Source organism: Ceratotherium simum, chromosome 24 (genome assembly GCF_057802395.1).
Source record: "Ceratotherium simum simum isolate JZ-2026a chromosome 24, ASM5780239v1, whole genome shotgun sequence".
Lineage (NCBI taxonomy): Eukaryota > Metazoa > Chordata > Mammalia > Perissodactyla > Rhinocerotidae > Ceratotherium > Ceratotherium simum.
In genome coordinates this window covers 20,981,659-21,053,747 of record NC_141923.1, presented here as the reverse complement: position 1 = coordinate 21,053,747, position 72,089 = coordinate 20,981,659, and the positions used below count along the sequence as shown (strand labels likewise).

Sequence of the window (72,089 nt, the reverse complement as noted above, 5' to 3'; positions counted from 1 at the left end):
CGGTTCAGGAGCAAGCTGTGGGCTGGAGATATAGGATTAGAAATTTTGATGGAATTTAAAGTCATGATACTAGATGAGATTATTTGGATATAAATATAGATAAAATAGGGAAAGGAATAGCATGCAAAGGAAGGTGAGGGGAGAGGAGAGAGAGAGAGAGGAAGGGAGGGGAAGTTAGAGGAGGGGAGGGGGACGTAAAGGAAGGGAGAGGAGGAAGGAGAGAATTAAGAATTGAGTCCTCATGCGGTCAATATTAAGTGGTCAAGGAGAAGATTAGAAAATTGCAAAAGAGATTAAGACTGTCCAAGGGGACAAGAAAAAAACCCAAGATATCCTGGGAACTGAGTGAAGAGACTGATAAAAAATTGTCAAATGCAAAGACAGTTCAAACAAGGTATTGACTAATAATTGATAATTGGATTTGGTTACATGGAGTTTATTGGTGATTCCACAGGAGCAGTTGCAGTGGTGTGATAGTGGCAAAAGTTTGGGGTGGGTGTAAGTAGGAGTTGCTAGATGCTTCTTATCTGTACCCACACTTAGCAAAGCAGAAGAATGTGAAAACTCCACAATATAGGAGAAAGAGGAAGAAAGTGTTAGGAAAAATGTCCTTGAGTAGATAAGAGGAGATGGGATCTCTACTCTACAGACAAAGGTATTGGCTTTCATTAGAATCACACATAGTTGATTGATGGCCACAAGTCATATTGTAAAGGTAAAGAGGCTGTTATGTAGGAAAGTATGATGTTTGTAAGTGAGCATAAGTGAGGCAATCTTGTTACACTAAATGGCCCCAGCCCCACCTCTGTGTGACTACTGCTGCTCTGCACGTACTCTAAGAAAATTCACGTGCTCTCCTGATTTATGGTCTTCGCTTACGTATGTACTTCCCAATAGCTTGATAAATTAAAACTTTTTTCCATGAGTTTCTCTCCAGGAATAGGCTGACCACAGGCGGGAAGTACACCTACATGGTATCCATCACAGCTGACAGAAGAATGGAACAATGAAAGCTCTGGGAGTCCATCATGCCTGAAGGAAACCCCTTCCTTACCACTTATTTTCCCTATATAACTACCTCAAGATTCTGTAATTTTTGAAGATGTTTTTTTAAGACATTAGCCTGCCATCTTCCTGATTATGCTAGCTAATCGAATTAAAAATTCCTTTCTCCCTCCCTAACTTGTTGTGATTGATTGGCTCAGATCGTGGCAAGCAGAGCAAGCCCATTGCTTTGTAACATGTTGAGACTATCTGCTTTCTCTTTTGACTGCTTTGGTGAAGTCAGAAACAGGATCATTAACTGAAAACAAGAATGGGAAGGAAATATGGGATTTAGGAGAGAGAAGAACATAGGAAATAGGGGTTTGTTAGAAATGCAGAATTTTAGGTCCCTCCTCAAGCTTGATGAATCAAAATCTGGACTTTACTAAGATCCCCAGGTGATTTGTATGCATGTTAAAGTTTGAGATAAGACTTTTCTACAAAAGTTAGGAGAGCAAAATGCCTATGGGAATATATCATGAGAGACTGGTAGCGTTAAGTAAACACTGGAGGTTGAAGTCTGTGGTCATGAATATAGAGACCAGTAATTGTGCTTGTGTGTTTTTCTCAAAGCAGTTACATGGATGGATACAAGGATTGTGTGAAGAGTTAGATTTAACTAACTATGAAAACTGTAAAATGGAAAACATGACAAAATGGAAACAGAAATGGAATGGAAAATGAAAAAGGACAAAACAGAAGGGAAGAAAGGAGACAAGATACTGAGCAAGGAAGAGATTTTAATGACTGGCCATGACATTTAGTTAGGTAGGAGTGCAAAAGAGGACCTTAAGAAGGTAGGGTACAGTGAAGAGAAGATTAGATCAATGGATTATAGATCATGGTGAGTTATAGGGCTTTTGGAGACAGGACATCAGAGGGCTTGAAATGGAAAAATAAGAAGTAGTTTGTTAGAGAGTGGTTTGCAGGAAACTGAGATTACAGCATCAAGGGGGTAGGTAGCTTAATGAGTATAAAACGGGACTGTTGGACAAGATCAACAATATTTGTATAATGTACATGTGTATGTATGTGTGTATATATGCATGTATGGTATCAGTTAACTTTTATTGTGTAACTAAGTACCTCAAAACTTAGTAGATTAAAAAAACAAAAATTTGCTTAGCCTATGATTCTGTGGGTCAGCTAGAAGATTCTTCTGGTGTAGGCTTTACTTGGCTGAACACTGTTGGGCTTTCTCATGTGTCTGTGGTCAGCTGAAGGATCAGTTGGTAAATGGATGATCTAGAATGGCCTCACTTAACAGTTCTGGGAATTAGCAGGCTGTCAGCCAGTGCATTAGGAGTGACTCAGCCACATGTCTCTCATCCTTTAGCTAACTAACCTAGACTTTTTCATAAGTCAATGTTAGGGTTTCAAAAACAGGAGTGCACAATGCACAAATATTTTACAAGTCTCTACTTGTGTTATGTCTGCTAATGATCCATTGACCAAAACAAGTCACACAGCCAACCCATATTCAAAGGATGTCAAACTAGACTCTACCTTTAGATGAGAAGGGACAAACTTGTGACCATTTTTTAAATCAACCACATATATTTATTTTATGTCTTATCCACTAGATTCCACTTCCATGAGGGCACAAACTGAGTCTAATATGTTCATTTACTAAACCTCTATTTACTAAATCTCTACAGGATTTTAAACACAGTGGGCATTGATAATATTCTCTTAATAAATGCGTATCTATTAATACGTCAACATATCCAAAACAAAGACAACTGCTTTCCCAATAAACTCTCAAAATTTCCAAACTTCCCTACTTGTAGTGAAATAAATGTCAATTTCACAGTTCTTTAGCTCAAAACTGTGACGTCACTGCTAGGCGTCCCTACTATCTCTCTTCTCTTGCCTTGTCAGATTCAATTCCTTATTCATTCGTTTATTCAATTATTCTGAACTGTAGCTCTCTCAACTTCCATTACTTTTTATTTCCTCATCATCATAACATTCAAGGTAGCCTGATCTCTTGACTAGATAAGCTCTAGCTTGACTTCCTGGTAGATCTCACTTCATTGTTCAACTGTCTTCTCACCAAAGTCCTAGAGTAATCTTCCAAAAGTATACTGCTGATTATGCCACTTCTCTGCTCAAGGATTTTCAATACTTTCCTATTTTTTAGCAGCTTGTCAGCTGAGCATTTAAAAACCAAGTTTCCATGGACTCAACCAGCTCTTATAGCCTTTTCTCTCAAACTTTCTTTTCATACATCTCATATTCCTACTACCTGGACCACAATCCTTTCCCTTAAGAACACTCATATTTTTTTTACTTTGCTTTTGCTTTTTATCCACCAGCAATTAAAACTTTTAACAAAATTTTCCCACGCCCTCAGCTTCTTTACTGGTCAAAATCCAACTCACCGAACGCTGCTCTATTCAACGACACTTCCTTCAAAAAACTGTTATCTAAAATGCCCCAACCCACAAGAAAGAAAATTCTCCTTTTGCTATTGAAATTTCATAACACTTTTAATCTCTTTTATATCTTGTTTTAAAATTGCCTGTTCACTCTTCCGTCTGTCCCTGGAGGGTCTAACCTATTTCATTGTTGAAACTATATCTTATTAGTTACTATATCCACAACACACAAAACATAATGTCTTATGCATAACCTATACACCATAAATACTTGATAAACTAATGTCAAAAGAACTAAAAATTTCATATTGTCTTCACTTTACAAAGCATTAGGAGGCAATGCAAATTAATGAAATGAACTGAAATTACCATCTCATAACACTTGGATTTGCTTTCTGACTTCCTCCCATTGTTCATGTATTTCCAGAGGCTAAGTAATAAATCACACATCCAACAAATGCAAATTAAATCAGTCTTAAGGAAAATGTTGTTAATTCAAAGGAATACAGTATAACTACATTTCACTGTTAGAATTTATATATTTTATGGCCAGGATGATGATAAGGGACTCTTAATGACCCTTATTCATATATCACTGAGGACTCAGAACTATGGAAGTGCTGTTAAAAGATATGTTCAGCATCAATTAAATAGCATAACAGTTGCTCTTGCATAGTTATGTAAAAAAAAAAAAAAACTTTCAAAACAATACTAAATTAAATAGCATAATTATTTTTGTTTATAAGCCATATTTTCAGTGAAACTATTCCATCCCTCCGTGACACAGCATGTGCTCACGTCAACTAAAATATCTTGAAGTGAATATTTTACTTTAAACACACAATATAAATTTTCAGAGTTTTCTTGTACTATGAGTAGGCTGATGTTTTATCATCCAGTGGCACTCAGGAAAGTCACTCAGAAGAATTCTTTCCCGAAGCATGTACTGCCTTGGGTGTTTCATTGGAATTAAGAATGAAATCTAGAAACAAAAGTTTCCTTACTCAAATAGGTTAGAAAAAAACTGCATTCTGGTTACTTTAATGCAAAATTTCACAATGCTTTAGTCTGCTGATTTATTTGATAAATCTCAAAGAAAAGGATATACTTATAATAATTTTCAAAATTATATGACAATGAAACAGTTACATTTTTCTTCTTTATATGCAGTCGTATCAATCTACTAACATACTGAGGAACACACCTTGGAAAATAAATATCGATATTATTGACTACATTATATGTTTCCACATGCTGTGTTTGCCAATTTGTTTACTTTTTTGTGTGTGTGTGAGAGAAAGATTAGCCCTAAGCTAACATCTAATGTTAATCCTCTTCTTTTTTTTGCTGAGGAAGATTGGCCCTGGCCTAACATCCGTGCCCATCTTCTTCTACTTTATATGGGACGCTGCCACAGCATGGCTTGACAAGCGGTGCATCGGTGCGCACCTGGGATCCGAACCTGTGAACTCTGAGCCACTGAAGCCGAGCGTGTGAACTTAACCGCTGTGCCACCTGGTTGGCCCCATTGTTTACTTTTACCAATTATGTTGGGCCTTTGTTATTCATGGCTTCTTGCAGTCATTCCTCTTGCTCCTGTGACATCAGAACTTCAATTTACTTTCAAGGAATTCTCTCATTTAGCACAGAATTAATGGGAATGATAATTCCATCCCCTATTCAAATAGTGGATATAATGACACAACCTGAGCTATTTGTACTTTCTTTTCTGGAATTTTGAATCTTGGGTGGAAAGACAGAAAAATGAAGAGCTACTTCATGCCAGTGGCAGTACCTTGACAAGACTGTTGACAAGCATGGCAGGTAAAATAAACACGCCTCGTCTCCAACAAAACAAAAGATGTCCACGTGCTAATCCCCAGAATCCGTGAATAGGTTATCCAGGTGGGCCCAATGTAATCAAGGGTCTTTAAAAGTGGAAGAGGGAGGGTGAAGAGGGAAAACCAGAGGAGTGAGAGTGTAAGGACTCTGATGTTGCTGGCTTTGAAGATGGAAGAAGGTGCCCAAGCTAAGGAACCTGTGCATCCTCTTGAATATGGAAGAGGTAAGTGAATGAATTTTCCCTCAGAGCCTCCCGAAAGGAACATAGCCCTGCTGACACCTTGATTTTAGCTCAGTAGGACCCATTTCAGACCTCTAAAACTACAGAACTGGAAGACAATACATTGTGTTGTTTTAAGCTACTGTGTCTCAGTAATTTGTTACAGCAGTCAGTCAGAGAAAACCAATACATCAAGCCTATGTCTTGATCTCTGAAATCAACATGGGTCTTATCCATTCCTAAAGGGTTCTTCAACTTTCTCTTACATTGCATAATTCCTCCTAACACATTTTAATAAATTCTATATTTGCTAAATTTGTGCAGAGTCCATTTCTGAGGCTTTGTAAACAAAACATACACTTTAAGATGTTTATCCATGTATTTTGGTCATCTTCTGCCCTTATTAGATTATAGATACCTCATAGAAGACATCTTGATTTATTCCATATTTAAATGGAATCTAAAACAATCTTATGAATCCTTTGTTATCTAATAACAAAATTCTTTGTTATGCTGATTATGATTAACCGGATTCATTGAAAAAATTTATAAAAAATGTAATTCACAGAGGAATATATACTATGGATATTTTATTAGAAATAAAAATGGAATAATGTAAAATTAGTTGCAAAGCATTTCAGTTTCCTCTGAGACTTTGTTTAGATGTGTGCCAACTATTAAATAAGTCTAATGTAGCAGTTACACAATTTTTATTTCTATCTTTTACTTAAGCATTTTGTATGTGAGCATATTATCTTCATTGCTTTTATTTTAGTGGCAGTAATGTCCCATTAAGCTATCCTACAATTTATGTTTTGTTAGGGTTTACACTATCTTAATTTTTTAGAAAATAATAAATATCCTTTCTTCCCTTAGAATAAATTCCCATGAATTGTAGTCTTTTGTCCAAAATAATTAATCTGATTGTATTTATTTTTACAATGGTGTTCCCAAAGTTTGTAGTAATAAACACTGGCATCAACTGTATATGAATGTAAAAACATTATGTCATAATCTTGCAGAATTTTATATCATCACCTTTTGTCTCTGTTTTTGTTCTTTACATAAGCAAATTCATTGGAGTAACTAGACAATTCATTCCTCTCTACTGACTTTTAACAGGATTGTTGCTATTAAGAAGTCAACTGTAGGTCAAATTTGTATACCTCTGTGTGTGCGTGTGTGTGTGTGTGTTTTCCAGATGCTTCACAGATAATTTCTTTGCCATTAGTATTCTGTGGTTTAATTATGATGTGCCTAGGTGTGGGTTTATTTTATTTATCCTTCCTGGGATTATAATAAGGAACATCATTTTTATTGATTTGTTTAGTTGGTTAGGTCTGAGAATTAGTGTTTCTCAACAATTCTGGAAATTTCTTGGCTAATAGTTCTTTAAATATTGTTTCTTCGTTGTTATTATTTTTTGGAACTCTGATTTAATGTACACTTATCCTACTCTCTTGAACTTCTGTGACTTTCCAGCTTCTATCATATTTTCCATGTTATTTATTTTCTCTCCTGAAATCTGTTACATTTTTAAAATCTAAACCCCATTTCATAATCCTTTTAAGGTAATTAATGCTTTTTCTGTTTCTAATCTGCTGTTTATTTATCTTTTGATAATCTCAATGATTATATATACATGTATACGTGTGTGCACATGTGTGTGCATATATTTATATTTCTATGTTATTTTTATAATCAAACTTATTTTCTATTTTAAAATCTACATACTTTTATTTCTTATTTATATATTCACATCTTATTTCTATTTCTGTGAACATATTCATACTATTACTTTATATCTGCTTCTGATAATTAAAATATAAGTATTTTAAAATCAAATTCTATCAACTTCATTTTATTAATTTTAAATCATGGTGCCTTATTTCCTTAACTGATTTGTGATTTTTGACTATCCAGTCATATTTTTTAGAGAAGCTTTGGAAATATGGTGAGCATATGTCAAAGTTGAGTTATTCTGGACAGGGTTTGTGGCTATCAATTGACCGTCTGGAGGCACTATAAATCTGGGATCATTTTAAGTTAAATTATTGGGTTAAGATTTTTCAAATGATACAAGTTGTTCTAATTTAAGTTACAAACCTACATCAGAGCCAGATTGTTAAAAAAGGGAAAAGGGACTTTAAAAGACTATACTTTACCCTTAGGCAAATTCACATACACTGTTAAATATATACGTTTTCACATTCCCTAAAAATATTTGAGAGGGAGAATGCGGTATATTGAGAAATTTGATTTTTTTCTAGAAGAGTGAGTTCATTATAGTATAATGGGATACTAGTGGGATACATAATGTATCCCACTAACAATTTACCATAGATGGTTGTTCAAATCCTACAGGGGCCACCTGAATAACAAAAGGGGGGCTGGAGAGATATGGTCAACCAAGAATAGATGTGATAAAATAGAGGAAGGCACATCTCAGTTATTGCCATGTTTTCCTTGACTTTTTGACATTATAGGCACATTATTGTTAGGTTTCCAAATTTTGTGGAGAAGCTAGAATTCTAGATTTTGAAATTTTGGGAGCGAGGCTCTCATCTCTTACTTCCAGCTGATCTTGAAACTCTGCACAGTCAAGAATTAAAGGCTACAGCAGACTGGTAATTAGCATGACAGTGTTGAAAGCATGTCATGGTAGGCACACAGACATCTCAAGCAAGATGGAGAGATTTATTGATTTCAGGAATTTAAGGAAATCTCTCTTTAATCATTAGCTGATCACTAACCAAGCAGAAACTTCAGTAGCCACACATGACAAGGAATTCATACTTTACAGAATTAGTCTTGAAAAGTTACTAAAAAATAACAACTACAATAAGCAGTGATAAAAACAAATCCTGGGGATAGGGAAAAATTAATGGAAACTCTCCCTGAGAAAGCCATGTCGAAATTGTTAGACAAAGACTTTAATCAGCTATTTAAAGTATGTTCAAAGAGCTAAAGAGAATTATGTTTGAAGAAGTAAGGAAAGTATAAAAAAACAACCAAAATGAAAAATTCACTACAGTGATCAACAGTAGATTTGAGTGGGCAGAAGAAAGAAATGGTAAACTAGACAAAAGGTCAATAGACAGTAGAGAATATCAATAAAGTCAAAAGTTGGTTCTTTGTAAAGATCAATAAAATTGATCAACTTTATCTACACTGACCAAGAAAAAATATAGAAGATTCAAATAACTAAAATTGGAAATGCAAGAGGGGGCATCACTAATAATCATATAAAAATTTAAAAAAAAAAAGAACTTAGGGAGTACCAGCAACAATTATATGTCAAAAAATTGGATAATCTCATGAAAATGGACAAATTTCTAAAAAGACAAAAACTACCAAAACTGATTCAAGAAGAAATAGAAAATGTGGGTTGGTTCATAACCAATAAAGAGATTGCATTAGTGATTTACAAAAAGCAAAAAATTTCCCATAAAAAAGCTCTAATAAAATCTATTTAATTTTTCATAAAAAAGGTCTATTTCCCATAAAAAAAAACTCTATTAAAAAATTCTATTAAACATTTAAAGAATAATTTGCACCAGTTGTGCACAAACTCTTTCAAAAAAATAGAAAAGAAGAAAACAATTCTTAACTTACCCTATGAGGCCAATATTACCATGATACCAAAACCCAACAAAGACATTACAAGAAAAGAAGCTACAGAACGATATCATTTATGACTATAGATGCAGAACTTTTGACAAAATACTAGTAAATTGAATCCAGCTGCATATTAAAAGGATTATTTAACATGCCCAAATGGGATTCATTCCTGAATGTAAGGTTGGTACAATGTACAAAAATTAATCAATGTAATAAACTGTATTAATAAAATAAAAAACAAAAACAACAACTAAAGACACTTGATGATCATAGTAGATGCACAAAATTCATTTGGCAGAACTGACATCCTTTCATAATAAAAACACTCAGCAAACTAGGAATAGAGGTTAAATTCTGCTCCATGATAAAGGGCACAAATGATAAACCCATAGCTAACAGCATACTTAATGATGAAATACTGAAAACTTTCTTCCTAAGATCAGGAACAACGTAAGGTTGCCTACTCTTGTCATTTCCATTCAACATTATACTGGGGTTCTAGCCAAGCCGAGTAGGGAAGAAAATGAAATAAAAGGCATCCAGATGGGAAAGGAAGAAGTAAGTTATCTCTATTCACAGGTGACATAACCTACAGAGAAAGTCTTAAGAAAGACACACACATATACGCACATACAATTAAAGCTGATAAATGAGTTCAGCTAGATTCCAGGCTACAAGATCAGTATTGAAAAATCTATGGTATTTCTATACACTCATAATGAACAAATGGGAATGGAATTAAGAAAACAACTTCATTTAAAATATTATGAAAGAAGGATTGGCATTGGGGAGGAAGTCAAGATGGCAGCGGAAGCAGAATTGGAACTCATCTCCTCCCGCGGACACAGCCAATTTACAACTACTCGTGGAAAAATTACCGCTGAGACAGAACTGAAAACTGGATAAGAGGAACTCCTGCAACAACGGACAATCCTAACTGAGGTGGAAGAGGCAGAGACTCCCTTCCGGAGAGAAAAACGCCACCTTCACAAGCTGCCAGCGTCACGGCCGCCGGGAGCAGCTCACAGGTACGCAGCCTCCCTGGAGGCGCAGGGCCCTGAGCCGGGGAGCGCCCCCGCTGTGGGCATTTTGTGGACCCAGCACAATTGAGACCAGCGGCATAATATCTGACTTTGCCTGCTACTAAAATGTTGGGGAGCACCCCCAGAAAACCCGGTTCACAAAGAAACTAAAACTGGCTCTTAAAGGGCACACACGCAAACTCACCCGCTTCAGAAAGCAACCTAAAATCACCAGAAAGAAAGGTGCACTGTGCTGGGGTGAAAAGAGACTCACCTAATAGGCCCTGAGTGCATCTCGGTGAGAGGTGGGACCTCTCCAGGGACTGGGACATTGGCGGCCGCCATTGTTGTGGCCTGGTGTGGGCGTGCTGACACAGTCGCCATTGGAGTTCTCCCTGAGGCCTGCTAGCCCAGGTCTGCCCCACCCGCTAGAGCACTGATTTAATCCAGCTCAGCCAGGGCAGGCAGCCCACCCTAGAGACTGGCCCCACCCAACAACAAGCCCTCAGGCAACTTGTGGGACTGCATAGATTGGCGACTGGATTCTCTGCAGCCTGGCAACTGAGCCGACTTTAGTGGGGCAGGGTGTGCACAAGGAGTGGGTGGAGAGTGTGGGGCGGTGGTGGAGTGTGGCGGGCTCCCACCTTGGAGAGACTGAGTCCCCATCTGGAGGTCGGGGCGTGCACACGGGTCAGGACTATGTTGACTATGTGTGTGGACCTGTGGGTGGCAGGGCTTGTCAGCTGCAGAAGACTTGTGCTTCTCAAAGAACCACATAGGGGGTTTGCCCCACCTTCCAAAGCCTGAAACAATTGGGTGCTCCTGTGCCTGAGGCCAGCCCCACCCAGCTGCAATCCTCAGAGAGCTGACAAGAGACCTAATAGGCTGGAAGCTTACAGCAATTGTAAGCCCCTGAGCCTAACAACCTGCCATGCTGGGGGCCTACTCACTTAAAAGAAAGACTGCAACACAAATGTGGTATTAGAACTTGCAGCCAAGTGTGCTGGGGCTCCCCACACCTGATAAAGAGACTGAAAGGCCCACAACAACTACAAGCAGCTGAGCATTACAACAGCTGGCCAGGAGCATAACTCGGCCTCCCTGGGCACCTTCAGGGAGAGCAAACAGGCCACAAGAGAAGGACACACGTAGCCCACATAGGGGTCACCCCTGGAACATTGACAACTGAAGGAAGCACACTGCAGGCCTCCTAAGCCATCACTTACATAGGGTCACCTATCCAAGAGCAGGAGACGTAGCTGACCTACCTAATACGTAGACACAAGCACAGGGAAAGAGGCAAAATGAGGAGGCAAAGGAACACATTCCAAGTAAGGGAACAGGACAAAACCCCAGAAAAGGAACTAAGTGAAACAGAAATGAGCAACCTACCTGACAGAGAGTTCAAACTAAGAGTGTTAAGGATGCTCACTGATCTGGGGAGAAGAATAGATGAACTCAGTGAGAATGTCAACAAAGAAATGGAAGATATAAAAAAGAACCAATCAGAAATGAAGAATACAATACTGGAAATGAAAAATTCACTAGAGGGACTCAAAAGCAGAGTAGAGGATACAGAAGAATGGATCTGTGAGCTGAACGAAAGACTAGAAGAAATTACCCAAGCTGAACAGGTAAAAGAGAAAATAATTAAAAAGAGTGAGGACAGTCTAAGGGACCTCTGGGACAACATCAAGAGCACTAATATCCGTGTTATAGGTGTCCTGGAAGGAGAAGAGCAAGACAAAGGGGCAGAGAATCTATTTCAAGAAATAATAGATGAAAACTTCCCTAACCTAAGGAAGGAAACAGACATTCAGGTACAGGAAGCACAGAGAGCCCCAAACAAGATAAACCCAAAGAGGCCCAAAACAAGACACATCATAATCAAAATGTCCAGAATTAAAGATAAAGAGAGAATCCTAAAAGCCACAAGAGAATGTCAAGTTACGTACAAAGGAAACCCCATAAGGCTATCAGCTGACTTCTCAGCAGAAACCTGACAGGCTAGAAGAGAGTGGCATGATATATTTAAAGTGCTAAAAGGAAAAATCTTACAGACAAGAATACTCTACCCAGCAAGGTTATCACTCAAAATGGAAGGGGAGATCAAAAATTTCCCAGACAAGCAAAAATTAAAGGAGTTTGTCACCAAGAAACCAGTGCTACAAGAAATGTTAAAGGGACTGATTTAAGGGGAAAAGAGAAGACCACAAATAGGAAAAATTATCTATTTCCATGATAAGTACGTAATGGATACAAATGCACAAAAAAGAGGTTAGATATGATATCAAAAACATAAAAGGAGGGAGGAGGGGAGTTAAAGAGTAGAGCTTTCAGATAGAGGTCAAACTAAAGAGACCATCAATTCTGTATAGAAGAAGAAAGGAACAGAGAAGGACTACTAAAACATTGAGAGAAAAAAAAAAAGTTAAAAAATGGCAATAAGTACACACTTATCAATAGCTACTTTAAATGTCAATGGACTAAATACTCCAATTAAAAGGCATAAGGTGGCTGATTGGATAAAAAAACAAGACCCATATATATGCTGCATACAAGAGACACACTTCAGACCTAAAGACGCTCACAAACTGAAAGTGAAGGGATGGAAAAAGATACTCCACGCAAATGGCAATGAAAAGAAAGCTGGGGTAGCAGTACTCATATCAGACAAAATAGACTTTAATACAAAAACTGTAAAAAGAGACAAAGAAGGGCATTACATAATGATCAAGGGAACAATCCAACAAGAGGATATAACACTTGTAAATATCTACATACGTAATGTAGGGGCACCTAAATATATAAAGCAATTATTAACAGACGTAAGAAGAGAAATAGACACTAACACAATAATAGTAGGGGACTTTAACACTCCACTTACACCAATGGATAGATCATCCAAACAGAAGATCAATAAGGAAACATTGGCCTTAAACGACACACTAGAACAGATGGACCTAGTAGATGTATACAGAGCATTCCATCCAAAAACTGAAGAATACACGTTCTTTTCAAATGCACATGGAACATTCTCCAGGATTGATCACATATTAGGCCACAAAACAAGTCTCCATAAATTTAAGAAGATTGAAATAATACCAGGCATCTTTTCTGACCACAACGCTATGAAACTAGAAATCAACTATAGGAAGAAAATCAGAAAAGCCACAAATAGGTGGAGATTAAACAAAATGCTACTGAGCAACGACTGGGTCAACAAAGAAATCAAAAAATACCTGGAGACAAATGAAAATGAAAATACAACATGCCAGAATTTATGGGATATGGCAAAAGCGGTTCTAAGAGGGAAGTTTATAGCAATACAGGCCTATCTCAACAAACAAGAAAAATCTCAAATAAACAATGTAACAATGCACCGAAAGGAAGTGGAAAAAGAAGAACAAACAAAGCCCAAAATCAGTAGAAGAAGGGAAATCATAAAAATCAGAGCAGAAATAAATGAAATAGAGGCCAAAAAAAATAGAAAAAATTAATAAAACCAAGAGTTGGTTCTTTGAAAAGATCAACAAAATTGACGAACCTTTAGATAGACTCACCAAGAAAAAAAGAGAGAAGGCACAAATAAGTAAAATCAGAAATGAAAGAGGAGAAATTACAACAGACTCCTCAGAAATACAAAAGATTGTAAGAGAATACTATGAAAAGCTATATGCCAACCAATTCGACAATCTGGAAGAAGTGGATAAATTCTTAGAATCATACAACCTTCCAAAACTGCATCAAGAAGAAGTAGAGAATTTGAATAGACCAATCACCAGTAAGGAGATCGAAACAGTAATCACAAACTTCCCCAAAAATAAAAGTCCAGGACCAGATGGCTTCCCTGGTGAATTCTACCAATCATTCAAAGAGGACTTAATACCTATCCTTCTCAAACTCTTCCAAAAAATTGAGGAGTGGGGGAAGCTCCCTAACTCATTCTACAAAGCCAGCATTACCCTGATACCAAAACCAGACAAGGACAACACAAAAAAAGAAAATTACAAGCCAATATCACTGATGAACATCGATGCAAAAATCCTCAACAAAATACTAGCAAATTGCATACAACAATACGTTAAAAAGATTATACACCATGATCAAGTGGGATTTATTCCAGGTATGCAGGGATGGTTTAACATTCGCAAATCAATCAACGTAATACACCACATTAATAAAATGAAGAATAAAAATCACATGATCATCTCAATAGATGCAGAGAAAGCATTTGACAAGATACAACATCCATTTATGATAAAAACTCTTAATAAAATGGGTATAGAAGGAAAGTACCTCAACATAATAAAGACCATATATGAGAAACCCACAGCTAATATCATCCTCAATGGTGAAAAACTGAAAGCTATCCCTCTAAGAACAGGAACCAGACAAGGATGCCCACTGTCACCACTCCTATTTAACATAGTATTGGAAGTCCTAGCCAGAGCAATCAGGCAAGAGAAAGAAATAAAAGGGATCCAAATTGGAAAGGAAGAAGTGAAACTGTCACTATTTGCAGATGACATGATTTTATATATAGAAAACCGTAAAGAATCCACCAGAAAACTTTTAGAAGTAATAAACGAATATGGTAAAGTTGCAGGATGCAAAATCAACATACAAATTCAGTTGCATTTCTATACACTAGCAACGAAGTAGCAGAAAGAGAAATTAAGAATACCATCCCATTTACAATTGCAAAAAAAAGAATAAAATACCTAGGAATAAACTTAACCAAAGAGGTGAAAGATCTGTACACCGAAAACTATAAAACATTTCTGAAAGAAATTGAAGACACAAAGAAATGGAAAGATAATCTGTGCTCTTGCATTGGAAGAATTAACATAGTTAAGATGTCCATACTTCCTAAAGCCATCTATAGATTCAATGCAATCCCTATCAAAGTTCCAACAACACTTTTCACAGAAATAGAACAAAGAATCCTAAAATTTATATGGAACAACAAAAGACCCCGAATAGCTAAAGGAATCCTGAGAAAAAAGAACAAAGCTGGAGGGATCACACTCCCTGATTTCAAAATATACTACAAAGCTATAGTAACCAAAACAGCATGGTACTGGCACAAAAACAGACACACAGATCAATGGAATAGAATCGAAAGCCCAGAAATAAACCCACACATCTATGGACAGCTAATTTTCGACAAAGCAGCCAAGAACATACAATGGGGAAAAGAAAGTCTCTTCAACAAATGCTGTTGGGAAAACTGGACAGCCACATGCAAAAGAATGAAATAGACCCTTCCCTTACACCATACACAAAAATTAACTCCAAATGGATTAAAGACTTGAATCTAAGACATGAAACTTCTAGAAGAAAAGATAGGCAGTACGCTCTTCGACATCAGTCTTAGCAACATATTTTCAAGCACCATGTTTGACCGGGCAAGAGAAACAACAGAAAAAATAAACAAATGGGATTATATCAAACTAAAAATCTTCTGCACAGCAAAGGAAACCATCAACAAAACGAAAAGACAACCTAACAATTGGGAGAAGATATTTGCAAACCATACATCTGATAAGGGCTTAATCTCCAAAATATATAAAGAACTCATGCATCTCAACAACAAAAAAACTAACAACCCAATTAAAAAATGGGCAAATGACCTGAACAGACATTTCTCCAAAGATATACAGATGGCCAACAGACACATCAAAATATGTTCAAAATCATTAACTATCAGGGAAATGCAAATCAAAACTACAATGAGATATCACCTTATGCCTGTCAGAATGGCTATAATTAACAAGACAGGGAACAGCATGTCTTGGAGAGGATGTGGAGAGAAGGGAACCCTCATATACTGCTGGTGGGAGTGCAAACTGGTGTAGCCACTATGGAAAACAGTATGGAGATTCCTCAAAAAATCAAGGATAGAACTACCATATGATCCAGCTATTCCACTGTTGGGTATTTATCCAAAGACCTTGAAAATTTAAATGCCTAAAGATACATGCACCCCTGTGTTCACTGCAGTGTTATTCACAATAGCCAAGACTTGGAAGCAACCTAAGTGCCCATCAAGGGATGAATGGATAAAGAAGATGTGGTATATATACACGATGTAATACTACTCAGCCATAAGAAACGATGAAATCCAGCCATTTGTGACAACATGGATGGACATTGAGGGTATAATGCAAAGTGAAATAAGTCCAATGACTTTTTGTAAGAAATAGCCGAGCTGATCCTAAAAATCACAGAGGTTAGTAAGTTCCCCAGAATATCCAAAACAATATTGGAAAAGAAGAACAAATATAGAGGTCACAAAATATTCTGTTTCAAAATTTACCACAATGCCAGGGTAATTAAGACATGGTATTGGCATAAGTATGGATATAGAGAACAATAGAATTGAACTGGGCATTGAGAAATAAACACATATATCTCCAGACATTTGATTTTAGAAAAGAGTGCCAAGAACGTTCAATGGGAAAAGGATAGTCTTCAACAAATGGTACTGGGATCAATAGATATCCACATGCAAAAAAAATGAATTTGGACCCCTATTTCACACAATATGTACTAATTAACTCAAAATGGATAAAGGCTAAATGAAATAGTTAAAACTATAATACTCATAGAAGAAAATATAGGTGTAAATTTTCATGACTTTGAAATAGGCAATGGTTTCTTAGATATGACACCAAAAGCAAAAATAGAAAAAATAAATTGAACTACATCAAAATCCAAAACTTATGTATCAAAGGAGACTATCAGGAAAGTGAAAGGGAAACTACAGAATAGGAAAAAATCTAAAAATCATACATCTGAGAAGCAACTGGTATTTAGGATATGTAAAAAATTCTTAGAATTCTATCATCAAAATACACAATAACCCAATTTAAAAATAGGCAAAGTGGGGCCGGGCCCGTGGCTTAGCAGTTAAGTGCACACACTCTGCTACTGGTGGCCTGGGTTCGGATCCTGGGCACGCACCGACGCACCACATCTCCGGCCATGTCCCACATACAGCAACTAGAAAGATGTGCAACTATGACATACAACTATCTGCTGGGGCTTTGGGGAAACAAAAACAAAAACAAACAAAAAAAAAGGAGGAGGATTGGCAATAGATGTTAGCTCAGAGCCGGTCTTCCTCAGCAAAAAGAGGAGGATTAGCATGTATGTTAGCTCAGGGCTGATCTTCCTCAAAAAAAAAAATGCTCATTCATGAAAATGAGGCAAATATTTAAACGTTAAAAAAATAATAATAAAAATAGGCAAAGTATTTGAATAGATGTTTCTCCAAAGAAATATATGGCTGATCAATCAGCACATGAAAAGATATTTAAAATCATTAACCATTAGGGAAATGCAGACCAAAAGCACAAGATACCACTTCACATCCACTAAGATAATATAATAAATAAAACTGAAGAAACAAGTGTTGGTGAGGATGTGGAGAAATTGGAACCCTTATATGTTGCTGGTAGGAATGTCAAATGGCGCAGCCTCTGTTGAAAACAGTTTGGTAGTTCTTCACATAGTTAAACATAGAGTTACCATATGACCCAGAAATTCCACTCCTGATTATATACTCAAGATAATTGAAAACATATGTTGATACAAAAACTTGTGCAGGAATTTTCATAGCAGCATTACTCAGAATAGCCACAGAGTGAAAACAACCCAATATCCACCAACCAATGAATGGATAAATGAATGTTGTGTATCTATACAATGGAATATTATTTAGCCATGAAAAGGAATGAAGTACTAAAAGGTGCTCAAGTTTTATATAGAAGCGTACACTGGATATAGAAAGAACTTCTTCAGTGTTCATTATTTAAATTATTCTTGAACAAACCTGGGATGTTGGTATTATTCTTACCTTAATTTCACAAGTAAGGAATCAGCCTCTTTTTCCGACATCCTCCATCTTGTTTCCTGCACTCCTGTCATATATATGTGATGATATTTAACAAATATTTACATATTTTTCTTACTCCTTAATTGCTGTTTCCTCTTTTCTTTGTCAGGAGAATTACTACTTATTTATTTAAAATGAGCTAGTATGTTATTCTTCTCTAGTATTGGTTTACTTCCATAGACCAATTTGATCTTTCACCTGGCTTTCCCAGCACTGTGTTCAGAGTTTTGTAATAATACTTAATATATTATATTGTTATTACAAAAGTACACAACTTTTTTATCCAGTGATTTTCTTAAGTGCAGGGGAAGTTCTTCTTTCTATCCTTTCTTCCTCTTTCCTCATTTTCTTCATTTTTTAACATTTTTGGTAAATTTATTATATCTCATCAATATATGATAACAGTGCTTGGGTCAAGGTAGATGTCTCTAAAAATATACTTAATAAATTTTTAAAATGGGTATTTGATGAGAGTTTATTTCTTGCTCCAAATCACAAGGCTAGTACGTGTAATTGAGATTGATTCAAATCTTCTATATTTGAGTACTATATTAAAATATAGTGCTTGTTACATTTCAGTGATTTTTCTAACATTTATATAGATATATGTTAAGATTAAACACTACTCAAAATGATAGTAGATGGCTGTTTCAATAAAATTGCAGAATATGTATATGTATGCCTATAAATATATATACTCACACAGATACACACCCACATCTATATATAGACTTGGACTGTGTCTTATATGTCTATATATTTACCTATAGGTTCTTTGTTTTATGTGATTCAAGTAAGATTACATAATTTACAGTTAGAACTAGGAGAAAATAGTGAATTTTCTTTTCTACCTCATCCAATTAATAAGCAATGCAGTCCTGAGAGGCAAGAACAGGATCTTTTGCTATCTTTTGCTTCTTCTGATAGTTCATCTCTTGATTCCAGGGTACAGTATCCATGGAGAGCAGTAAGTGTTGATAGATTTATAGGCCTCCCCTTTATCAGACTTCATCAGAATAACTGATGATATTATTTATTGATGCTTCTAAGAACATTCAGGTTTTTTTTTTTCTGAGAAAGATTTTTCCTTGAGCTAACATCTGTTGCCAATCCTCCTCTATTTTGTATATGGGTCACCGCCACAGCATGGCCACCGATGAGTGGTGTATGTCTGCTCCTGGGAACTGAACCGGGGCCGCCAAAGCAAAGCACGCTGAACTAACCACTAGGCCATGGGGCTGGCCCCAATATTCAGTTTTTTAAGCTATATTTTTACAATGCCTACTATTAATTTCCACAAATATTTACTTAATATCTACTGTTTGATTGAAGTGACAGAACTACTTTCTTGAAAAGAAACTTTTTGCTGTCCCACATAACTACATTTCAGGAGAGGAAGAGAACTTTCTGGAGGTTTTAAAGGACAATCCCTTCCTTGTGTTTTACAGTTTGTATAAGCCATCTGCATTCCTTGGTGGAGGGCCCCTTCCTCCATCTTCAAAGCCAACCAGGTACCATATTTAAGTCTCTTTCTCTCTGACTCTGACTCTCCTGCCTCTTTCTTATAGGGATGTCTGTGATTGGATCTATGCGACAATCCAGGATCATCTCACCATATCAAGATACTTTAATCATATTTGCAATGACTCCTTTGCTATATAAGGTAATATATTCACAGGTTTAGGAGATTACAATGTCAACATTTTGGGGAGCTATAATTGCCTTCTGTATGTACCCATTTACATCCTGGGCCGTTTTCTTCAAGATGCTGAACCAGTGCTCACCAAGAGTACTGTATTCACTTCCTTTTTTTGACACGGTAGAGAAAAGATGCTCTTTCTTTAGACCCATCTAAAGGAAGGACTCAGTTTATTATAACTTGAGCCACTTCCTCCTCAAATAAGATGATGATATTTTCAAATTAAGGAAGACATGCTGGCTAAACCACACAAACATATGTCATTCTCTAAATCATCACAAGTAGAACATCAAGCTGGATCTTACTGGGAATAAATCAATCAAAAAACATGAATATTTTCCTCCAGCCAAGTGCAATACAATTTGTAAAGGAAATCTTCTAGGTATAAAACTGATAAAAATCTGGCTTTAATATCCTATAATCCAAGCACAACATTGCAGAAGTACATCTTTTCATATTACAGTGGATTACAATTAATAGGAGGTCATTTACTAATTCACTCGAATTAAAATGGTTTTTTTAGCAACTATTGTTTTTTTCAAATTGGAGCAACCATATGAATTACATTAATATAGTTTATCTCATTAAATACATCAACATTGTGTTATAGATGTTCTATTATTCATTTGGCAGAAGAGGCATTCAAGACACAGACATGTCAAATAATTCCAATTTGCCAGATATAATAAATTGTGAAATCATGATTTTAACTCAGTTGTGTAGGATTCCAAAATGTCTAGTAATACTACTGTGCCACATGTCCTAACATAGTACTGAGAGATGATTCTTGATCCGTTGAGTGCTTACCATTGTAATTTGCATTTTCTCTACAAAAAAGTTGTGACTGGCAGGAGTCATAGAACTCGAGTTATATTCTCAAATTATGGGTGCCTCTAATTTTGTTTTTGAAACAAAAAGTAAATAAATGCCTTTCTATTTTCTAGACTTATTTTGCATATCTAAAATAAGTCACCTTTTTGTGAAACATAAGAAACATTAATCTAATTTTTTTCTCTTTACCATCAAAAATACCACTGAAACCACAGACTGAAGTCCTCAGACTGAAGACCAACCAGTAAATTTTAGGCCCTGAATATCCTATAAAATAAAATGTATCTCTGTATGAATCATTATCAAGTGGTCTTTATCATACACTTGAAGTAGTATCACATTGTTAAAAATGTTATGCCAACTTCTGATTGTGCATATGAGTACACAAAGACCGCTTATTCACTGGATATTTTTGGTCTGTAAAATGACCTTTCCAATCTTTAGAGCAGAACTTTTGCCTGGAGCTGTCTTTAATAATGTATTAAGCGTTAAATGTATGAGCATAGCAACAAGCACATTAGTATTTTTTAGCTGCTCTGAATTCCATATTCTTATGTACCTGCACTAATTTCCTTGTCAAAGAAATATAATTTATTTAAATGCAGAATGTCTTATTATTCTCTTCGTTGTGTGTGTACTTCCACATAGAATATATTTTGAATTTTAGTTGGTAGTATCTCAATAGCTAATACTTTCAAACTCTCTTAATCCTAGACTTGTAAGAGTTTCTTAAACTTATGAATAGAAAAAAATATATATCTGAAAGTTAAATCTGAAGCAATCATAGCCTTGTGGATAGCGGCATAGTTAAAAGTAGATGACATGAAAAATAATTTAAGTAGCATTATGAACTGGCTCCAATTCAATAGGGGACAATTTCAAGAAGAATCCTTTTCTTTTCTTCAAGTCACGCTCAATACGCTAGGTGTTCACTAAAATCTCAATTAGATGCATAGGGTCAGTACTGTGGGACTGCCCAGGTCAACTGTGTGTAGGTCGATCCGGGGCAACCATCAATAAGGTAATCAAAGTTGAAATATATTCTACTTACAGCTTCTTGTTTCCAACACTCTAAGAAGTACCTGTAATTGTTATTCCCTTCAGTTCTGCCACTTGGAAGACTGATAGAGGAACCGAGCTTCAGGAGGAAACGTCGTCGTCATTGGATGAATTGGTGGGTGGATGCTTGAGACTTAGGGGAGCAAGATTGAGGAAATCTAATCCGTCCTGTACCAATAACATACACTAAAATTCAAAAGTTATAATATTGGCCTCTCTGAAGAATGTCAAAAAGTTTACAGCTAGTGACTCAGATTCGGAAGGTATCACGGAAGGGAGTTACTTATCCCCAAAATTCTTCATCTTAATTCAAACCAAAGTATAGAATTATTTGGTATTAGTATTTAAAATTACTGTAATGATTGTGATAAACATACCCTAGAGGACTCCCACTATGATTTCCCACTCTCAGATATCCAGGAATTTGTGTAGTTTCCTCTTCTTGATTGGGAAGTGGGTCCAGTAATTGCTTCTCACCAAGAGAATATGGCGAAGGTGATGGGCTGTCACACTTTCTCTTAGGTCATGTTATTTGGCAAAGGTGGAGAGATGTCAGCCCTGTGATTATTTTATATTCTGTATGACTCTGTCTTAGTGTACTCTCTCTTGCTGGTCTTGAAGAAGCAAGCATGCGTGTTGTGAACTGCCTACGGAGAGGGCCACATGGCAAGGAACAGAGGGCAGCAGAGAGGGGCCGGCAGCTAGCAAAAATATGGAGACCTCAGTCCTATAATTGCAAGAGGATGAATTTTGCCAACAATCTGAGGGAATTTGGAAGCAGTTCTTTTCAATTTTGGCATCCAGATGAGTATGTAGCCCAGCTAACACCCTGCCTACAGCTTTGTGTGACCCTGAGCAGAGGGTTCAGATAAACTGTGCCTGCCTCCTGACCCCTGGAAAATGTGTAAAATAAATACATGTTGTTTTAAACCTCTAAGCTTGTGGTAATGTTCTTTAATAGGACATTGAACATGCATACAATAACAAAGAAATGATTTCCACATGTGTAGTTGATGGCAAAGATTTCTGATAAAATAATGCTGCAACATTGTGAGCAAGTGTTCATGAATGGTAAATTTGTTTTTTGAAAGTTCTCCTTAAAACTAGTTATTTATTTAACTGAGAGAACATGCACTGCACAGTGCTTAAGAACATGAACTCTGTATTTCTGGGTTCAAATCCCAGCTCTTCTACTTTCTAGCTGTGTGATCTGAGCAACCCAATGCAATCTCTCTAAGCCTTAGTTTTCTCATCAAAAAAATGGATATTAATTGTATAAACCTCACAGGCTTGCTATGAAGATAGCTTGAGAAAAATATCATGTCATTTGAATTTGATAAATTACTGAAATAAAGATTTTGGTTTTTCCAGTGTAACTGTATGGTGAATTGTGTTATTCCTGCCAAAATGGGTAATCTTCAAAAGTGAAATAAATAGCTCCACCCATTGTACCTAGAATTAATGTCAGAGATAGCATAGGCTGTGAAAATTTGCAGATACCCACAATTAAAAGGAAGTGAATTTAATAAAAGAGCAAAATAATATGGAAAAATAGTCACGGATTCATAGCAGATATTTGCAGTAGATTACAGATGTCAGAGAGAGATCACATAGAACTTGGCTTTCAGAGAAAATTTGTTACCTATAGGTAAAACAAAGTTCCAATGGTAGAAGTTTTGGTTTAAAAAAAGCTGTAAAAGAATGGAAACTTTACTTTACCAAGATGTGTAAACAGGATAGAGAAGGATGAGTAAAAGAATCATGAGGCCAATAGTAAACTTTAAGGGAATTCTTCAAGACTCAAGTCATAAAAAACATTAAGGAAAGAAGACAAAGAGTAGTTCATCCAGGCACCTATTTCACAAAAGTAGGACAGAGTCCATGCTCACCTGTTCCTGGCTGGAGAATTACTATCAACTTCATTATGATGTCATATCTGTGGTACAAACTAAGTTTACCAGTATTTTGTATTTCTAGTTTTTACATACACTTGAAATAAATAGGGAATCTGTATATAAGTCCATCCAGTATATAAGCTGATCCCAGCAAATGTATTTTATTGGCTTCTCAGTTAACTAATGTAATTTATCCTTGAAAGCATGTTGTTCAATGGATTAGCCTGTGGTTAATTTTCCTTAGATTTCTCTCTCAGGCATAAATGTTTTACTTAAGGTCCTTGCACCCGAAGTGAAACTATGTATTTGAAACAGGCAAAGTGTCCTTAATTTAAACGGACATTGAGTTTAGTCACGTTTTCAATGATTATATTCAATAGGAAAAATGACTGAAAAATCAAGATCTTTTGAATCAAACTCTCTTTCTTTTTCTTTTGAGTGTAGAGATATCCTTAGTTTTCTACTATAAAGATTAAACAGTTATAAAATAATCAACTTCAGGAGAACACCTTCCAGTGAAAAATGAAAGCCACCTAATTCATTTGACATTATCTAGGGGCAAAGTCAGATGATGAGCAGGAAAGGGGATATTTATGCTTATCATGGTTTTAAAGTAGCTTTAGATTTTGAAATTTTTAAAGCCTACTTTATATTGTTGTAATAAATCATAAAAATATAACTAACAAATCTCAGTAAACATGACCTTTTTTTAAGGATTTGTAAATATCACTCTATTTTTCTCTGTCACTCTTCTCTAATTTAGAAAGATAAATACAATATAAATATTGTTTGGGTGTTGAATCAACTAATCATTAGTATTTAGAGTCCCAGTGGTTTTTCCCCTGGATAGTTAATATTTTCCAGTAATTTTAGACGTATAACAATTAAATTCTTCCAAATGTAGTAACATTATATTTATTTTTTTAATTCACATAATGAGATTTTTATTTTGTATGTTAAATGTGCATACATATAAAATATAGTATATGTAGTTGGCTTAATTATCTATGTAAGACCTCAGAAGCAATTTTCTGAAATATAGAATGATGGACAAATTGTATATATATTTATTAATATATATATGTATGTCTACATATTTTTTTAATGTTCCTGTTCATATTTCTCTTTTCTATATTTATATTTACCCTGCCCTAGAATTTTATCTCAACTGATGCTATTATTCCAATGTAAAATTTGGGTAATTCTACTTCTCAAACTATGTAGATATTAGAATTAAATCTAATATTTTACATGTTTATAAATATTTTTAAAATTTTTATGGCGAAATGAAATGGATTATGCCAAATCTGGTCTACTCAACTTAATGATTTTGCCAGATTGCAATATATGTATTTAAGACCCAATAAATGAAGTATACTTCCAGATAAGCATTTCTCATAACATTATATATTAGATAGATAGACAGATGATAGAAAGATGACAGATAGATAGATAGATAGATAGATAGATAGATAGATAGATAGATAGATAGATAGATAGATAGATAGATAGATAGATAGATAGATGATAGATAGATAGATAGTAAATTATTCTTGTGTTCTGGAAATAGCCACATAATAAAAGAAATCAAATCTGGGAAATGATATAGCTCTAAAAATAATTCCAAAGATAAGTGACAAAATATTTTGAAAAAAAATGGCATTATCAATGGGAAAAATGTATAATTTGTGAAGGGAATGGTGAGATTAAACAAACATTTATTGAGCATTCATTATGTGTCAGTGTTTCTTTTAGGGAATTGTGCTAGTTATTGGGGATTTTGCTACTTGTATATTTAGGTGCATAACCTCTTATTTTTAAAAATTAGTTTCACTAATTTACAGACATATTCAATAGTAGGCAGATTAAAAATGCTATAATTAATTAATTAATCTCAAAATTCTATCAAGTGCTGACATTATGTTATTCGCTGAGCGAAGAAGAGAAATACGTTCTTGCCCCATGGAGCTTAAAATCTGATAGGAAATGTTCTTGTGAATTTCTAAACATGCATTCATTTATTTATTCATTTAACAAATACATGTAAATAGTTGAAGGAAAGAAACTTTTAATGCCGATACATCTTAAAACAGTATGAAAATATTTTCCATAGACCCTCATGACCTAGCCTCACATTGGAAATACAAACTGTGGACAATTATAGTTATATATAATATAAACATAGTTATATATGTTATTAAAATATTTTTTATTATCTCGAAGATATTTATTTTCTGGCATAATTTATTTTCTGGCATAAATGGTCATTTGATAGCAGGAATAGGGATATTAATTGGGGGGGATATCATATCAGGTTGTGGCTCACCTGTGTATATGAATAGAAGGTATTGTGCAGTCTATAAGTTTTGCTGTATTAATCATGACAAATTGATTATCACTTCACTGGGAAAAAATGATACAGATAATACATATTAAATAGTGCATATTAAATTTGAGAGGATGAAAGTGATTGATTCAAGGTGTGCCTTTAACATATAAATCCCAAGCCAAGGACTGATAGTCCCTGTACCACATCAAGAATAATCACAAATCAATCAGCTTTGTGTAAATGTTAGTAGATAATGCTGGAAATATATGTTATTAAAAATAGTATCAATATATTTAGCTTCCTGAACTTTTAAATGAAGTTAATTTTGCTCTAAGAAGTATGCCATCTGTATGGAAGGTAGTTCTTTTGTCTATTAATCTGTTCATTCGGTCAACAAATGTTGTTATGTAAGGAGAATTTTCTAAGTGTATTATATTTCAATATGGCCAGACAATTATTTAATTTTTCAGACCAATAGACAAACTTTTAACATCTAAATGAATGATTCTTAGAAAACTGATGGAATGCATGACTAACCATATAATAACGTCATTGAAAATGCATTATATATTGGGTTGCCACTATTGATTGATAAATTATTATTGATAGTAATAGCATTATCATTATATACAACTGTAGTTGTCACTTTTTTTTCTGCCTTCTCATCTGCTTGGCTTAAAATGTTTAATAACATTTTATTCTTGTATATAAGTGTTTATGTAGTCAGTTATTTTATAAGTACACACATAAATGTAAATATGGAAGTTAACACATGTATACATATATAATTGTTTATTCATATTCTTACATAGATACAAATATATTTGTGTATGTGCATTGTAGAAATGACACAAAATAGCAATTATAAAACCAAAGTTTTATTTGAAATTGTGATAATTTTATTTGCATTGATTACAAAGCGTCTGCAACAATTGCTAACAAGAGCAAATCCGTAGATGTGGGAATATCAATATGCTTCTTAGTCACAAAAAATGAAGATGTATGTCCAAGGTATATTGAGTTTCTGAAAATTATTTCTTAGTTCTCATAGCAAATAAAACTACAGTAAAATCAGTTTTGGTTGATTAGATAGAAGTGACAATATCAAACGAGAGGAGAAGATAGTAAATTTTAAGATTCATTTCAATATACACCGCATTCTGCAATAATACAAGTACACTTTATTTTGTGATTTTATATATAAATATATAATCTAGAAATCATGGTAACTTTTTCTGAATTGTTTTTCATCTCCTAAATTGCCATGTAGTTGAGTTGCAATATGATATTCTCAGAGTAAGTAAAATGGAACCTTAAGAAAATGCCTAAATAACTCAAGTAACAGCAACATGAAAAGTTCTTAGCTAATTAAAGAAGAAAGAGAGGTAGGAAGATTTATGTGTTCAGATTACTGATTCTCTAATTTGATTTCTTTATTTCGTGACTCGATAATTAGCAACCACAGGTAATGAATTGTATGTACAGGAATAGACTGAGAGAACTGAAATTATTTTATTCCTCCAATTATAGTGGTATCTCTGATTTTAAAATATCTTGTTAAAAGGTATATAACAGTAACAATTTTAGTTATTAATCCTCTGTTATTTCTTACCTTTGATTTTATTGTAATGAATAATTTTAAATTTGATATTTATACAGTTTTAAGAGTTAACACGTTTAAGAAGATTAGTTTTTTTTTATTATTTTTTTATTTTTTATTTTTCTTTATTTTTTTTGTTTGTTTATTGTGGTAACATTGGTTTATAACACTGTATAAATTTCAGGTGTGCAACGTTATACTTCTATTTCTGCATGGATTACATCATGTTCTCATGTTCACCACCCAAATATACAATCCATCACCACAAACATGTGCCTAACTATCCCTTTTGCCCTCCTCCCCTCCCCCTTTTCCTCTGGTAACCACCAATCCAACCTCTGTCTCTATGTGTTTGTTGTTGTTCTTATCTACTACTTAATGAGTGAGATCATATGGTATTTGACCTTCTCCCTCTGACTTATTTCACTTTGCATAATACCCTCAATGTCTATCCATGTTGTCACACGAACTCTTCTGAGACATTCTCTTAATCTGAGAATATGTTAAAATATAATATTCAGGCATATAAACCATACATTTGCATTTCCACCCACTTTTACAAAACTGACATTTACAATTCAGGACTTTGTCAAGAAGTAATTAGGTTAAGTCATTTGAGAATTTTACCAGAACTTGCATTCAACTTCCAGGAACATAATTTTGAAATGTCTTGTTTGTAGAAATTCATATTAAATTGCCATCAGGAAATCACTTTGGACTGTTTAGAAACTCTCTTCTCATCTAAATTACCCCTGCCTCTCTTATTTTTCTGTTGAAATATCCCATTAGTATAAAGTCCCTTTATAGGAAACTAGACATGAATAAAGAACTGTTTTCTTTCTTCTGTATTTGCTCCCTGTTACAGGTGATATAATTTCCTACAAACTGAGTTTTAAATCAGATCACCTTAAGGCAAAGTGCTGAATGTACATAGGATGCTGTCTCTGTCCAGTCATTTACTGAATCCATTACTTAAGGGGATGCAGGAAATGGGCAGTAAAAAATAGGTCTCATTTAACAGGATAGATTTAGAATAGGTCTATTTGAATCTCTACATATAGAGAAATTTTATATTTGCAATATTTGGGGAAAAAATAATCTATGCCTCATCTTTCTGTGATGAAATGAAAGTAATGGAGGAAGAGAAGGAGCTAACATATATTGGATCCTACCATGACCCGAAAATGGAAAAAAAAGAGGGTGCAATATATATGTTCTATTGTATTCCTCTGTATTTGGTGGGCTTTCATTCTCATTTTGTCTTTTTTCTTTCAAATATTGATTTATTTAAAATTCCTTAGCCATATGTACATTACTAAAGGATTGTACGGGACATTTTCTCCATAGAAGTATTGTTACAGTAGTAGCTAAAAGTTTTGCTTGAATTAGCCCAATTATCTTTGCTTGTTCTACTGGTGATTATTGTTTCTGAAATTTAGAGAGCATTTAGTATATTTTATTCGTAATAGTCTTTGCCATGTAAGTTGTCAGATTTTGAAGACCCAAAAACACTTCCTGTGTTCCCAATTTTTATGTACATATGTACACATATACTAGCTATGATCAGGAGTAATCTTAAGATATAGATGAATCCTCAAGATCAGCAGTTCATGAAATTACGCACCTAGAAAACTCCCTCTTGAAGAAGTATTATTCAGTACATTAACATTCCCAAATGCCCCCTCCCAAAGTCAAGACATTCAGCTGTTTCAGGAACGATTATGTTGAGCTAAAACTTCCCAGGAGGTCCATCAAGATGCTCTTAGACCAAAAAGAAAGGGACCTGCATTGAGATTTTTAACGTAATGAGAATTTCAGTTTCTTATAAATTTTATGAATATATTCAAGTTAAGTTTCTTCTTTCATAGTGAATATCAAAGAATCGAGGGCTTGTTCATGTGATGGATAAGATTTTAACATATTTTATAAGAAAACTATTCTGGTGCAGCCACTATGGAAAAAGGTATGGAGATTCCTCAAAAAATTAAGGCCAGAACTACCATACAATCCAGCTATTCCACTGCTGGGTATTTATCCAAAGAACATGAAAATAACAATGCGTAAAGATACGTGCACCCCTGTGTTCATGGCAGCATTATTCACAATAGCCAAGACTTGGAAGCAACATAAGTGCCCATCAAGGGACGAATGGATAAAGAAGATGTGGTATATATACACAATAAAATACTACTCAGCCATAGGAAATGATGAAATCCAGACATTTGTGACAACACGGATGGACATTGAGGGTATTATGCAAAGTGAAATAAGTCAGAGGGAGAAGGTCAAATACCATATGATTTCACTCATTAAGTAGTAGAAAATAACAACAAACAAACACATAGAGACAGAGATTGGATTGGTGGTTACCAGAGGGGAAATGGGGAGGGAGGAGGGCGAAAGGGATAATTAAGCACATGCGTGTGGTGATGGATTGTGATTAGTATTCGGGTGGTGAACATGACAACATGATGTAATCTAGCCAGAAACAGAAGTATAATGATGTACACCTGAAATTTATACAATGTTATAAACCAATGTTACTGCAATTAAAAAAAAATAAAAAACATGAGAAAAAAAAAGGAAAACTATTAACTCTTTGTATAAACCTCTTTGTTGCCCACACATGAGACAATTCCCTTTAGGGCAAAAGTCAAGGCTGACTGAAAGTCATCGGTAACTGAGTAGGAACATCCTTCTCCTTATGTCTGGGATCTCAAGCATGAAACTGACACTTTATTCAACAATAGCAAATATCTGCACAGCAATCACGTGAACAACGCGCTTTGTAGATAAATGAATAGACAAAGTTTTCTTGTTTTTGTTTTCTAGTTGTGTTATCCTGTGTTTCCCAAGCTTGCTTTAATTTCCAGGTGACACTTATTAGCAAATTAAGAGCCAGACTGCTGATAACACTTATTCCTTATGTATTTTTTTGATTATTTCAGTTCTGTTTTTATCTTTAAATATTCTGTTTCATATTACATTTATTTGTCTAGGCTCAATCAAATCATTTTGGCTGTATACCTTTTAAAGTAAATTATTAATATATTCTCTCTGAAACACTCAAGGTAATAATACCCTCAATGTTGAAAGAAAATAAGCCTACTGAAAAGAGGCTTTTCTCCATATCTTTAAGAATGGACATATTAGTCACTTTAATAATGAAAGTTGTAAGAGAGGAAAGAGTGGTTTAGAAACTGAGATGGGAGATGACAGGAAATCATTAGAAAAATCAATACGTTTAAGTGATGAAAGATCAAAGCATTACACTTCTAAGAAATGTACAAATATCAAATAGAATAGTTTCGTTTTCAAAAAGAAGTATTGGGCCGGCCCCGTGGCTTAGCGGTTGGGTGCGCGCGCTCCGCTGCTGGCGGCCCGGGTTCGGATCCCGGGCGAGCACCGACACACCGCTTCTCCGGCCATGCTGAGGCCGCGTCCCACATACAGCAACTAGAATGGATGTACAACTACGACATACAACTATCTACTGGGGCCTTGGGGGAAAAATAAATAAATAAAATCTTTAAAAAAAAAGAAGTATTATTCTACTCTGGGGGAAAACATGAGATCAGGGTGTAAAACATGATAATAGAGGACCTGAAATAAAATTTAGTGTTTTTCAGAGAGTGGAAATGATGCTGAGTTCCAGGAAAGAAGGAAAATTATGACGGATTACAGAATTCCATTTGAGAGTCTTGCTGATAGCTGTGCATTATTAAATCTGTATCTGCATGTGTTTGTACATATGTGGTGTGTGTTTACACAGGTGCTCATGCAGGAAAAAGAGAGAGATGGAAAGATATAATTAAGTGAGTCTACACAACCCTGCTGTTTTTTAAAAATAAAGTTTAACATTCGTATATTCTAAACCAGCAATTCCAATTCCAGGAATCAATAGAGTTGTCCACAAAGAGATTTGTACAGTAATCTTTATAATGGATTACTTGTAAAACCTTAAACTAGAAACAACCCAACTATCCACCAAAACAAAAATGGATAAGCAAATTGTGGTATTTATTGGCATTAAAACATAATTAATTTGGTACACTTTAAATTTGTGCATTTTATATGTGTAAAATTTACCTGAAAAAAGGAACTATAAACAAATAGTAAACTCTAGTTAATATGAACGCTGAGGCATTTCAGAAGCTTAATAAGATATATGGACAGGTGGCTAGAGAGAAGACTATGTAGGCAATAAGACAAATATGACAAAATATTAATAATGACAGAATTTAAGTTATGGGATTATGTCTATTCGCTGTACAATTATTTCAAATTTTTTATATGTTTAAAATATTAATGATAAATGTTGGGGATAAATTAAAAGAAAATAACACCACAATGGAAATAAAATCTTTTACTCTTATGTTTTCTTCTATGTTCATTTATGTATCCATATGTATCCAATATATAAAACAATAAGAAGGAATCTTAAAAACATTAAGTGAAAGACATTGGACCAAAAAAGTATATACTGCGTGAAACCCTTATTAAGATAAGAATGGGCAGATCTAATACATGGTAATATAAATCAGAAAATTGTTGCCTGTGGATGTCGTGATGGCCTGAAAGAGGAGAATAGGGGTTTTCTGGGGTCCTGGAAATACTCTACATCTAGATTGGGGTGGTGGTTACATGAGTGTACACGTGACCAAAACCCATCACTGGCAAAACTGATTTTACCCCAAAGAAAATAAAAAGTGAAATAAAAACATTTAAAGATTTTTAAAAATACTGAGATGACTACTCTGTAACATCATTTTAATGAAAGAAATACTAAAGGATGTTCTTCATCAGAAAAATAATTCCAGATAGAAGCATAGAGAAGCAGGAAGGAATGAGGAACAAGAGAAAGGGTAAGTATGTGGGTGAATCTAGCTATACAACCATTATAATGATGTTTTATTGGGTTTAAAATGTGCAGCAAATAAAGTTAAATGATTAAGATAGCATACAGGGAAGGGCTGGTAATCTGAGTTAACGTTCTCTAAGGTCACTGAATTGTGGGAAAGTTGCAAAAGTACTAACTTACATAAGTTGGATATATCAAAAACTTATTTTGTAATCTCTACAAGGACCGTGGAAATAATAATAAAAGATATATTACTAGCAAGCTATTAGAGAAAAAAATTTCTTTTCAAATAGACAAGAAAGGCAATGTAAAGGTAAGAAAACATATTAAACTTTAGAAAATGGTAATATAGGCGCTTAAGTATTTAGGGTTGAAATGCACCATTATATGCAACTTTCTTTGAAATGTCTAAAATCTAAATGAATTTGATGGTTAGACAGACAGATCAAAAGACGTACAAATATGTGATAATCTAAATATAGCAACATGAGAGAAAGTTAGATGCTACACTTAAGCCCAAACATGTAAATGATTACATATTATCATTTAAACTAATTAATTAAAAAGCAAATATTGTCAGACTGGGTTTGAAAGGAAAAAGAAAAGCCTATTCTGCTTACAGACAACCCACTTTATATATGAAGATAAAGAAGAGAAGGAAAGAAAGCAAGGAAAAACATTAACTCAGAGAAAACTTGTGTAGTTATACTATTATCTGACAAATAGAATTTAAGGTAACACCATTAAGATGAAGAAACATATCTCAAAATGATATAAGGGTAATTGAAATATTAAATGTGTATTACCTAATAACATAACCTCATAATATATAAAACAAAATAGGCAGAAACTAAAAGAGGAAATAATCAATTGACAATGATATTGGAAGATTTTAACCTATTTCTCTGTCACTAGTAGAATAAGAAAACAAAAAAATCTTTAAGGATAAAGAAAGGTTGTTTATGAATGACAATTATGATCAACTTTTCATACCTAAAACATAGCACCAACAACTGAAGCATACTAATTCTTTCTAAGGGCCCATGGAATATTTACCAAAATACAAATATGCTGGAAAATGAAGCAAGAGTATATTATTTTACCAATGTGAAGTTAAGATAAACAACGATAAAATAAAAGATAATTAGATATTTGGAAATCAAGTAGAATGTTTCTACTATGTAGTCAACGGCCTAAACATATACAAAATGAAAATTATAGAATGTTTTTAACTCAATGATACTTAAAATATGGTATTTATAAAATTTCGTTACGCAAGCAATGCTGTATTTAGAGAAAAATTTTATAGTCATAAATATATATGGATATATATTAAAAATAAAGTATAATTATCATTTATATCACTATTTATATTGTATTTATCCTTGTTAAAGAGCAATGATTTAAATTAAAAATAATGGAATCAAGGAAATAGACAAGATCTATTTATCAGGAGCAGTCATATGAATGGCATGATGGGGTCCAAGTGATGTTCGTTTCTTGAACTTACTTGTCCTTAAATGTATGTTCATTTTGTTTTTAATAATTTACTTAGCTATGTTCTTTTGATTTATGTACTTTTCTGAGAGTACACTGCATTGTATGAAAATAATAATCTAAACTTCATCATATTAATGTTTCCCTCAATAACTTTTTATCTCCCTCCCCACATTGATCCGATCTAAAGAAAAAGCAGATCTCAACTGTAGTGTCACAGGATTTGGAGTGGGTCAGGAGTAGCATTCTACAAGATTGTCTCTTTTCTTTTTTGTGGGGAAGATTAGCTCTGAGCTAATATCTGATGCCAATCCTCCTCTTTGTTTGCAGAGGAAGACTGGCCCTGGGTTAACATCCATGCCCATCTTCCTCTACTTTATATGGGACGCCACCACAGCATGGTTTGACAAGTGGTGTGTTGGTGTGTGCCCGAGATCCGAACCTGTGAACTCTGGGCCGACAAAGCGGAGTGTGTGCACTTAACTGCTACACCACCGGGCCGACCCCAAGAGTGCCTCTTATTCACAGTCACAAAGTGTGGCAAAGAGGGGCAAACATGAGAAACAGTTTTTACGAGCTGCCAGTTACCAAGTTGACAGAAAGGAAGACATAAAATAAAATATGGAGCAGTTCAGCTAGGGAAACAATGGGATCCAAATTAGAGTGGGGATTGAGGTGGAAGTAAAGCAGGCCTAAAGGATTTTTTGATCTTGATAACAAGAGTATGAGAAAATGTATTATTCTACGGCAGGCTCTCAAGCTTGAAGGTGCTGGGAGAAAATTGACCCCTTATGAAGAAAAAATATTTGTAATCAATTTAGAGAAAGTCAGCACTACTTTCAGTTGTGGTGGCTTTAATTCTATTCTTCTGCTCCTGATTTGTTGTATTGCCCAATATTTTCTCAAGACATGATTCATCTGGAAATCTGATTGTCTATTTTATCACCTTTCTCTCTCATGTGACGCTCTCCTCTAGGAAGTACCTTTCCCTACGGTTAGAACAATGTGTAACACATCATTTCACGGCTAATAATCCTGGGTATGGTCTTATAGAAACTCATTGTATCCATTTCCCTTTAGTGAAAGTTGGAACAATATTGGCTAAAATATACACACAAGAAGCTAGATGATCCAAAATACGTAGGTGAACTCCATCATCATCATCATCATCATCATCATCATCATCACCACCTCCATCATCATCATCATCTTATCATCATCATCATCATCACCACCATCACCATCACCATCATCATCATCATCATCATCTTATCATCATCATCACCATCATCATCATTTTATCATCATCACCATCATCATCATCTTATCATCATCATCATCATCATCATCATCATCATCTTCATCATCACAAACACATTCATAGCCCTGTCTGTAAACCAGGCTGTATTCCAAATGCTCAATTAATCCTTAAAACAGGTCTATTAGGTGTGTACTATTATAAACCCCACTTATACATGAGGACCCTTAGACAGGAAATGTTAAGTAACTTTCCAGGTAACAGAGCTAATAAATCCTGACTTAATTTGAAACATGATGGCCTGGGTCAGAAGTATGCTCTTAGCTACTGTGCTATTCTGCTTCTTATAAATGCAGAACACACAAATATGCCCAAATATATACATAATGTTTTTTCATCCATGCCACCTAACTTATTTTTTGCAGTTAGGACCTCTGGGTTAGTTTCTAATGGAACCTAATTTTAGAGTTTACTAATCTGAAAAAATAAAAATCTTTGACTTTATTGCACTATTTTTTAAATTAGAGAAACATAACCTACAAATTGATTAAATCTTTATCAACTAAGTATTCTCCTTTTATCCTTTAATCACATGTCAGTATGCCTCCTGACATCAGGAGGCACTATTTCAGAAGGCTGTTTCACCAGAGCATGGCTTTTCAAGGTAAACACCTGCATTCAAACACCAGTTCAGTGACTTCCTAGTCGTACAAAATCAGGCAATTTATACAACTTCCATAACCCCCATTTCCCCATTCATAGAGTTAAGATGATAATCCCTGTTCCATAGGAAAGTACTAAATAAAATAATTCAGGTAAAAACAAAAGTCTTCATACAGTGGTTGAAAGAGAGAGAGAAACAGACAGAGACAGAGAAATACAGAGAGAAAGAGAGCTGTTAAAAGATAAACTGAGGCATCTTAAAAATTTGAAGAGTTTATTTGAGCAAAAATTGATTCTAATAGGGCGGCATCCAACCTAGCAGACAGAAAGGAGCTCTGAGGAGCTGTACAAAATGAAATAATTTTATGTTTTTTTCTCTTTCTCATTCTGGAACAATCAATCATTTTACCTTTTCTTACCTACTTTTCATACACAGTTGTTTACCCTCACCTTTATTATTTCTAAGTAGTTTTAATTATATATATCGGTTAAAATTCTTAACCGCTAACGAAAACTAAGAAGTGAGAAATTATGGACTGTCTGTTACACTAACATTCTGTGGATTGGCAAATTTATATATACTTTTCATAATTTCTAGAAGTATATTCTTTCTCATAGTAAATTTTCCAATGTGGCACAAACATGTTTACTAATAGACCCAAATATCTTTATTTCCTCTGTAAAAGAAAGCCAAACATGGATCAACCTGTGTTCAGTAGTTAATGTTTCAGTATTTTATCTTATTTAGAAATGATCTAGATATTCAATGAATATCCATCATTTAATTTATCCCAGTACAACTTTCAAGTTTCAAGTTACCAAAAAGATTTTGGAAACTATTTATAAGTAGACATACCATAAAGCATAATTATTGTTGAAAAGTTTACTTATAAACTTTTATCTTACTTAAATCTATTTAATTTACTTGTTCTTAAGTTATGTTTAGACTAGTCATGAAAATTTCACAAGACATTAACAGCTAACCATCATCTTAAGTTATCTTTCTTGCTGACAAACACTGTAACAGAGATAACATTAGTTTATTTGACTTTTAGTAAATCTAGACAGATTAAAATATTTAATGCTGATGACTCTAAAGAGATGCCTATTTTAATTAAACTGACAAACTTAAACTAGCTTTTATTTACCCAAGATTATCCTAGATGATGTGCACTTGAAAAACATTTGGGTTAGTTTCTATACTTCTGAAAGTAGACTTGATTTGTGTAATGCTTGTTTGCCTTTAAGCTGATTAAATAGAGCTCTTTACAAATTAATCTTAGCAATACCATCTGGAGGTAGAGAAAAATCACATGTCTATAACATACATACATAGATATAACATAAACATACAGACAGATGCGAACAGAGGTCATACAGCTTTTTTTAAAAAAATTTACCCATGAGACAGGTATATAATGCAAAACTCTCTAGTTTATAAAAGAACAGTTGAATCCAAATTGTGTTTCTGGAAAATGGTATAGGTTAAGTTTACCTGCTTATATGGCTAAAGCTGTTTATTAATATTTGTGAAAACGACTTAAGATTTTTCACATGCTTAGTTTTCAAGTTATCCTTTCCTTCTTTCTTCCTCTCCTGATAAGAATTACCTTGGTTCCTACAGAAGACCAGGTAGAAGAAATTACATCTCAAAACGCCCAAAGAAAGAATGCAAGTTCCACCAAGAAGGACTTTTGTTCCCTAAGTCCAGACCTTTTATAATATCTGCAAGCCTTTCCAAATGAATAGGGGAGATTTGGGGATTGGTAAAGAGGACAGGTGGATTTTGAATTGTTTCTAGAGCCATATTTCTCTTCTTGTAAAAACTTGATTTATAAGACAAGTACAGTTGTTTTTAATTCCTCAAAGAATTGCAGCCTGAATGATACAGAGGCTGAGCCACCTATCTAACTACATTATCTTTAATTTGTTTCTTTATATCAGGAAGAAGATCTTCAACTAAGATAGAATCAAAAGATTCCTATGTTCTAGATTTAGAACTGTGTATCTTTGGAATGTTTTAATAAAGTCTTCCACTAAGGTTACCGAATTTTTTCTTTCCCTTAAGGTACATAGTTTCATTTCAGCTTAGGAGAGAAGGCCTAAAAATGTTCCTATCAAGTTCTAAATATAAGCTTTCAATTTGGCCAACTTCTGACCATACAACTCCTTTAAAAAAATTCTTTCAAGTATCTTGTCAGGTTCAGCTGGGACAAATAGTAAAATATTCCTGGGAGTATTGAACAACTCCATGGACACAAGAGGCATCCCCCAAAGGGTGCAAGAGATGCCATCCTCCCAAGATCCAGAGCCACTCCCAAAGATAACCAAAAGAAAGAAAGACTTAAACAATTCCCCCTGAGAGCTGGCAACAGTTGGACCCTCACTGCAAATGGAGTACAACCTACATTTCGGTTCAGCCATATCTAGCAGAAAGTGGGGTGGAACCCACATTTCTATCCGGCCATATTTTGGGGGCTCTCAACCTGATGGTTGCCAAGTTCTCAGGACTCAAAACAAGACAAATGAGAAGGCAATAACTTTTCCTGGGAGAGAAAGGATCAATAACCTATGGGTACCTGAAAGCAAATTCAGGAGTTACCATTCAAAGATCTAATTCTTACACATATTTTTTTGCCTGCCAATCTGAATTTGGAAAGGAAAGGAAAACGGGAAATTCTACCTTCCTTTCTCAACCAGGCACCAGATAGAGATCTGGGAGAGCTAACTTTGGAAAGAATTCTTACCCTTTGTTGTCTTCCAGTTTTCCCAGGATCCCATCTGTAGGCTGGGATGTAGGATGGTCTGGCCTTCCCAGAGCTTCCATTCTAGTTGAGCCATGAGGCCTAAGAAATTTGAAATAACAAATATATGAACCACAATTTATAATGAAGTGCTAATTAGTGTGAGGTGGGAAGTCCTTAACTTTAAATATGTATGGCTTGTAAGGCTCTCTATAACCTGGCCTCTATCTAGTCCAACATCCTCAGACCACAGACTTCCTCTGTCTTTTTATATGCTACTGTCCTAAGGAATTATTTGGTGTTACCTCAATGAATGCTCTGTACTTTCTTAAGACCATAAGTTCTTTCTTCTAGGAATACTTGACCTGCCCCTACCTGGCCTTCCTAAAAAATTTATAACTGTTCTTTGCATTTTAACTTAAGTTAAATGACCTTAATCATTAACCCTTTTTTGTCCTATTTACAATTTTGGTCTATCACTTCTTTGGACCACTACACTACATTAACAAACTTTTGTAATATTCACTGTCACACTAAATTGGGAGATGACACTCTGCAGTTGAAATTCTTATGTTTGAATTATTGCTCTAAAAATTATTAGTCAAATGACCATGGGAAAGTTAGTTAAGTTAAATTCTTTGTGCCTCGGTTAACCCATCTATAAAATGAAGTTAAAAGTTCTATTAAAATCTTAATGCCAGGATGATATTATATTGGCTAGGACTAAGGTAGTAAATGATAACAACTAACGTTGTTGAGTGTTTATTAGATCTCAGATATCATTCTAAATTCTTGCATACATTAACTAATGCAAACCCAATAACATTTGTGTTATTATTTTCCACATGTCACAGACCACAAAATCCAGAGAATTTGTGGTCATATAACAGAGCCATGATTTTAAGACCGAGAGTGTTGCTACAAAGCCTATGCCCTTAGCCTGCACAAAAATTCTGATTTTCTAAATATGGTATAGGCTACACAGAGATATATAAAATAAAGTAAGAATGGTAGTAAATATTTAACTTTCGTAATGCATTTTTAGAGAGTTAACTTGAGAGGTAATGTACTGTTGTTTCATTCTTTTGGTTTTCGTGAATGAGAAAATACTGCCTTGCATTTAAAGAACCAACATTTATTTCTTATTCTCTTCTGAGCTCATGAAATTGCATTATGTTTCACCAGTTAGGAAGTAGACACACTCTTATACTTGAACATGATCAGGCTTGAAAAGTCAGATTTTCTGATTTCTTAACCGGCATCACTGGATGCTTTATAAATTCAATGTATTGTAATGAGTTCACTGAGGAAAATTATGTTGTTTAATATTATCTAACTTGAACTAAGAGGTTCATCAACAGAGTTATTTTACAAATCAACTATGCTATGTTTTACATAATCATGTAAATTACTGTTTTATCTATCCCTTCTATGCAGTGAATGATATTTAAAGTAATTCTGCACTTGTAAAGGTTTAAATTACAAGGGCATGTTGCACTTGTCTTATGGTAGGTGCCGAATAAACAAAAGTTATCAGGCATGTTTAGAAACCACATATATACCAAACAGTTTAGTCTCATCTTCAAGTAAAGTTAATTTCATAAGCCATGTTAAAGAATAAATACTTACCCTTGAGTACAGCCTTTGATGTGAGAAGACACTGATTACTTTCTCAGCAAATTTCATTAGATAATTTTACCATGCTTAGGACGTCAAATAAATAAGTACTGCTAAACTCTCTGGCACTTTATAGAAATGTATAAACCAGACTGGAGTTTAACACCACTCCAGTGATGTCAAATATATATGTGTACATAATATATATATATGTATATGTATGTGTGTATATATATATATTAGAACGTTGGTTCTAAATGCTCATGAGAAGATTATGATATAGACCATCACTTAACTGACTTTAATATCCCTCTAATTTTTAAACTCCTTAACTGCAGGAGCATATTTCTATTTACATAATTGACTACACAATGTTTAATTATGGAAACAATTTTATAAATGCCTACAGCACAGATTTTGGCTGACCAATCATATAATTTCCCAAATGAGCCCACCTAGTATAATGTAACAAAGCCATGTATGATTGAGTTAAACTTTTGAAGAGCTAGGATAGGAGAACTGTAAATAGAGGGGAAAGAAAAAACCATGTGTGAAGTCTATAAATGGGAAAGGATTTGGTGCACTGAAATAAAAAGAAAAGAATCTCATGTTTGTGGGTAAAGGGGGGTATTAGTGAACTGGAAGGTGTATGATAGAAGAAGAGGTCAGAAAAATCATTCTGAAGAGTTGAGATTGGTCTCATTGGCTATGGTAAGGAATTGGACTTTATTTTAAGAAGAGAAGCTATTTGAATGTTTAAAAAGTGAGAGTAGAGTGAAATGACTTAACGATTTAAAAATTCATCTCTGCTTCTGTGAGATTATATTTTAGAACTTGGAAAGAGCATTTAATAGCTGTTGCAGCAGGAAAGGCCAAAGATAGTTGCTTGGACTAGGACAGCTGCAAGGAATGGCTAGAAAGGAAGAGACATTTCAAAAAAATTTGGAATCATAAACAATAGAACTTCTGATGGATTAGATGTTAGAAGAGAGAAGAAAAGGGGGACTTAACGATGATTTGTCTTAGCCTTGGTCAACTGGATGGGTAGTTGGCCCAAGTATTAGAATGAGAAAGTCTGAGGGAAGAATAGATTCTGGTCAGGGCTAGAGACTAGGAAGTATGTTTTGGATAAATAAGTGTGAGATGCTTCTTAAACATGGTGAGAAATGTCTCTCCCTCTTGATAATTTCTATGAGAAAAGACCCTCGGCACTACCATGATTTGGGGTTAGACCTGTCCTTGGTTTTCCCTCCCACCTTGGCATTTTTTCATACTGCCTCAGAAATTCACATTCATCAACCCTAACTTTCTGGTCTGTAACAATTTCCAATCCAACGTACTTGCCGAGTGTTCATAAAGGGATAAACTCTCTCTTTTCTTTTTTTTTTTTTGCAAATTTTTAGTATGTTCTAGTATTTTTTTAGTATAACATTTCTAATTCTAATATAACATTTTAAAATATTTATATATTAAGTTATTGATACTGTTTTAAAACTAGTTTTAAAATCTTTCCTACAGCTTCTTCACCAGCTGAACAACTCTGATTTATTCCATTCTGATAACAGACTATATTGGCCTTACCTGCATGAACATCTAGTTATTTTCAGTAAAAAGCTTTGATAATGACTTAATTAAAGATTTGCCTATATATTGCATGTGGACAAATGTTATATTCGTAACACTTTTTTCAATTTAGTAATGACAGAAATATAGTTCTATACTCTTTGTATCCCCTATAAAATTGAGCCTCTGCTTGGTAAATAATAGGTACTCAAATATCTGTTGAATTAAATTGAACCTCCACTCCAAAAAGACAGACAAACATCTAGTGGAGAGAGACACTCTTTGAAGTAAATATTTGGACAAACTTTTGCATATTACTTACACTTCTACTTGATGAAGTTCTTTATTTTGTCTCTACATTGTTATTGCTCTAGTCAACTTATTGTTTCATTGTTAAAGTTTTCAGCAGAGTTTTATCTTTAGAATATAGTTGCACAGTTTAAAGACCTATTTGGTTTTCATTTTCATGAACTCTTTCATGAAGAGCTTCAGAAAAATTGGCAAATGAAATATGCTATTATTTCTTCTCCATTTCTTAAATAAAAATAATGGGGAAATAGGAAAAACATAGCACGGAACCAGTTCTATTAGAAGCTACTTGCATATTTGTGAGTACTTACATATTTTTGATAAATGAGTCATATTTCCTTAGAATGCAGTTTTCTAGAAGGCGCAATTTGGGTTAGGAGATCACTGAATGCTAAGAGAACTAAAAAGTCAATGACAAAATTGATTTTTCAGATTATGAACTTAAAATGAGCCCTGATTAGTTACAGGTAGTCTCACTGGTAGGTGGCAAAAAATACATACCAAGACATCTCATTAGTTTTCACTTAAAGTCTAAAATTTTATATTAACATAATAAAAAAGATAAAAGGACCAATAATATATATAATTAGCCTATTTTTTGAGACAGCATCAATTTAGAGGTATTGAGTTTTCACGTCTACGTCCTTTTTATGCTGTGGTTAATAGGTGAAAGGATAGCACATACAGGTATTTTAGTTTATCCTGTAGGGCAGCTGTTTGTAATCTGGGAAACTCTGTCTTGTTTTGACCATACCTGTGAATTGATCAAAGCCTGATGATGACTTTTCAAGTGATTAAATAAAGAGATTAAAGTTTGTATTTGTTAGAATTAATATATAATTTTTAATGACAATATAATTTTGATACAATGGAATTGACTTCAAACTTGAACTTATTTGCTTTCATCTATATTGAGCATTTTCCCCAATTTCTTGCAGAAAAGGTGATATTTGTGCTTACTCTCCATTCCTCCCCTCATGGAAACTTGACATCCTTGATTTTTTTCATGGAAAAGCACTGTGTCTACTAATAGAAGTAATTTTTTTGTTTGTTTGTTTTGTTTTCTTTTTTGTTTTCTCCAAATTTATTCGGTTTTTGGTTTATTTTACATTTAAAGGAACTCATCATAGATATATATTTTATATTCTAGATAATTAAAAAGCAACTTTGAAATCTTGCTGTACTAAAGCGGGTTTGAATAAGAAACTAAACGGTATAATTATATACACTGATAAAATAATTTAGATAAAGCCAAGATTCACCAAAGTAATTTTTTAAATGTGAAATTAATTGAATATCATACTCAGAAAAACTTCCTGGGGCCAGCCCAGTGGCGTAGTGGCTATGTTCCATGCACTTGGCTTTGGTGGCCCAGGGTTCACAGGTTTGGATCTTGGGCATGGACGTACACTGCTCATCAAGCCATGCAGTGGTGGTGACCCACATACAAAATAGAGGAAGATTAGCACAGATGTTAGCTCAGGGCAAATCTTCCTCATCAGGAAAAAGAGAAAAATTTCCCTTAACTTTTTCTAAATGTTTATTTCCCAAGAATACATTGTGCCTGTTTGTTTTGTAATATGGTAATTCAATCATTCTCTCTCTCTCTCTCTCTCTCACACACACACACACACACACACACACACACAAACATCCTCGATCAAAAAAAAAGTATTTCTATTTTTCCCTGAAATCGGAATAGGTTTTCTTTCCTAAAATTGATGTTTGTGGACTGCAGAGTCTCTTCTTTAATTTTATAACACTTTGCTTACCTGCTAACTTTAGAACGAGTGTAAAATTTTCACCTTCTTAAATTTTGTTATAACTTTAATTTTTACATTTCCATTCTCCATATTTTTATCCACTTACAGAAGAATTACTATTACCCAGATTTATCTAACTTATTGTCTCTTTCTAAAGTTACACTGAAACATCATAAGGGATTCGTATAAAAGGATCAGTGAAAAAACCTCTAAGTGTGATGTACTGTCTGCTGTAACATGAACAATTTGATTGAAGAGAAAGTTCAGAATTCAGTGAAACGTCTATAGCAGGATAAAATCTTACCGAACTGAGAAAAAAATCCACTGTATGAGAAGAGTTGGTGTATGGGTGAGAAAACAGCTGCTTAGCGTACATGGGAATGTTTGGAAGCAGAGGAGGCCAATTAGCAATAGGTCAAGAGTCATTTCTTGGCTGAAAATTCTGTGCCTTTTAGGAGAATCTAGTAGAAGATCCCCAAGAGGATCTTCTTTCCTCCTAATTCCAAGGGAAATCACACATGGGCCATAGAGAACTTGACAGACAAGATGCAGAGCTCTTGTACCCTGTAAAAGAATGCAGAAGCCCCAGCTGTTGTAAAGACCATTTCGTCGTTGTGTGACATTTTGGAGAAGGCATAAAAATAGAATCGTGATGACCTTGGAGACCCTATTATTAACTTTCAGTGTGACAAAATCAATTAGAATCATTACATTTTAATTTCTTCATCTTTAAAATTGGTTCAATCTAACCATGCTACTTAATGCATTGGGTTATTCTGAGGAGCAAGTTACATTAATTTACATAATGATATTTTTAGAAATCTAGTACCATTGTCTTTATATGTCTTTCACTGATGATAATTTTTATTGGCTGTGTATTAAAAAATGAAGGCTATAAGCTGTGAGGGGGAAAGAGAATGACAAGGCAAGAGGTTCAAACAAAGAATAAAGCCATAAACAATATGACACATTCAGAGGTGGTCATGAGGTGAACATAATAGGAATAATAGGAGAGAGGACTTTGAAATGTAGAACATCAGTTCAGAGTGGACTTTGAATGCTAGGCAGAGTTGTTCACATTTCATATCATGTGTAATAAGGAACTTTATGTCTATTAATGGAATTACACTAAAAAGCAAATCTTTTATGAGCACACTAGTAAAAAAAATAGAAGCACTTTTTATTTATTTCTATTTACTTGAGAAATGTAAGTTTTGTGTATTTTAATGGTATTATTGACTTACCATTCAGAAGACTTTGTCTAGTAGTGATGATGAACTTCACTTCGACTAAATGCTGCAATGTCTTGCAATTCCTGATGTTATTTTCATTCATTTGTGATGAGGCTAGCTAGTGTTTGGAGTGCAATCTGTTTCCCTGGAGCAAAGCAAAGCTGATTGACCTTTAATGCAATTAAACCTATGAGTTCGCCTCATTAATCACATATTTAAACTAAATGAGCTGGTATATTTATCTAGCATAATTACCCTGTAGTCTACATTTTAAAGTAAACAAGGTATAGCCAACTTTATAAGATTACTTCATGCAATATATTGCTATCACAAAATAATTAATTTTTAAGATTATTAAACATTTTTATGATTATTATACATGTATGGTTTTCTCATCCAAAACATTTAGAAAACCTGCATTACAGGGAATATAGCTTGAAAGATCTAAACATATTTTGGAAAAGGAAAATCTTATTTTAGTAAACTTAAGAATTATAATAGCAGATATCAATAATGTAAACATCCCAAGCAGCTTAGATTTTTCTCTTTCAAAGTCAACATGTTCAGCTGCAGATGGGCTATGAATTTGGTAAGTACTTCTATAAGTGCATTGACATTTCTGATATGTGTGTTGGTTAAATGATGGGCCAGGTACTTAAACACATAATCTGATGAGGAGGAGCTATTGCATAGTAAAATTTTGAAATAAGTGGAGTACAGTAAAGGTAACATTAATGCCATGCTGAAACCAAACATTAATATTTATTAACTGAAGGCATAATTTAAAATATCTGCATTCATTGATCAGCAACTATGTCCTTGGCAATGACCTAGGGTCTGCACCTACAAATAATTGAGGAAGGGGTGAATATCCACTACAGACAAGCAGTCTCAGGAAGGTGAGGTACTGTCACAGCCTTACCCAGCCACTGAATGAGAGTCAAAATTTATGTGCGTACTTGGTGAATCCAAATTCAAAATTCTTACCATTTTGATATGTTTTTTCAGAGTCAGAGATATAGCATTCACACTACTGAAATAAGTAAACTCAAAAGGGCTTGTATTTATTATATATAGTTAGTAATAAATAAATTATAACATGCAGCTGTTGGTGTATATATAGAAACACAGTAATGACACATTTTATTAGGAAAAATGGCTTTCAAACTGCAGGTGGTTTTGGCTTGGGGAAGCAAGCTAGAAGCCACATGCGCCTGGGGCCCACACTTTTCATCTGATTACTGGCAGATTATTTCTGCTTTTTCTGTTTCATATATTTTGATGTCATGTAATAAATATTTCAGCTGGAAAAAGAGTATACATACTAGCTCCATCACTAATTTCCTGTATTATCTTAGGTGAGTTTCATTTATATTTCCTCATCTGAAAATTGGGCATAACATGGTTATGATCTTAAGGGTGTCACGAAGATTAAATGATATAACACAAGCAGAGTGCTTAGAAAGTGGCTGCCGCAAAGTAAGTCCTCCAAAAAACAACTAATTTTTATTATAATATATATCATTTTTCCTTATTATTTACTATTACATTACCTCTGTCAAAATAATCACTATATTTATATAATTACATTTATATAATATATTTATACTTTTAATATAAAAATGAGTAAAATATCAATCTCCATGTTTCATCTAATTTTCAACAGATTAATTAATATGCAAAATCCTGTCTTTACCTATTCTCTGAATGCTTAGTTTTACAAAAATATTCTAAGAAAATACCTAGTGTGTAGATTATTAAGGATAATGCAGAATGTTTCTGAAATGTGCAAACTAAAAGGTGATTATTATAGTATGGGTGAAAAAATATGTATTTTTGTAAAATTTTGATTTTTGTTTTAGAGTTACTATGCCACTTTATAAGAGCATCAAGTCTGACGAGGACTATTTCTTTTATTCTATTTATTTACTTTAACAATAGAAGAATAACAAAAAACACTGAAGATCCACCCCTGATGGCCTAGTGGTTAAAGTTTGGCATGCTCCGCTTTGGCGGCCCAGGTTTGGTTCTCACGTGCAGAAGCACACCACTCATCTGTCAGCAGCCATGCTGTGGCAGTGACTCACATAGAAGAACTAGAAGGGCTTACAACTAAAATATAACACTAGGTACTGGGGCTTTGGAGAGGAAAAAAAAAGAGAGAGAGATTGACGACAGATGTTAGCTCAGCACGAATCTTTCCCAGCAAACAAAAATCACTAGAGTCTTTTGACTCAGCCATTACTATAAAGGGAAAATTTAGTTTTGCTTAAGTTCAGAAAAAACAAAATTCACTCATAACTCCATGAACTATGCAAAAGAGGACAATTACTTTTCTTATCAAAATCTAATACATGTACTTTTATTATTAAGGCCCATCCAGAATATGTTTTTTGACAGTTTCCTAAGAATTCGGAACTAAGACCTTCATTCATTCATTCAGTCTCCTTTTACTACTGTGTAGGGCAGGTTGGACACTACACTGGATGCTCACAGCCCAGGGGCCGCATGCTAGTGTTCATGCCATCAGGTAAGCCAACACAAACACAGAATTACGACCTTTGTAACACTTAAGTGTTACAAGCAGCAGATGTTAAGCAGAAATAGCACAGCTATGAAAAAGTGTGGTAGAAGGGACAGATTGCATCATGGTGTAGTAAGTACAGGGCAATATGAAAACATACCAGTCATTCTTTGTGGGTAAAATGGAGAATTGCTATGATTATCAATTAGGGATGTTTTGCTAACTGATCATCTTAGCTCATTCAGACTGCTGTAACAAAAAAGACCACAGACTGGGTGGCTTATACACAATAGAAACCTATTTCTTACAGTACTAGAGTCTGAGACTTTTAAGATTAAGGTGCTGGCAGATTCAGTGTGGTAGCTGGTGAAGGTCTTCTTCCTGGTTCATAGATGAGGCCTTCATGCTGTGTCCTCACACATTGGAAGTAATGAGAGATCTCTCTCTCTTTTTTTTTTTTTGAGGAAGATTGGCCCTGCACTAACATCTGTTGCCAATCTTCCTCTTTTTCTTTTTTCTCCCCAAAGCCCCAGTACATAGTTGTGCATCATAGTTGTAGAGTTGTAGCTCTTCTATGTGGGATGCCTCCTCAGCATGGCTTAATGAGCGAGGAGTAGGTCTGCACCGAGGATGAGAACTGACAAACCCTGGGTCCCCGAAGTGGAAAGTGCAAACTTAATCACTACACCACCAGCTGGCCCCGAGGGGTCTCTTTTATAAGGCACTGATGCCATTCATGAGGGCGCCATTCTCAGGACTTAAGCACCTCCAAAGGCCCCATCTCCGAACACCATCATGTTTGGGGGTTAGGATCTCAACACATAAATTTTGGGGGGGACACAAACATTCAGGACATAGCGTTGTTTTTTTTTTTTCTTTCTTTCTTTCTTAAATGTCTAGTAGAATTCGCCCATAAACTCATCTGAACCTGAAATTCTTTTGGTTTTTTTTTCTGTTTTTGTTTTTATTTTATTTTATTTTTATTGATGTTTTAATAGTTTATAACATTGTGAAATTTTGGGTTGTACATTTTTGTTTGTCCATCACCATATATATGTGTCCCTTCACCCCCTGTGCCCACCCTCACCCCCATGGCCCCTGGTAACCACAATACAGTTTTCTCTGTCCATGTGTTGGTTTATATTCCACATATGAGTGAGATCATACAGTGTTTGTCTGTCTCTTTCTGGCTTATTTCACTTAACATACCCTCTAGGCCCATCCATGTTGTTGAAAATGGGAAGATTTTGTCTTTTTTTATGGCTGACTAGTACTCCATTGTATATATATACCACATCTTCTTGATCCAATCATCAGTCGAGGGACACTTAGGTTGCTTCCTCTTCTTGGCTATAGTGAATAATGCTGCAATGAACATAGGGGTGCATAAGCCTCTTGGATTGTTGATTTCAGGTTCGTTGGATACATTCCCAGTAGTGGGATAGCTGGATCATAGGGTATTTCTATTTTTAATTCTTTTAGGAATCTCCATACCGTTTTCCATAGAGGCTGCACCAGTTTGCATTCCCACCAGCTATGTAAGAGGGTTCCTTTTTCTCACATCCTCTCCAACATTTGTTGTTTTTTGTCTTGGTGATTATAGCCATTCTAACCGGCGTGAGGTGATATCTTAGTGTCATTTTGATTTGCATTTCCCCCATGATTAGTGATGTTGAACATCTTTTCATGTGCCTATTGGCCATCTGTATATCTTCTTTGGGGAAGTGTCTGTTGATTTCCTCTGCCCATTTTTTGATTGGGTTGTTTGTTTTTTTGTTATTCAGTTGTGTGAGTTCTTTATATATTATGGAGATCAACCCCATGTCAGATATGTGTTTTGCAAATATTCTCTCCCAGCTGGTACATTGTCTGTTCATCTTGATTCTGGTTTCGTTTGTCTTATAGAAGCTGTTTAATCTGATAAAGTCCCACTTGCTTATTTTTTCTTTAGTTTCCCTAGTCTGGGTAGGCATGTCATCTGAAAAGATTCCTTTATGACCAATGTCAAATAGTGTGTTGCCTATATTTTCTTCTATGAATTTTATAGTTTCAGGTCTCACCTTCAGGTCTTTGATCCATTTTGAGTTAATTTTTGTGAATGGCGATAGCAGATGGTCCACTTTCATTCTTTGACCTGTGGCTGTCCAGTTTCCCAACACCATTATTGAAGAGAATTTCCTTTCTCCATTGTATGTTCTTAGCTCCTTTGTCGAAAATTAGCTGTTTTATTTCTGGGCTTTCAGTTCTGTTCCATTGATCTGTGTGTGTGTTTTTGTACCAGTACCATGCTGTTTTGATTACTATTGCTTTGTAGTATGTTTTGAAGGCAGGGCTTGTGATGCCTCCAGCTTTGTTCTTTTTTCTTAGGATTGCTTTAGTGATTCAGGGTCTTTTGTTGCCCCACATGAATTTTAGTATTCCTTTTTCTATGTCATTGGGATTCTGATTGGGACTGCATTGAATCTGTAGATTGTTTTAGGTAATATAGACATTTTAACTATGTTTATTCTTCCAATCCATGTGCATGGGATGTCTTTCCATTTCTTTATGTCATCATCGATTTCTTTCAATAATGTCTTGTAGTTTTCATTGTATAGGTCTTTCACCTCCTTGGTGAGATTTATTCCTAGATATTTTATTCTTTTTGATGCAAATGTAAATGATATTATCTTTTTGAGTTCTCTTTCTGTTAGTTCGTTATTAACATACAGAATTGCAACTGATTTTTGTATCCTGAGACTTTGCTGTAGTTGTTGATTATTTCTAATAGTTTTCCAGTGGCTTCTTTAGGGTTTTCTATGTATAAAATCATGTCATCTGCAAATAGTGGGAGTTTCACTTCATTACCTATTTGGATTCCTTTTATTCCTTTTTCTTGCCTAATTACTCTGGCCAAAACCTCCAGTACTATGTTGAATAGGAGTGGTGAGAGTGGGCAGCCCTGCCTTGTTCCTGTTCTCAGAGGAATGGCTTTCAGTCTTTCCCTGTTGAGTATGATGTTGGCTGTGGTTTTGTCATAAATAGCCTTTATTATGTTGAGGTACTTTCCTTCTATACCCATTTTGTTGAGAGTTTTTATCATAAATGGATGTTGTATCTTGTCAAACAGCTTCTCTGCATCTATTGAGGTGACCACGTGGTTTTTATTCTTTGTTTTGTTGATGTGGTGTATCACATTGATTGATTTGCAGATGTTGAACCATCCCAGCATCCCTGGTATAAATCCCACTTGATCATGGTGTATGATCTTTTTAATGTATTGCTGTATTCAGTTTGCCAATATTTTGTTGAAGATTTTTGCATCTATGTTCATCATTGATATTGGCCTGTAATTTTCCTTCTTTGTATTGTCTTTGTCTGGCTTTGGTATCAGGGTGATTTTGGCCTCATAGAATGACTTAGGAAGTGTTCCATCTTCCTCTATTTTTCGCAATAGTTTGAGAAGGATGGGTATAAATCTTCTTTGAATGTTTGTTAAAATTCACTGGAGAAGACTTTTGGTCCTGGACTTTTATTTTTGGGAGGTTTTTGATTGCCATTTCAATCTCTTTACTTGTGATTGGTCTACTCAGATTCTCCATTTCTTCTTGGTTCAGTTTTGGGGGGTTGTATGAGTCTAAGAATTTATCCATTTCTTCTAGATTGTCCAATTTGTTGGCATATAATTTCTCATAGTATTCTCTTATAATCCTTTGTATTTCCGTGGTATCCGTTGTAATTTCTCCTCTTTCATTTCCAATTTTATTTACTTGAGTCTTTTCTCTTTTTTTCTTAGTAAGTCTGGCTAAGGGTTTGTCAATTTTGTTTATCTTCTCAAAGAACCAATTCTTTGTTTCATTAATCCTTTCAACTGTTTTTTTTGGTCTCAATTTCATTTATTTCTGCTCTGATTTTTATTATTTCTCTCCTCCTTCTGACTATGGGTTTTGTTTGCTCTTCTTTTTCTAGTTGTGTTAGGTGTAATTTAAGTTTGCTTATTTGGGCTTTTTCTTGTTTGTTAAGGTGGGCTTGTATCACTATGAGTTTCCCTGTCAGGACCAGTTTTGCTGTATCCCATATGATTTGGTATGGCATACTTTCATTTTTGTTTGTTTCCAGATAGTTTTTGATTTCTCCTTTAATTTCAGTAATGATCCATTGGTTGTTCAGTAGCATGTTGTTTGATCTCCACATTTTTGTCACTTTCCCAGTTTTTTTTTTTCATGCTTGATTTCTAGTTTCATAGCATTATGGTCTGAAAAGATGCTTGCTATGATTTCAATCTTCTTAAATTTATTGAGGCTTGCTTTGTCTCCCAACATATGGTCTATCCTTGAGAATGTTCCATGCGTGCTTAAGACGAATATGTAGTCAGATGTTTTTGGGTGAAGTGCTCTGTATATGTCTACTAGGTCCATCTTGTCCAGTTTTTCATTTAAGTCTGCTATTTCTTTATTGACTTTTTGTCTGGATGATCTATCCGTTGATGTAAGTGGGGTATTAAGATCCCCTACTAATATTGTGTTGTTGTTAATGTCTCCTTTTAGATTTGTTAATAGTTGCTTTATGTACATTGGTGCTCCTATGTTGGGTGCATATATATTTATAAGTGATATGTCTTCTTGGTGGAGTGTCCCTTTTGTCATTATATATTTCCCTTCTTTGTCTCTCTTAACCTGTTTTATCTTGAAGTCTGTCTGATCTGAGTATGGCCATACCTGCTTTCTTTTGTTTGCCATTAGCTTGGAGTATTGTCTTCCATCCTTTCACTCTGAGCTTGTGCTTGTCTTTAGAGCTGAGATGTGTTTTCTGGAGGCAACATATTGTTGGGTCTTGCTTTTTAATCCATCCTGCCACTCTGTATCTTTTGAATGCAGAGTTCAATCCATTTACATTTAGGGTAATTATTGATATATGAGGGCTCAATGTTGCTGTTTTGTCACTTATTTTCTGGTTCTTTTGCATTTCCTATGTTTCTTGTCTCATTTGTTTCGTACTGCCAATTCAGTTTGGTTGTTCTGTCTTATGACTCTTCTAGTTTTCTCTTTGTTTATCATATGTGATTTTTTTTGATTATTTGTTTATTGGTTACCTTGAGGTTTGTATGAAAAATCTTGTGTATGACATATCTGATAGCCTCTTATTTCCTTATACTAAGTCAATTCAATCACTTTCCTCTTCCCCTTCTAAGTCGTTCTTGTTATACCTTATTCTATCTTGTGTTGTGGTTGTGTGTTTACAGTGATGAGGTTATATTTATTTTTGGTGAATTCCTTCCTTTGATCTTTGATTTTGGTATTTAAGTGGTTGCTAACCTATTCCGGTAAAGATCTACTAGTTTTCTGAGTTGTCTACCTATTTTTTCCTTGCTCTAAGCTTGGTATTCCCTTTCTTTTCTTTTTTTCAGGTCTGAGGACCTTCATGAGTATTTCTTGTAGTGGGGGGTCTCGTGGCCATGAACTCCCTTAGCTATTGTTTATCTGGGAAAGTTACTATTTCTCCATCATATTTGAAGGAAATTTTTGCTGGTTAGAGTATTCTTGGCTGAAAGTTTTTGTCTTTCAGTATTTTGAATATATCATTCCAGTCTCTCCTAGGCTGTAACGTTTCTGTTGAGAAATCCGCTGAGAGCCTGATGGGAGTTCCTTTGTACGTTATTTTTTGTTTTTGTCTAGCTGCCCTTAATATTGTTTCTTTGTCATTGACTTTGGCCAGCCTTACCACTACATGTTGTGGAGTGGGCCTTTGCCTGTTGACATATTTAGGCGACCTATTGTCTTCACTTACTGGTATTTCCTGCTCCTTCCCCAGATTTGGGAAGTTCTCAGCTATTATTTCCTTGAATAGGCTCTCTGTTCCTCTTTCCCTCTCTTCTCCCTCAGGAATACCTATAATTCCTATGTTACATTTCCTAATAGAGTCAGATATTTCTCAGAGACTTTCTTCATTTCTTTTTAGTCTTAGTTCTCTCTCCTCTTCCATCTGGAGCATATCTGTATTCCTATCCTCTATAATGCTAATTCTTTCCTCCGTATTGTCAGCTCTGTTCTTTAAAGATTCCAGATTCTCCTTTATCTCCTCCATTGTGTTCTTCATCTCCATCCATACTGATTGCTTTTTCTTTATCATGTCAATCTCTTTTGTGAAGAAACTCCTAATCTCATTGAATTGTTTGTCTGTGTTACCTTGTATTTCGTTGAGTTTTTTTATGATAGCTATTTTGAAATCTCTGTCATTTAGGTTATGGATTTCTGTGTCTTCAGGGTTGGTTTCTGGGTGCTTGTCATTTTCCTTCTGGTCTGGTGATTTCATGTACCTTTGCATTGTGGTTCCTGTATTGGCTTTATTTTTCCTCATCTTGGGAATATCTGGTTGCAATTTCTACTGCCGCCACCATGTGGGGGTTAAGGGCTGTGTAATCTGAGCCCCCTGTGCTCTGCCCTGGCTGTTAGCTGGAATCTGCTGGCCGCTTAGTCTGGTCTGGTTGGCTGAGCTGCAGTGTCTGGCATGTGGGGGGTGGGGGCCTCTCTCTTTTGCCAGCTGGGTTCCTGGCATGGGGGGCTTCTTGCTCGCCCCTTGTTATCCTCTCTCCTGGGGTGCTCAGATGTTGATGGTAGCCCTGTAGCTGTTCTGAGTCCCCTTTGTGGGAGTTTCCCACTGGCTGAGAGAGCCCAAAGAGCTACAGTTTCCCTGCAGAGGGCCGCCCCTCCCCCCTCACTGGGAGCCACGCAGACCGGCATCGCTGATCTGATGGGGAGAGAGAGAGGAGCTCTCCTTACCTCTCCCCACTTCCTCCAGGAGCCCAGCACGTTCCACTCTCAGATGTGTGGCAGTGTGGATCTTTGCAATCTTGCTTTTCACTGTCTAGGAGTCCATTGTTGGTCTGTGACTGTTCTTTTTGTTGCATCTTATCAGGGGAAGAGTTTATGGAAACACTCACTCTGCCATGACACTGACATCACTCTTCCATAGTGTTGTTTTTTGATAACTCTTTTATCTTTCAGTCAAAGTTTCTCAACCTTGGCAATATTGAAATTTGGGGCCTCATCATCCTTTGTTGTGGGGGCTGGGTAGGATATTTAGCAGCATTACTGGTCTCTACCCACCAGATACCAGTAATACTTGGTTGTGACAACCACAAATGTCTCCAGAAATTGCCACATGTCCTTTTGGGGGCAAAATCCTCCCCTCCCACGCACACACCAATTGAGAATCACTGCTCTAAAATAAAAAAACATAACATACAATAGTTGAAACCAAAAAGATTTATTTTGCTCACCAAAGAACAGGCTGCTGCTCATATTGACTCTGTCATGCTTGGGGGCTGTAAGAGTCTCTTGCATTTTCTCTCATTCTTTAGGATGACTACTTTAACAGCAAGCATCATGCCCACATCTGAGAAAAAAAAAAAACAAAGTCAGGCAAAGTACAGTTGTGCCTGTCTTTTTGTTAGGAAAGCTAATGTTTTCTGTTACCTTGCACATGAGCAGGCGTCGGTTAATTTCTCCTGGGTGAGAACTGTGTCTCATAGCCACTCCTAGTTGCGGGAGGAACTGTCTTTCCCCCAACACTGTGGTAGGTGGAGGACCAGAAGAAGGGCTTTAGGACTGAATATTATGTCAGCCAACTAGCAGCATAGACTGTGGTCTCCAAACACTTAGAAATAATTAAAAATGAAAATCCTTTATAAGCTATAAAATGTGATATGAATATAATGTATTATTAATTTATAATATTCATAACTATTTTATTATAATTATAATTTTATTTTGAACTTGTTTCTAGATTTTGACCAATTTTTATCAACTTGATTTTTCTCAATTTCTCTTACAAAAAAATGCTTTTATATGTCTGTGTATATCCTCATCAGGATATCCTTTAAACACATCCACCCAGATGAAATGTAGTTTTCTGAAATCTGAATCTCCACCACTGTTTTTCCTTATTATTTTTACCACCCATTCTATGCTATCATTTTGACTTTATAGGGATATACATTTTCTATTTTTCTCATTACCAAGATATTAAGCACTTAAATAGCAAAAATATTTTCTCACATATTGCAGTTTATGACCTATTGCATAGTAAGGAATCAATATTATTGATGGAATAAGTAAATAAGGAAAAAAAAAGATTAGAAAAAAGTATGCTTGATTGACAATCTTAGTAGGAATCTCCTTATTCTTAAATGTACATATTCTGTTTTTAAGAGCTTGACACCACTATGTTGAATCCTAATGGTACTACTTCATAAAACCGAAAATTCTTCATACTGCATCAAGTCAAAAACAAGACCAAATGCGGAGAAAAGAAACAAGCAAACAATTTACATATGGATAGAGAATGTCTTGTAATCTGTTAGTGCCTTACTGATTAGAGACTAAGAGGAGATCTGGAAACACGCAAACACCCTGCTCCCCAGAAGGAAACATTTTTGTCAGATAAAGCAACCACTTAGAATGGATATAAAAGATTAATGCTTCCGCCAGCATTCATCACACAGCCTTCTCTCCTACCCTTTATGGAGCAATGGAAAAAGAGTGAGCAATAAACCAATCAAAGGGACTCTGTGAGAAGTAATAAAAATATTCCTAAATTCCTGATTCTTTTCTTTTTTCTTTGAGGAAATACAAAGGTTTCCTTTCAGGTGTGTAGCCCTGGGGGTCCCGCTATTAGGTTTGTCTTACAAACTCTGGTGCTGGTTTGAGGAGCAGGAACAGTCTCTGCTGAAATTAAGGTGTTGACAGAGAAATATTTTGTAGAAATGATTCTTTGGCTGGTAAATTTTCTTCAGCTGCCTCTCTTCTCCCAGGGAGAAATGCCATGAGGCCATGAACATGGAAATAAAAGAAGATGAGGAAAAAAACTTTCCTCAGTAATTTTTCTTTTTGGTTCTGTGGATGTTTTTGAAATATGCTAGAGGCACACATGCCCAGCGTCCCTGCTGAGCCTCTGCCCGGCAGACATCTGAGCAAAAGGCGTTGTTGCAGGGGAAGCTTCCAGAGTTCTCAGAAGTTCCCTCCTGCAAGGTAGGGTCTTATGTGAAAAAGGATTAAAGTCCACTTATATATTCTGGTATATATGGATGCAGAACCTTGTCAAAATGCATGTCTTGGACTATAAAGGCACCTGACATTTATAAGTTTAGCATAAAAAGAGACTAACCCTGGACATTGGTTTTCAATTCATTTGTTCTGCTCTGACACACGAGGCTGACAAAACTCATATGCAATATATTAGCAAAAGTCATGTCAATATCCAGTGAGAGAGTAATATGACTAGAAATAGTCTCAAATCCATCCTTACTTAAGAAAATATGTAATTTGGAATTTTTTATGTTTTTATTCTTAGTAACAAATGACATGTAACTTACTCCACCATTACCTGACACAACAGTAGGTTGTGACACGTGGGTGAAAATTTCTTTATAGAGCATGATACCTTGGACCAACTCTGTAAAATTAACTGTTCTAGTTGCTTCTTGAAGCCACAGCGAACCTGGGAAACTCCTGATGGCAGTCCATGCATCATGCTTTTATTGTAAAGAAGGTCAAAGACAGGAATTTTACTTTGTCCATCAGGCCATCCCACTTTTGGACCCGTAGAGACGTACACTTTGTTAGCCCTTTCTGAATTCTGTATCTGTGTGTGTTCTCTATTCACTTCCTTCCATGACCCTGCCCAATAGTCATTGCTTCTGGCACTCTTTCTACATTTTTGATCTTTTAGTTTTCTCAAAGATGCAGTGTGTGTATGTTTGTGTTTTTCATCTCGTTGTGGAGTGCTTTCCTAGAGGAGAGAAAAAAATAACTACGCTGGAATTTTCCATCTGGAAGAGTTTCACTAGAGAACTTAGTTTTGTTTGTTTTTTTAATGAAAGAGAGACACTCGTATACTAAATAATCCATTAATTCCACACTTATTTGCAATGGTAACTGTATCATACATCAAGTCTCACTTCTGTATGAATCTATTTCCAACTCTAATTTGGACTCCATTACTCCATTTGTCTCTAAGTGCCTTTATTACACTTATTTTATTACACTTTATGACACCTACTGCATTGCCTTTATTACAAAGTTGATATAATTTATGTCTTCATATCTGCCAGTATAAACTTCATAACTTTGCTTATTCTTCCTCAACATTATCTTGACTATTTTTGGCACTTTGCTTTTTCATATGAATTTGAGAAATGTTTTGTCGAGTCCCAAGAAAAATAATGTGTTATTTTTATTGTAAGTGTATTGAATTTATAGATTAATTTGGGTAGAAATGGCAGCTTTACAATTCATTAACATGGTATATCTCTTCATTTATTCACATCTCTTTTTGTGTCCTTCAATAATGTTTTATAAACTTTTTGCCAAGAATTTGCACAGTTTTGTTATGAGTATTTCTAGTAACAGTATAATCTTATTGCTATTGGAAATAAGATTTTTAAATATTTTACATTTTCTAATTGATAATTACTGATTAATGGGAGACTAATATTTTTATGTGACTCACGAGCTAAAAGAACTTGCAAATTTTCATTTAAATTATTATAATTTGACATTAGATTATCTAAGATTTTTATATAGATAGTCATAATATCTGCCACTAAATCAAGATGTTATTTTTTTCTATCCATATGCTCTTTTTCTTCGTTTTTCATACTTTTCTTCATTATTTAGTCTTCAATAAAAGAAAGGCATTAGCCATTAATTATTCATACTAAAATGGATGTAAAGAGGTCACAGAGAAAAATGGAAACAATTTTCCATGTTATGAGTATGCTGCAAGCAAAATTTAACTTCAGTTATTTTTTATTTTTAAAATCATAATATCCTTATCTGTCCTCAAATCAATTCTATTAATTCTATTTCAGGCGATCAAGTTGCGGGTGGAAAATTTTATTATTGCTAATCTTTGCTCTCTCTGAACATTTAGCCTCTGTTCAACTCTGACCTGATCTTTGTCACCCAGCTCAAATCCTACCTACTCTCCAAAACTTCTCTAATGTCCTCAAACAAAAATTCTTGCTTTCTTTTGAATTGCCACAGTAATCATTTTCTGGGCAATTCTTTTGAATATTAATTATGCCTGACATTAGAACAATTATTCTGTTGTAATAATGATATTACATATAATTTATAATTTAAATTTTTAGCTTTGATATTTCATTTCTCAAACTGTATTTTAAATACCTTGAAGTGAGGAATAGTTTTTTGTATATTTCCCACTAGGCAAAGACTATGATTTGCTGAAATAGATACTCATCACAATTGTAAATGTTTCTTCTAAACTTCCACCTAGATATCAAAGGATGGAGCCACCCACAACCATGAGGTGCTGAACTCAGGTGGGTGACTGCGGATAGACCCCACTAGGGCAATGTCTAGTAGAACTATGGCGATGGGTTCGCTCCCAAGAACCCAAACTGGTAGAGCCACCACTGTGAGATTCCAGCTGGGAGAGCCACAGGCATGGGACTCTAATACATGACTTTGGACTTTGGACTTAGTCTTTTGAGTTGATGACATGTGAGGAGGACATGAATTTTAGATGACCAGGGGTAGAATGCTGTGGTCTGAATGGTTGTGTCACCCCCAAATTCATATGTGGACATCCTAATGTCTAATGTGATGGTATTAGGAGGTGGGCCTTTGGGAGGTACTTAGTCGTGATGGTGGAGCTTTCACGAATGGGATTAGTGCCTTTATAAAGGAGATCCCACAGAGCCCCCTAGCCCATTCCATCAGGTGCTAACGCAGAGAATTTGCAGTAGTCTGCAACTGGAAGAGTGCCTTCACCAGAACCTGACCATGCTGGCACCTTGATCTTGGACTTCCAGCCTCCGGAACTCTCAGCAATAAATTTCTGCTGTTTATAAGTCCACCAGTCTGTATTATTTTTTTTATAGCAGCCCAAATGCACTGATACAATTTCCCACTAGGCAAAGGCGGTGATTTGCTGAAACAGACTCATCACATATGTAGATGTTTCTTCTGTTGCTCCCACAAAGCTTTCCAGAGTTCTTTGCAAATGTTGGAGTGTTGAGTAAATACTTCTCTAGCTAAAGAGATAGAATCTTTCATTATTTTCATAGGCTAAAGCCAGTAGTAGTTTTTAAATATAATATTTGAAACTTTGCATTTTTTAAAAATTATTTTGAGTGAGGTATTTATTGATAATCTAACCCAGAAGGAGATAATTTTTAAAATTAAGATAAGAGACTTTTTCAAAGAGAAAGATTTACTGCATGTGCTCAGACTTTCCCTTGAAGGTCTCGTCTTCTCTTTCAAAGTGTGCTCATGGAGGGGAAAAAATATGTATATATATATATTTATGTATAAATAAATACATATGTATATAAACACACATTCATATATCTAATTGCCCAATGTGTATCTTGGTTTTACTCTGTGTGTTTGAAATGGTGTGACCCAGTAAAATAAGAAGGAAAAATATGAAAGAACAGAGAGATAGAAGAATTAAAAAATGCTCCAAGATAGGATTTTTTAAACAACACTTGCTACCTCTGAATGCTTCCTTTTGAATTTTTTTCAAAGCTAGAATGTGTAGCCTAGGAAAAAAGAAATAAGAAATCAAATTGGAACCTCAGAACAAGAAAAAATGTTAGGAATGTAGGGGAAAAATGTAATGGTGTATGGCAAGTGAAGAAAAAGGAAGATGGGTGTAGAAATAGTGAGGGAAAAGTACGTCAAGAATAAAAGAGTGGAGAAATTGTGGCCAAAGAGTCAAAACTGCACATGTGAAACATTTCAAAACTGACTTCTTGTTATTAAATGTGAGATAATTTGGGTGTGAGTTTTGTGTCTATTGAATTCTGTTCCCTCCATAGAAGAATATTGGAATTTCTTTCATTTTATGCGTGTGTTTTTCCATCAAAAACTGTGGTGTTTTTCACTGTTCTCATAAACTGGAGTCACTTTTCTGAGTTTCTGGCAAGGTCTTGTGACCACCATAAGTTCTAAGAATTTCAAATCCCCCCCAAACACTTACAGCTTGTTGGCCTTAACATATATAAATATGTGTGATTCTGATATGTTAAGGACAGCTAATTCAGAAGGTATCACTAAAATATGTCAATTCCATTGAGTTTGAAACTTTTAACAAGAGATTGTGCTCAATTATATTAAATAGATTCTGGAGAAAAACTTTTTTTTCATCTTGATTGGAATGGAATTTTTTAGTTATGTTTTAAAGAATATAGTTTAAAAACTTTCAGAGGGTTAAACATGAACTCTCAGATGAGGAGAAATTATAGGTAAGTGATGAATCTAAGGAAAGATACGCAAGAACCTTTCTCATTCATTCATGCTCTAGTTGTTAAACCGAACTCCATTTTTTGATTTGTGCTCCAACTTCATTTCTTTTCTTAAGTGAAATCTTATGACACAAATGCACCTCAGAGTTCATGTGCAAAGCAAAACCACGAGAAGAGAAAAAAGGGGTCTGTCATGTTCCCGACAGTGCTGATTTAAGGGTCTAAGTGCTGGCGGAGATTTTTCTTTATTTATTTTAATTTCCTGGCGAGAAACTGGCATTTTCCACTTACTTCACCCTTTCTGATGTTGGCACATATAACACGCAAAACAGTAGCCACAGCTTTAAGATGTCAATCATCATTTAACACTAAATCTTTAAGAGTAGAAATAATATGTTCCAAAGTTGCTGATGAAGAAATGACACAAATGATATCTTTTAATTCTGAGGGCTATAAAAAAGCTTTAGAATGATTTTACAAATTTCATAAGTATATTCTTTTTTTTTTTTTTTGGCAGGGGAAGATTCGCCCTGACCTAACATCTGTTGCCAATTTTTTTCTTTTTTGTTTTTCCTACCCAAAGCACCAGTGCACGATTGTATATCTTAATTATAAGTCCTTCTACTTCTTCTATGTGATCCGCCACCACAGCCTGGCAACTGACAGATGGATTATGTGGTTCCTCGACTGGGAAATGAACCTGGGCCAACAAAGCTGTGAGAGCACAGAACTTTAACCACTAGGCCATCAGGGCCGGCTCCATAAGTATATTCTTTACTTTGAAAAATAAGAAAAATCTCACAGTTGCCCTCAATTTCCCCTTCGCTCTTCCTCCCTTTCTTCCTTATTCGAGTCCTAACGGCACTGTAAGAAACTCCCTCTTATATCTTAGTCTTTTAAGTTTAAAATGAAAAATGTGAGGACTAATACAAATAATCTAGTTCAGAAAATTGTTTTTTCCTAATTTCCTAGGGAAAGGTAGTTTACATTTACATTTATTTGAGTGCTAGTGATCAGGAAATATGGATGCCTCTCTATGGGAGACAAAATGCCCAAATTCTAAAAGTTAAAGCTTCAATTAACAAATAAATTCTTACTGTTTTCCTGTCCTAACAATCAGCCTGAGCCATTTATAGATCCCATATGTTTCACTGGACAGATATTGTCAACTTATTCAAATATATGTCATTAGTAACATTTCCAAATTGTCTTTTTAATGTTTTAAAAATGTTTTAAAAATTTAGCTTATGCTACAATTTCCAACTTCTCTTCTGATGAGTGTCCAGAAGTCTTCCCTCCCCAACTGGGCTATCCTAAGGTCTTTCCTCCCTGTTGATGACAAGGTCATTCATGGAAGGGATCTTAGATCATACCCATGTGCTATAGAAATTCTCTAGTTTTAAGATATAAATGGACTGTTCCCTCACCCCTGGCTAACTATCTCACCCATCTTAAATCTTATAGTACAGTTTTTTACAAATGACCATATTTATCACTTTTTAAAAGATTTTTTAGAGCAGTTTTAGATTCATAGCAAAATTAAGAGAAAGGTGTAGAGATTTCCCATATACCCCTTGCTCCCATAAATGGATAGCTCCCCTATTATCAACATCCCTCACCAGAGTGGTATATTTGTTACAATTGATGAATCTACATTGACACATCATAACTGCCCAAAGTCTATAGTTTACATCAGAGTTCACTCCCGGTGTAGTACATTGTATGTGTTTGGACAAATATATAATGATATTTATTCATTATCATAGTATCATACAGAGTATTTCGATTGCCCTAAAAATCCTCAGTGCTCCACCTATTCTCCCTCCCCCTACCCAAACATTGGCCGCCACTGATCTTTTCACTGTCTTCATAGTACTGCCCTTTCCAGAATGTCATATAGTTGGAATCATACAATATGCCTTTTCAGATTGGCTTCTTTCACTTAGTAATATGCACTTAAGATTCCGCTGTATCTTTTCATGGCTTGATAACTCATATTCCCTTGTCTGGATATACCAGTTCATTTATGCATTCACCTATTGAAGGATATCTTAATTGCTTCCAGATTTTGGCAATTATGAATAAAGCTGCTATAAACATGTGCAGGTTTTTGTATGGACATAAGTTTTCAACCCCTTTGAGTAAATACCGAAGAATGCCATTGCTGGATCATGCGGTAAGAGTATGTTCAGTTTTGTAGGAAACCCCAAACTGTCATCCAAATATATCAATTATTTTTAAATAATGATTTTGTGCTTTTGTTTTTATTCTCCTACAACGTTAGCAACATAAACAATGTTCCCTTATTTTGAATGGCCATTTGTATTTTCTTTGTTTTGGTGAGTGAATGCTTTTATTTTTTGAAGGGGTTCTTTATGTTAATGATGTCCATACCTTTTCATGCTTGTGGCGAATATTTTCTATTTATTGAAGACCCACTCTGATAGCTAATCTTATGTGTCAACTGGGCTATGGTGACCAGTTGTTTGGTCAAACATCAGTCTAGATTTTGCTGTGAAAGTATTTTTTATATGTGATTAAAAGAAGGGTTAATTAAAATACCTACTTGGTGTAATTCACAGTATTTTGTTTTTTCAGCGATGTGCTGTCTTAGGGTTTACAAAGCACATTTATACATTCATTAATTCCACTGAACTTCAGTAGTACTCTGGAAGGGAGACTTAGTGGATAGCTTCTCTCTTTTTAATAGATATGGAAACATATCTCAGAGAAGAGAAATGAAATTGGGGTCACACAGCTAATACATACTAGAGCTAGTGTTTTCCACAATTTATTTAGTGTAAAAATGTTATTAAATACTGTTTAACTTTTAAATAATCCTTACTTATTATAGAGTACTTATGAGACAAATAGTTATCTATACCTATCTACATAGAGAGAGCTCTATATGGTAAACAAAAGTGGTTTGAAATGCTGGCTTCACATCAAAATCACCTGTAGATCGTTAATATATAAACATATTGAAACCTTTCCCATGTGCAGTCTGGAGTACTAACCTGCTTAACTAAATAAGAGATAAAGCAGTATTTTACTATATGATCACACTATAGTTCATTTTCCTTCCTGAAAAAGAAAATAGTTAGAAATAGCATTATTGAGGGAGGAGAGTGGAGTAGGAGGAAAAATTGGCAATCCAAATGAAATAGCAGAATAAAGAATATCTTGAATTGAAGATAACATATTTATGCTTCCACTAAAATTAAGTACCTGGAGAATGAATAATGAGAGCGGTATTAACACGTGCCACACAAATAATTTGTTATAATAATTTAGCTTGAAAAATATTAATTTGCATGAGTTTTTATTGCATTGAATTGTTTCTCACATATTCAATAATTCTTGGGATCCATCTCTCTTCTTTATTTTCCCTTTTCCATGGTTAAACATCATGGCTACTTGAGACAAAACATTATAATTCATAGTGATTCCTATTAGATTTCTTTATTGTAAAGTTGAATAAGACAAGAAGATACTTTGAATTCTTCTGCACAAATGCAGCACCCATGCATTTGAGGGTGCATGCTATTTTTCAAGGTTTAATTTTGTATTGCAAAGTATAAAATTTCAGGTATTTATGCACAAATTACTTACTTAACATATTATGGATGCTTAGCTAGAAATTTCTTTTTTTTTTAGTACGAAAAAGAAAGTTCAATATGGTCCAATTTATTTGCGGAGACTCTAAATCATGTTTTCTTTGGACACATTTATCTATGCTGCAATAAGACAGGCAATGATTTGTACATTGAACACTTGATCAATTTTGAATTATCAATTGGGGATGTGAATATTCTACTCCTATGCCTTTCTTTTGCTTCTTTTCTAAATTAAAAAGAGAATTGCTATGAATTCTAAACATGAGGATCTATAAGTTTAGCAGAATACCTTCACGAGTTATGACTGAACTTCGTTCTATCAGTGAAAAGGAAGTACTTAATATTTGGGAGATACAATTTCCCACTCACTTAGTAAATTACCTCTTCCAGTGAAATCACCATCCACTTATTCATCAAATATTTATGTAATGAGCATTAAGTGTGCATCACTGTATATATGTCACAATTAATGTTATGGATAAGGAACTTAGTGTCCATTAGGTCTTGCACAGTTGTGAGAAATTTGTGGAAGTGAAGATCTGGAAGAAGAATTAGAGGAAAAGAGAAGGAGACACTATGAAGTAAATCAGAGAATCTGAGTTCTTTCAGCTACCAAAGTGGAAGAGAGAAATTCATGAGGTCTATGTGAAGCTGTCGACCTTCTTTAGCTACTGTTTCTGTGGGTCCACAGTCAAGCTACTGGTGGTGGTCCTAGGTTTGCTGTGGTCAACTGGGCTAGCAGTTAGAATGAAGAGCTAGAGGAGGAGCAGAGGAGAGTGATGACAGGCAGAAACTTGCTTTAAATTTGTTCATCACCACATCTGACTATGATGGTGTTGAGAATGGCTGCTTCACTCCGCCTTCCAAATCTGCCTTAAGTTCCACCGTTGACTAATTCTGACCTAGAACCACCTATGAACTACTTCCGTTAAGAGTTATTTTACATGTGAGATCAAAAATAATTATTGTCTTTAACCAACATACGATTTTTTTCTGTTACTCCTATCTTGTTGTAGATTGGGTTCCCTAGAAGAGGCTTCTAAGAGCAAGATTTGAGAGTGATTTGTTAAGAAGTATTCACAGGAAAACTTGGTAAGGAAGTAGGAAAATAGAACCAAAAAGGGAAGGAGGTCTAGAAAGCATGTGATATCACATAAAATCCCACAGTGGGTAACTTTGGCTTAACGCTGGAGGGGAGCTCTGGAGAAAGTGTAGGTCATATTTCCAGGTGGTTCTGATTATGAACAAAGAAGCTAGGGTATTTATATCCCTACCTAAATCAGATACGTGTTAAGAGATGCTTGTGGAAGGGATGTAATTTGTGAGCTTTTCCATATTTACATAAATTAAGGAAAAAATGTACTCTGGAAGTTTGAGGGTAGTCCTCTAACAAAGAGAGACACAGTTATTGCCATTGTTACTGAAAGCACACAGAGAGCCAGAGTGCATGAAATGGCTAAGGGATTCATGGGGAAATGGACAGAGCATCTTCTATATAAGTAACCCTAATTCTAAATAATACATCCACTGCGATCTTAAGGAATATAAGTTAAATCTACCTAAGGACAAAGATGAGGTAGAAACAAAAAGGGGAGGGAAAAATACTGTTTTTTCTGACTAAAAAATTATTATTTTTTCCCCGATTTCCATAATTTTCTTGAATATGTCTATAAAAAATAAAAAGAGAAAAATAAAGAATGATGACCTGTGTGAGATGGTGAAAACTTTTTTGCAGATATACTAAACAGACTTCAGGAGTCCAAGTGGGGAAATATATACCCCACTTTACCAGTTATACAACGTTCCAGTCATTCTACTGACACTATTAGAGCTGTTGAGTGCCTATGATGTGCCAAGCATTGTTCTAGATAATAACAAAAAACAACAGAAAAACAACAAAAAAACCAAAAATAGATATACCTGCTTTCACAAAAAAAGTTCAGCCTCAAGGAGGAAACAGATGGTAATTTAAAAATCAAAAAAGCCTATTATCACAAAGTTCAGTGTGTCCCTGGCTATGTCAAATAAGCACATAAAAAAAGACGTGCCCTATCCTTTGGAGACGTGAAAAATATCCCTATAGAAACGTGGTGAACTAGGGAAAGAGTGTGTGGGTGGGTATAGTGGTAATCCAGGCAGATGAACTAGAAAATGCAGAACACTTGAGGAAACCATAGCAAGGTGCTCTTAAAAAACTGAGTGTCAGTGTGGATATCACAAAAGAATGAATGATGGGTGATGAGATGGGGGAAGAACAGCAAGGATTGACTAATGGAGGCATCATATGACATACTAAGGATTTCTGCCTTTATCCTATGAAAAATGGGGTACTTTAAGTGGATCAAGCTGGAGGAGAGAATTTGGTTTTGAAATTACTGCATTTTAGATGCCTTTGAGATATCCAGATAGAGGTATAGACTTGTCAGTTAGATATATTGTTCTTGAGATCAGAAAATAAGTATGGAATGGAACACTCACAGAGAGTTACTATAAATGTGTGAGACCAGAAACGTTTAATATACAAATAAACTATTTTTGGTGACTATATCCGTTGTGTGCTACGAGACATAATTAGGAGGGTTTGAGAGCAAAAAAACCCACTTTCCTCAGTATAGTCCTATCATATGACAGATGAATCAACAATTTTACGTAGTTCTAAATGTTTGATATTCTTGAGCTAAGATCACGATATTTAATGGGTATTTGTATGTGATAACATATTTCTAGTATGTCACAGTTTTATACCTTATAAAAAGTGTTGTTTGGTATTGAAAAGTAATGTCTGGAACCTGTTCACAACACACTATTCTAAAATTAGGAATAGTATATAGAGGAGAGAGACTGAAGATAGAATCCTGGTAGATTTCTGCAGCTGTGCATATCCTCTACCGAGAACATTGTATTTCTATAAAATTAACCATACCAAATAATTAGTGTATATTTGTTCATGAATTTTCTTCTGTAAATATTAAGCTAAATGTTAAGATTATCACTCATATCAAAGGTTGTTTTAGAAGGGATGAATTTTTGATGTATTTGAAAGAACGGTGCTGTGATGACGTAGGCAGCTGGCCCATTTTGTGGTATCCTGAATGTGAGGGAAAAAGACAAGAAAAGAAAGTAGGAAAAGCAATTCTAAGATTTAGCTCAATGTATTCATTAATATAAACACGTTTTGAATCATAACAAAGTATTATTATAACTATTTTAATGATCATAAATTTCAACAATCTGCATTGGTCACTAATATGAATTGTGGGGGCCTGCCCGGCCGTGCAAGCGCTTAAGTGTGCGTGCTCTGCTGCAGCGGCCCGGGGTTTGTCCATTCGGATCCCGGGCACGCACCAACGCACTGCTTGGCAAGTCATGCTGTGGCAGCGTCCCATATAAAGTAGAGGAAGATGGGCATGGATGTTAGCCCAGGGCCAGTCTTCCTCAGCAAAAAAAGAGGAGGATTGGCAGATGTTAGCACAGGGCTGATCTCCTCACAAAAAAACCCAAAAAAAATGAATTGCAATGAATATGTTAAAACAATATCCTAATAAATAGTATGAGTCAGGATTGTGAACTTAAGGATACATTTCTTTAAGATTGTAGAATATGGATGTAGAAGCTGGGAAAATATGAAGGATTTTTTTTATTGTATTTAGCTTTCCTTAGGAATAGATTATATAGATTTCTGAAAGCCTATTTTTAAATTATATATTACAGTTTAATTTTCTCTGTACACCCAATCTTTTCAACTAAGAACAATTCCTAAATTTCTTCTCAATATTTAAAGTAGTCAAAGTTATTTGTCACCTCTCTATGTTCTCCATAAAGTAATAAAAATTGCATTAAAGCAGCCGAAATCTATGAACTAGAAATAAAATATATTTAGCTGTGAAGACAGAGCAAAGTAGCCAATTTTGGCATCCAAGCCACTGAGCTTTTCAACATGTGTTCCAACATCTCATGACTTGTTACTTACAGAACAATTCATTTTGCTCTCCCCATCATAAAAATGAAAATATATAAATCATTCATCTTGCCAGATTTTCAGACATAAACCTGGAAACATCTGTGGCTTTTTGGTTCACTATGCAATGTTCAGACTAGTCATTCAGTGTTTGACTTTTTTTTCTTTTCAATCTTGGAATCTGTTTTCATAAGAACTCATACCTGCTACAAACCTGAATATTTTGACAGTTTTCAGTTGCTTTTTTAGTTTTCCCTCGATAAGTTTTACTTTTTCCTTAGAATTTCTTAGCTAATGACAGCTATGACCTAACCGCAGTGAAAAGAAAACGCATGATATTTGAGGCTGATACATCTGGTAAAGAAAACGCCAAAAGAATATATGAGCTATTTCATCACTGAAGAAAATCCAAGATTTGAAATTATAACCATGCCAATGGTAAAAGGTGATTTTTGTTCTAGATTTAGTTTTTTGTAAATTTATTTCTGATGACACTATTCACTATTCACTGTCCCAAAGTCGATGAGTAAATAGATTCACAGAAACTTTTTTGTAAAATGGCAGTGAAGTAGAGTATCTTATGTTGGGAGTACTGAGGATGGAGGCAGAAAAAAATAGTAAAAATCCTATTAGCAGCATTTTCTTTTAAAGGAGATAGCCTTAAAGTTGGCGTCTTAATGTGATGAAGATATTATGTTCCCATATGGTCTGAATTGGTTTTAAGAGTCCTTTTTTAAATCAGCTATTTATTTTGAAAGAGCAAGTCTGTATAAAATAAGGAAATGCTTTCAGATTTTCTCCATTATTTCTTCTTTCAAAATCTTTGCTGTAAATCTGGGTGTCTCTCTTAATGAGGCACCCTGCAGCTTTGAATTTTAGTAAAGATTATCTTGCACAAAAAAGTAACCACAGGCAAGTATTTTTGCTTTTGTCTTTTGTTGCTTGAGTCTCAAGTGGAAGCAGCTTTTCCTCCAAAGATGCAAACCAAGAAGGCCAAGCTTCCGGAAAGGCATGACATATATTACTTTTATTCATTCATACATTTAATTCTTCAACAAATGAAACAGTTTCAAAAAACACATGATAAGAGCTGAATTTAAAAGACGAAATCTCTTTTCCCTAAAGGAACTTACATTCCTATAGAGAGAAGTGATATGCAGATGGCCAATGAATTATTATACCCATTAAAAGGTAGATGATTACAAAGTAAAGCAGAAGAATAAAAGATATATGAATGAAGACCCATCTAATAAGATGTATGGTAACAAGCCTTCACTTCAGAGCTAATACTTTAACTGGATCTTTGATGATTTTTTAAAGGAAGAAGTTCTCCAGCCAAACAAACCAAAAAGATATTTTATTTAGAAGATGAGATATGTGAATAAAACCAGAAGCATGAAGTGGGGTAGCATGTTAAAGGAACTGAATATTCTTTTAAATTTTGTTAGAACAAGGGTCAGAAAACTCTACCGCATTGGCCAAATCCGGCCTGCCACTAGTTTTGCTATTTATTGTAATGCAGCCACATCCATTCTTTGACTATTGTCAATGGATGCTTTCTGGTTATAAAGGCAGAGTTCCGTAGTTGAGACAGAGAACACATGGCCCTCAAAGAGTCAAATACTTACTATCTGGCCCTAAGTTAGAGTAAATGTATACATAAAAAGAAGGCAAAGAGAAATTGTCATGACCTTGATGATCCGCTGAGGGTACTTACGCCATTGAGTAATTTGGACAGAAATGCATTTCCAAGAGATCAATGGCAGCCGTGTGGAGACTTGTTGGGAAAGGAGAGAGATCAGTGGCTTGAAAGCTACTGAAGCGACTATTGCCACCCTCTCAGATAAAGATAATTTATACTGATTATATGAGTCAGGGTCCAGTCAGAAAAACAAAGTATACTATGTGTTTCAACAGAGAGAATTTAAGGCAAAGAGTTAATTAGAAAGCATTGGGGACCTCAAAAGACAAAAAAAAAAAAAAAAAAAAAAGGAATATTGAGATAATGGAAAGATAGTAATTGCAGGAAGCAACACACCTCCCCATCCCCCCACCTCCCTCTGTAAGGTGATTGATGGGATGAAAGAGAAGAAGATGAAGATGTTAGAACCTAGAATCACTGAGAAGGAGTTCCCTCAGAACTAGGACACAGACTTCTAAAGGGGGAGCTGTCTAATTGGTTCTGGTACCTCAGGAGCTCAGAGGAGGAACCCTGCAGACTTACGACTCTGAAAAGGGGCACTGCCCAGATGGTCAATACCTCTGAGGGGTACAATGAGGCTAGTTCTTGGACTGAGACATGGTTTCTCTCTTTCTATTGCTTACCATGTGTATTTCACACCTATCCACCTGTTTGGTTGTAAAAAACCTATCTAAACAATTGAAAGAGAGAAACCTATTCATGAACTAGTAATAACTTTTACAAAAGAAATTCAAGGAACTTTTCTATACTTTACAACATTTGATCCTCAAGATAATCTGCGAGTCAGGTATTGTTGCCTATATTTCCCTAACTGCACACCTGAAATACTGAGAGCTTAAGCATTTTTTTCCTAAGCTTGGATAACTAATAAGTGGTTTAAATCCAGATCTTTGGATTCTCATGGCACTGACATTTCTATGTTGACAAAGCTTTCTCTAATACCAAGCAGTATTTTAGAGCAAGCCAATTCTCTTGAAGACTATTCTGGCATTGCTGGTCTGATTATACCATTGACTCCTAATTTAGGCTAAATGTAAGAGTTGCCTTTGTTGTTTTCTATTAGCCTGGCTTTCCCAAAAACAGACCCTGAAAACGCTTTGCATGCAAGCAGTTTACTTGGGAAGTTATTCCATGGAGCAGGAGTGAGGGATGGGGTTATGAAAAAGAGGAAGAAGGAAAGGCAACTGAAAGATGTGTGCTGGGTTGACCACTGACCATGTTGAACTTTACTTGAACCCTGTGCTCCTGGCCAACAGCAATGTTCAAGAAATCTCCTCCAACTTTTTGTGTTCGGGGAAAGGACTTACTACAAAGAACAATCCTTCCCCATATGACTTAGATAAGATTTCTGGATGACTCCCCTGTTTACCTATGGTAAGGCCAGACACAGACCCTCCAAATTCCTATTCTTCATCTCATGAATAATTAGCTGAACTGTTTTTCCCCACTCACCAATCTTGACAAAATGCCCACTCACTTGATCAAACTATAGTTAGATTTCTCTTCTCCCAACAGGCCCCTGAAATTTGGCTCATCTTGGAGCATTGGAAACAACCTCTTCTTAATGGCCCCTCCTGAGAACTGACTGATCTCAAGGAAAAACACTCTCTGATAAACTCTATCATACCACTGGCTCAGCCTACTCCACTACAGCCATTCTTTGTAGCCAGTTCTCAGGAGAGTTTTTATTTAACACCATGTGCATGGGACACGAATGTTCTATCTTATGGGACCTTCTGAAAAATCACATGATATGCTTTTCAAAACTTTCCTCCAGTGAGATAAAAGCAAGGGGAGCATTTATTGATCAGCTCCATGTCCCATTGGTTAAGGGTGGCTTCACGGGTGTTATCTACCCCCATTTCCCAGTTACACATTGAAAAAGGTTGTGAATTCACCTCACCGCCACTCTCCCTCCCAGACACACACTTTTGGGGTTTGAATGGGAATATGATGTGGGTCTACACCTCTATATTTTATAAAAGTTAGATGATGGTATTAATCTCATAATTCCCCCTGAGAGACAGTATGGTTTCTGATTTACTATCTTGCCAAGAAGCCGGAGGAATTAGTTTTAGGGTAG

General features: G+C 35.1%; 1 long non-coding RNA gene across 1 annotated transcript; it reads left to right on the top strand.

Annotated features, from left to right (window-relative positions):
* Window positions 1-19,611: 19,611 nt before the first annotated feature.
* LOC147913902 (uncharacterized) lies at window positions 19,612-22,551 on the top strand. Its single transcript, XR_015556020.1, has 3 exons — window positions 19,612-19,696; window positions 21,668-21,737; window positions 22,244-22,551. It is a non-coding gene; the product is annotated as an uncharacterized LOC147913902 (long non-coding RNA).
* Window positions 22,552-72,089: the final 49,538 nt, after the last annotated feature.